A 72,089-nucleotide genomic window follows, 5' to 3' on the forward strand; every position below is an offset into this window, starting at 1 on the left:
CACTGCCATCAGCCATGGTTTGGCTATCATCTAATGCTGACAGATGAAAATAACCGTCAGAAATGTGACCAGATGATGGCCCAATATCTTCTAAACTTTCCAACTCAAAGTACCTGGACAAAAACAAAGAGAGTACACTTTAAAAGAGAAAGAAATTGGACTATCTAGTATAAATAATTGTATCTACTTGGGTCTAGGCCCATTCAGCGATTTGCTCGTTCAGAGGATCGTACCAGTTAAGATGTACTGACAGAGCTTACTAGTGGTTAAGCTAAAAACTGTGTTTTAGGCACAATATAAGCTAAAAACTGTGTGTGAGTGCAATTATACAATATTTGTTTACTCAGCATATTTTTATAACAGCATGTCTGATTTGCTATGAGGTTGGATCTTAGAGTGTATGAATATTTTTCATTTGATACGCAACTTTAAAAAACTATGATCAAACTATGATGTTCTTTAGAATTATATTTAGCTCCGATGACTGACTTCCCCACTCGATCTAGTATCATTTGTACCTTGTTTACTGTCCAAGTCTGGGTGCTCTGTGTTCAATTCCCAGGTGTTAGCATATGAATTAAGACAAAATAAGTCTGGGTGCTCTGTGTTCAATTCCCAGGTATAATTTCCTCAGATGCCTTACTTACCCACTTGATCTAGTATCGTTTGTATCTTGTTTATCCAAGTCTGGGTGCTCTGTGTTCAATTCCCAGGTGTAATTTAGTTCAGATGTATCCGAGTCTGTGTCGTGTACATCAGTGTCTTCGGTAGCAGTTGATCTTGATTCAGAATCAGATTCGTAATCTTTGCTTTCTTGGTTTTCTAAATCCCACAAGGTAGATTTCCTGTATTGTGAAGACCAATAGTCATAGGATCCTTGCTCAAGACTCGTTGGCTTGTCTAGTATAGAAGCTGGTGTGGAATGTGTGATGTGATGTGAAGAATCGTCTATGGGGCGCTAGAATCATCTATGGGGCGCCACGGATCAACCTTACGATGTCATCCTGAAAATTAATATTAAAAAATCATTTTATCGAATGCAGTGTATGTCACAATTGAAACTAGGGTAAAACCGTTGATACTTACCTTAATTTTCAGTTCGAAAACCAGTCACGCCTATCCTAGAACGCCACTGGTTGTCTGTTGCCCAAAGATATTCAAAGCCTTACTCATTCACCTGGTTAAAATATAAATACGCCTCTTCATATTTTTAACCTCAGACCCGCATTATGTGCTTTGCTCTGCCTCTGCTGTCTACCCATATGAAGTGCCTTCCAACAGCTGGCAATTGTGCCTTTTCAACTCTTCACCTCTGGAATGAGTTGCTCATCACCGTCTGTGGTTAAAATATCACCACCTTCATAAGAACCTGCTTAAGACCCACCTCTTAACCTAGTCTATAAGTGTCCATACAGACAAACTTCACCAGCATTGACCAACATGTGGCATGTAGCGCACCATTAGCCTTTTTTGAAGCATGGTGCACACAATAGGAGGGCAGTCTTCAATCTGGGTAAAACCCGGCAAATTCAAAAGCCTTTACCCACTTCATGCAGCGCCATCCTATTGTGTCCGCCATATCTCGAAAAGGTTAATTCTCTATTAAAATAATTCTGCAAAAATCTGATTTTTGATGATTTTGTTAGATTTTCTGACTTATACCGAATCACTGTTACTCCTTTTAATTTTTCATACTACTCACAAGGTTTCCTTCAGTCTGCTCTACAGGCTGTTGTGCCACTACTGTGTGTAGAGTATGTTTGACTGATCTCTCTCTTTGGCAGCTTATTATCTGTAAAAATAAAAGACAACATAAATTACTTAATGCCCTGTGTGTTAGCTTCAACATAAAGCTTTGAGATATGGTCATTTTCACGGTAAAGGGTGTAACTTTTGATTTTTAGGGTCAAAATTTCAAACCACTTAAATATGTTTCTGTTTACTGTAATCATGCATAGAAGCAACTTAAATTCCAGTAAAATAGTGTTTCAAGGCTTAAACCTTTTGATTTCTGATAAAAATTTGACATTTCCATAACATTTTGGTTAAAATCTAAGAAAAAAATGTATTTTACATAAGCTCAGAAAATTATGACATGAAAGCTGGAATACATGTGAAATCCCATTCCAAAGTAAGTCAACAGATATAAGTTAAATTTTATACCATGTTTTGCTATGTTTGTAATTGCAATTTTGAAAAATTTTAACATCAAGGGTCATTTGCAATGGAAATTTCCCAACCTTAAACATATTTTTTAAGTTTTAATTGGGTTCCTAAAATAATTTAAATGTCTAACTTCATGTACAAATACTACTTGATGAAAGGAACCTCCCAGCCAAGTTTCACAGAAATTGGAGTTATTTTTTAGAATTGGCAATTCAAGCGATTTGTGTTTCGGAGGCTTCAGTTAACAACACAGGTGATCATAAAAGTAAAATATTTGGCTAACTACTACAAGTTGACATGAAAAAATAGGTAAAAAATATCACAATTACCAATTTTCATGCTTTGCTTCTAAGTATTGAATTTCAGTTGTGACAAAAATTAAATTATCACAGCAAGTCATTTTTTTTGTTTCGAGGCTTCATGTTTACAATGGTTAAACATGGCAGAAGTAGTTTTTTTGAAAACAACACTGTTGGGATCATCTAAGCTGTTATTTTCTTGTGTGTATTGAATCAATGATTCTATGCGGCAGATATTGCAGATTTATAACATGATAATTTTTTCACCCATTTGTTAAGTATGGTGTTATTTGCATGTGAAGCCTCCAAACGGGCTTTCTTGGATATCAGTATATTTTTCAAGCATTAACCATAATATCAATTTTTTTTTAAATTTATGACATTCTGCACATATCATGCACCAATTACAATGCAGATATCAATATGGAACATACCAATTTAGATATGCATAGATGATAATTAAGTTTACTGTTGTTTCGGAGGCTTCATTTGTTTCGGAGGCTTCAATTGTTAACGGAAAGTTTGTATTGGGTCCCATTTTCAAACGGTGATATATATCTCCATGATTTAAAACAAGTGACTTGAGGATCTACTTTGCTACATTTTGATAAATAGATTGGATGAGCTCTTTTATTTATATTTGCCCAAGCTTGCTGAACAGTTTGTTTGGAGGCTTCAAAAAGTTAACGGAAAATCGGCTCTTTGAAGTCAAGATTTTATAAAAATTTTAAAAGCTTGCAAATCAACTAATTTTTGTTACCCATTTCAAGTTAAGATATCAACTGTTATGAATCAAGAAGAAGTGAAGAAATAACCAAGAATTATGAACCAAAGCTATACCCACAAAGTTTGTTAACAATTGTTAACGGAAAATGAAGCCTCGAAACGACAAATATCAAGTCCGGTTCTCAAAAATACAGGGCTGTTCACAATTAAATCTAATGTGGCAGTGTTTACTGAACATATGACCGTGCTTTCAGGATAAGAAGAATTATCCATGAACTAACTGAAGAAAACACAGGGTTTTACAAAAATGTTACTGTTTTTTACAGTTTTTCAAAATGGCAATATTAGGTACATTTAAGCCTGCTAAAACTGAACGCAGTAACTCCCGAAGCTGATTATGCTACCCAAGGTAGCTGCTAACTAGATGACTTATGTGGCCAAAAATCATGGAATTCTGTGGCTTTATTAGAAAACTACGGATCAAAATGTTAAAAATCCAAAGTTACACCCTTTACCGTGAAAATGACCATATATGATCTCAATATCCAGAGCTATTTTAAGAACTACTGAAAAAATACCAGGCTTGTTTATACTCATTTTAATGCTTTTTTCATGCTAATCCCAAATATGGTCATGAAATTTTACAATTCCGGAATTTTTGAATTTGTTAAAAACATTTGTTAAAACATTGTCGTCTGCAGTTGACACCCACATGGAAAGGATTAACTATGAGGTGAAGATACTTAAATGTATTTGTGATTCAGGCAATCCAATCCCATTTTGTTTCCCTTTTGTGTGGCATGTGTATGTAGCTTCCAACATAGTTTCATCAGTAGCATGATTTAATGGTATGCTTTGTGTCCAGAGAGAACTGTAATTACTTCCAAAAAAGTCAAATTATAATTTGGTTTTGTTTGTGTTTGTTTACCTTTAATTATCTGTTTAATTCTATGTTGTATCAGGTTTAACCCCATACACATGATATAGACTTATTCCCTATACTAACCCATCTTTGGCATTCTTATTGTGAATACAGGCATATAATTGAACAGACAACCTCCAAACTTAGAATTAAGCAGCAAATTATCAACAGGAAATTAATCACACTTTAAATTCAGTATTAGTCAATTCCAGTTGAAATCCATACACCCCCTATGGAAGACTGTAGACATCCACACACAGAGTGTAAATTTCAAATTGGGTTACCTGAATGGGCGATTCCATTTGAGATCTACACCCACTGTATGGGAGATTAAGGTCATGTCTACCACATGGGGTGTATAAATTTCAACTGGAATAGCCTATTAGTCACTCATCATGGCAAGCACTGATCATGGGACATGGGTATGGATGATTGAAATCCAAAGAGATTAAACCCAAGGAGCACTCCGTCATGAAGGGCATTGTGTACCTCCAGATTTATTTTGCCATGCTGAACTTGCATGGATTTTAAAGTGCATGCTTGTTTGCAGTGTGCGAGTAATGTGTTGCGTCGATAATATACTTGAAAACGCAGATTATCGTTCGATATCAGGGTTAATGTGCCCGATGTACACGATTTTGATGTCCAAGTGTGATAAGACCTTCAAACAAACCAATAAATATAGCAATTAATCAGGCCTGATTGTGGTCCTAAAAAAAAACTGTTTTGGTTTAAGTTGGTGAACGGAGGGAGCGGAGCGACCGTAGTATCGTCCCTCACGGCGGGGGGTCCAGGGGCCCGCTTAAGGGCCCCGGGGGTGTCCAGGGGCAACGCCCCTGGTGGGGGTAGAGGGGGCTTTGCCCCCCGAAGCTCCTGGGTTTTAGCCATATCAGAGGGTAAAAATTGGGTTACTGAGGCATATTTGTAATTGTATGGGTTTTTTCTAAAATTGTTTTTCATTTTTAATGCATGCAACCCCTAAAAAGTTTATAATTAACACTTTCTTAATTTCCCCACTAACAAAAATTGTCTTGCTCTTTTTATGATGAAATATCATCATCCACTTCCCGAAATGTAAAAAAAAAAAAAAAAAATTTTTTTTTTAAATTTTTTTTTTTTTTTTTTTTTTTTTTTTAATTTTTTTTTTTTTAGTAGAAACAAATCGGAAAACCGATTTAAATCGGGGAATAATCAGGCCTGGATTATGTCCTCCCCTGCCCGAAGTCACCTGTTGCACATCCTATAAACATCAAATTGCATTGGGCAAATAAAATTAATTTTATTCAGACCTGTTTATAGAGAGTGGACATTTTTGAGCAGTCACATGAATTAAGACTCTGCCTTTCAAAAACCTGCACTCACCACTGGGTGTTCCAATAAAGAGATCAAATTCATTTTTGCTACCTGAAGAAACATTTCAATCATCAAAAAGTTTGACGAACACAAACTCAATCGTTAGCCATGGACAAAATGCGAAAATAGTATATTTCTTGACAGTGTTTGAGACTACATATTCAATTATTATTATTTTTTTTGGTATAAGACAAAAGATATCATCAATTGATGATCTTTGACATCTTAAACAAAGTCACCTTTACCATATTTCACCCTGCTATGGCAGTGACATCAGTACACAATTCATTGAGCTCTTCAATAGCTAGCTCAAAGCGCTGAAGATGCCGCATAATAGATGCATGCATGAAACAGCTGCCTCAACAGCGAACGCATGACATCACTTTTCTTGTGCGTTTTTGGGTACCCGGGTCGATTCCTGCCCAAAAAATCAATTGGGTACCCGCAGGGTTGTAGCTAGGACATTTTTAGTGCTGGGTGGCATTTGATGAAAATCTTGCATATTTGGCCATTTATTGTCAAAATTGATCAAATTCTGAGTGGAGGGCTCCAATACATAATTATATTTTCCTAACCCTGCCTCCTCACTTTAGAATGATCCTAGCATTTAGCTCTTGGTCCAGGGATACTCCAAACCTGAAAAAACAATTTTTTAATTTTTTTTTTGTTACCCAATGCTATCTGTCAATACCCGGGTATTGAAATCTTGGGACCTCACGTACACGAAAACCCAACCAAAAATGCCTGCCTTTTAGGCACACCCAAAGGGGAGAGGGGGGGTGCTTAGACAGTTGTCACTTGAAAATGTCATAAGGGCACTTATTAGAGGATATGAACTAATAGGGTACTTGCCACTCCACCCCTAAATCAATAACACAATAAATGTTAGCCACTGTCTGTCCATTTATTGACATTACTCTTTATGTTTACAGAATGTTTACATAAAGACATAACAAATATGTGCAAATATAATAGTTCACCATGGTTCACTATCTATAAGCAGGCAATATACAGTACCAGCTAAAGTATTGTCTTCTGGGCATTGAGTTGAGTTTCTTGATATGCTCACTCTCAGTATTACAGGTATCCGATTTCTTTCTATTTTGCCCCGATCATCAGATCATGGGAATGTTAAAACAGTCTCCGTAGAGCTACAATCCTGGAAAAAAATAGTTGGCACACTTGCTGTACTTTAAACAATTGAAATGTGTGCTCTATCAAAACTGAAGAGGCAAGTGAACAGTGTTGTTAATTTACCGGTAAATTAAAAATGGTGGTAAATTACCGGTAAATTACGGTAAATTACCGGTAAAAACTGGTAAAATAAGTAAATTATAAAAAAAATTATAAAGGGAACGATAAAAATTCAATTCTTTTCCTACTAAGAGCTACATAGATACTTGAACACAGTCCTGTTTTGTTGAATATACCTTTCCAGATGAAAATAAGCTTCATGATAAAATAAAGCTGAAGTTGTAAGAAGTGAAACAAAAGTCATGTAGTATTTACGTACATTTTAAGTGTTTCAATGTTTTCTCTCATCACAACATACACAAAATGTAGGACACAGAGTCTGTCTAGCCACTCGGCACTACTACTCCCTATTCCAGAAAAATACAGCACTAATTTTTTGGGATTAAAAAAATATTGTCAAGTTCTGCCAAATGAAACATAGCTAAATCCTAATCCTTTCCTAAATCTGCTTAATATTGTAAAATGCTAACTTCATCAGCAACAAAATGTAGCTAACACAAAGTCCAAATGTTGGGAGTCTACCCAATATAAAAGGGTGACATTCTGAAGGGAACAGATCTTTGGGAAACTGCACACATACCATGTAGATTTATATTGCTCTCTACTTTTTCCTGCAACCCATAAAATACTTATTTTATAAGAAAATAGTGTTCAGAACTTCTTTCTTTCTGTTTAATAATTTCTTTCTACATTATGTTGTTATCAATGTCAACTACATTGCATGAACAGACAATGTGTAAAGATATTCTAAAATCTTTCAATGTCATATTGAAACACATTTTGATTTTGTTGTTAATATTATAATGATACACCTTGTAAAATAAAAATAAAAAAACATGACATGTAGATCTATGAAAATGAAAATAAATATAGAAAAAGGTTAGAAAGTGAACTGATAAAATTATACCAATTCAATACAATGGTTCACACTGTTAAATGAATGTGGATTGATAAAGTGACATAAATAGGAACATTAAAAGCTGGGATAAAGCATTCATGTAGGCCTCTACAATACGTTGCAACACAAAAGATATATGAAAATTACAAAAGATCCGATGAACCCTGGTGACATACAATTTAAAGCTCTACTTTTTGTTCATAGAATACACAAAACAAATTCAAAAGAATTCCAGAAAGCAAAATGAAAAGTGGCCAACTTTATTGTCTGAAAAACAATGCTTGCCATCCCATGATCAATACAATTATCTGAAAGCAAGTTTGATTTTTACCGTTGATTAGTTTACAAGTTTGATTAGTATCAAGGATGTGACAGTACATAGATCTCACTTCCCTGGTTACATACTACCTCCCTTCAAATTTAAAGTTTTACTTTCTCTTTTGTTCAGAATCCACAAATCAGGGGATTAAAAAGATGATTATTCAGTGGCGTAGCAAGAGCATCAGGGGCCCATGGACAAGGAGCAGTACGGGCCCTTTTAACCAGGGCGGGATTTACCTTGTGGGGGCCCTGGGCCAGGCCGAAATTTCACGTGCCGAGGAAGTGGCCTAGTTTTGGTTTACGTATAATATTGAGGGGGACTAACATATTTAGTTCCGATGTTACTAGGACATAATTTGCTCGCAAAACACGCGAAAAAAAATCAATTTCAGACTATTTTAGCCCCAGGTCAACATGAATCTTACAATTTTACTATTTTGGCCATCTGGCCCAATGGTAAATCCGGCCCTGCTCTCCATTTATATCGGCCCTTATTTATTTTAATTTTCGCTTTTGTGCTCGGGGCCCCTGAACCCTTGGGGCCCATGGACTTCGTGCAACCAAACAAATTCGTCTTGCTTTGCTTTTAGATTACTGTACATTTCAGTGCAAGGGCCAACTTCTCATTGGCAGTGGGCTGGATCTGGTGCACAGCAAAAATCAAACCAAACTTTGTGACTGAATAAAGTTAATTTAAGTAAATGGATGAAATTCTGATAAATAAAGACTGACTGAACAAACAAACAAACATGGCTCGAAAAAGTGGGGAATTTGGGAAGCTCATTCCCAGGAAATGTTGGTTTTTGGAGGGAAATTCTGGTATTTGGATTTTGGAGGGAAATTGTATATAAAAACATGCTATAAATTGTGGGAAATTTAGCTTGCTTCCCGGGAAATGAACATTTTTTCAAGCCCTGCAAACAAACAAACAAACAAGCAAGCAAGCAAGCAAGCAAGCAAGCAAGCAAGCAAGCAAGCAAGCAAGTAAATAAAGCAAGCAAGCAAGCAAGTAAATAAAATAAATGAAAATAAAAAATGATAATGAATAAATGCACCAATGAAATGAAATTATTGTGAAATTCATAGCATTTTAATTTATAAAACCATAGACCATTTAAGTGGCATCCATTCCAATTTATTTCTCAACCTGAGCCAAAAAAAATAATGGTTTGTCTCAAAGCTCACGAGTGGTTTGAAACAAATTTATGCGAAATGCAATTTTTTTTTTATTCCCGACTTCTTTCATGGTATTTGGAGAAAAAAATAAGATTTTCGCCTAATTTTTCTGGAAAAACTAAAAAAAAAAAAAATTAAAATAAAAAAAATTCTGCATTTCTTTTTTCCAAATCTCATGAGTTTACAAATGCGCGCGCGAGCTTTGAGACAAACTTTTTTTTTTTGGCCTTCATCAGAGTGCATTATGGGATATTTTCTTGTCTAGATATGTTGCCCATAAACTTTTTTCCAAAGTTGCCAAACCTGTCATTTTTTAGCCCAACTGGGTGATTTTTGACAATTTTGGGTATATTTTTGAAGATTTTCACCATAAAATATCCCTGTCCCATACATAGAAACCAACAATTGGGTGACTTTGGCTACAAAGATCCGGTAGGTGGTACCAAACAATGATCAGAATATAATCAGGAAATCTGGAAAACTGATTTGACCTCTTATTCAGGTTCACAAATCTGGCAACCCTGTTTTTTCCACAACAGTGAGAAATCACAATTGGTTGCAGGTGGTACAATACCTCCTACCTGCATGCAACCTTAAAACAACATCATTGCCATCACCACAGTTCACCGAATCCTATTCACAGTGTATTCAGCTTTCCAACCTCCAAGCTTTGGGTATGATTACCATGATTACCACTGGCATGCTTTTCAGATCAAATACATCCACATTTGAATATAAAGCTCATTATAAGGTTACGGTACCATACTTTATAAAGTCATTTTTACAACCCAGTAAATTTGTGGTGAATTTGGAGCTGGATCTATGGGAAAACTGCATATTTATTATAATAATCAACACAATTTTCTCAATTTTCCCCAAAAATATTAAAAAACATAAAATACTATTTTCCTCATTACCATTCTGAAATTTGATGCTCCAAATCAATGTATTTCCGTCCAAATCAATGTATTTCCGTAGAAATTTGTGAAAAAATGCCCGGGAAATCTGGGTAGGGAAGGAATGAAATCAGTGAATTTGACACATTTATACATTGTAGGCCCAATATCAGTTCCCTCAAAGAAATAACACAAATTAGTTAGAAACCACTAGGGCCTATTCTTCTTTCTTTCTTTTTTTATGTCAACCTTGAATGATCCTACACATGTATTTATACATATGTATGTAAAAAGAATAATAATCTCCAGAGAAATTTTGGTCATCCGATGGCAGTTTGGGGCAGATTACCACTTAATTTGAAAACTGCTATGTAGCTACCACATGTCTGTTGAAAATGCATTAGGAAATTATACTGAAGTGAAACAAATCTGAACATGTTCAAAAGCTCATGGCAGTTTTCCCACAAAAATACAATTTTTTAAATATAACAAGCAATTGTTATTTAGTTTTCATATTTGCCAGAAACATGAAAGCAAATGTTCTAAATTCTTCACTAAAACAATCTGTGCAAAGTCTGTAACATTTTCACTTTTACTTTTGCCAAGTCAAGAGTTCTGTCTTATTTTTAAAGTTGATTTCAATTCATATTATTTCAGATTTCTCAATATATATTAATTAATTTATTGCTATAAATGAGCAAATAAACTCTCCATCCCCATCCCAGACAGAGATATTTGTTGATCTCAACAGCTAAGATACATGCAGTATAGTCATTACTTTCCTGCCCCTCATTTTATTTTTAAAATATGTAGTACTATTATTTTTGTTAAAAAATATTGATTGATTTTTATTTGTTGAATCAAATCCCTTTATAATATCCCATATCATATAGGCTTATAATAGATGTAAGCACAGATTAAATACTAACAAACTTATAGGTCATTCGATTCCAATAATTGCCAATGCCAATGGAATGCCATCATGGATGGATAGGTAATTAGGTAATGACTAATATTAACTAAGCACTCACAAACCACTTAACTAAAATTAGCATCATATCATCAAAACAATTACTTGCTAACTGTATGTCAGGGTTGATACGATTATTTAGATCAAATGTACATGTACTGTCGCAGGAAGCACTACCAAAATAGCTGGTGAAATTTGTTACTTTTCGAAATGTACAACTTTACCCAACTTTGTAAAAAAAAAATTGGCATTTTTTTTTAGTAGCAGTATTTCTCTGGTTTCCAACCTTGAATAACAAGTCATTTTGGGCCTATAACTTGCTTTTCTGGCCAAAAATATTCCTTGAAAATTGCAGTATTCAACTCTGTCATTGAAATGTATTTTTAAAATAAACAAACATACCGATGTACAAATGTACAAAGTACATTTGGTATGTTTGTGAGTTTTGTTTAATTTAATAATGCATTCTATCAATGGCAAGTGCTGCTAGCCTGCTACTACACATGCCATGCCTACTTGAATGTATGTACAAGGAGTTTTTGAATATTTTAACCCCTTCCATGCTGGTGCTGACAGTTTAATTTTTTTCCCAATTCAAAAATGTCAGAATTGTACATTTAACCATATTTGGAATCAGCATTGAAACATTAAAATATACTTGTACAAACAACAAGTTGGTCCAATGGTTCAGCTATTTGAAATCTATACCCCCTATGTGGGTGATTAAGTTCATGTTAAGGACTTGTGGTTGTGAACGTGTGGCCCGTCTACAATATCTACAAACTGGACAATAAAATAAAATAAGAAATAATACAACAATTTCACAAACAAACCAAAAAACTCACCTGAGCCCTTTCCTGTATTTCTTGCAGAAATGATTTTGTTGGTGCTTGTGGTACATCTGCTGATAAAGCGCCCTCACTGTGCAGCTGATTTTTCTTCTGTTCTGTTGCAGAAGACGAGCCGTACTTTTGTAAGAGACTGTCTAGTGCTGCCAGATCCTCTTTGTCATGGCTAGCTTCCACACTCATTCCTTACCATCAATGGACTGGGCATGGATAGAGAAATGGATTCATGAGAAATATTGACATACATACAGTACAATGTATACCATTTTTGACCTGATCAGCACCCCCCAATAAGCAGCATCTAGCACTCCTTACAAAATTTTCCAAGTGACTGGGAAGTAGGAGTGTCAATGTTTACACATTTCACTTTAAAGGTTAATTTTTATGCAATGCCTTTTGAAATTATTTTAAAGTGCACACAAAATTTGAAAAGGGCACATCAAATTTTCATGAGACTGTCCTTTTTTATAGACCTGTCTAAAATTGTAATGAATGGCGACACTCATAATCTTAATGTAAATTCAATGCATATTGAACAATGTTGCCATTCACTAACATTTTAAATCTATCAAGTAAGGACAGTCCGGTGAAAATACGGTGTGCACTTTGCAAATTCTTTGTGCACTTTTCTTCAATAATTCAAATGGTTTAAAAGGGTCCAGCATTTGTTATCAACCATACACCTGGAGGGGGGAAGAATAGTGTCAAATTGACACACAATTGAATGCTTCCTATACTTTAACATTGCCCCGCATCCACCTGCTCCGCAACCCCTTGAGGTTCAATTATAAACTATTGTTAAATTTTAACAATATGTTGCTTTGTTTTCAAATTTTGCACACCTAAAGACTGGTTTCTTAGCTTTACAATGACACCTCAAATTAATTTGTATGATAAGGAGTTCAGGAGTTTTTGCATGCCCACCTTGTGACATGCGATCATATACTTATTTGTATCTGTTGTTTGACCATATCTTGTTGGTAGATGAATGTCTGCCTGATTAGTCTCGGGCCAGACTGTATGTGGCTATCACAAACATACAGGAACGACGAGCTGTGTAAAAGACTAGTCAGATCAATTTCATAATTCAACAAGTGGACTTGCATAGGATTACACAGCTAAATATTTTTGGCCAAAATTTGACCATTTCTAGGCAAGTTGGCCCCACTTAGTCTGCGTTATGTGAAAAAGGACAGTCTTAACCCTAGTATTACCCCCCCACACACACACCCCCACACACACAAAAGTGGTATATTTGAGTGGTGTGGAGGTATCATATTATTAACTACTGCATGGCAGTGTTATCGGTTGGGTAAAACCAATAAGTAGCATATGTACCATTGGCAAGCTTGGACTTTATGGTTTTAGAAAAACAAGTTTAATAATCAATTATGTAAATTTTATGCAAATTAGCTCATGAATAATTAATGAGCTCATAGCCAGATATGATGAAAAAAATATGTTGATTGCTTTTTTGAAGTGTATGAGTACATCAATGTGGCATTTTTATGCAGTTTTAAATACACTGACCGTGTTTCTTATTATATAATAAAAAGAAATCCGAGTTAATTTGGACTAAATTAAAAAAAATTATGGACATTTTTGGGCTATTTTTACGACAAAATTTAGCCAAAAAAGGATAAAATATGCAAGTTTCAAACATTTTCAACCATTTTATGATGATTAAAAGTGATAAATTATCAAAACTGTTCAAAAGATAAGACCTTATTTGTGTAAATATTTTTTTACATGCATATTAAGCCATGGCACGAAATTGATGGGGGTAATAGAATAGGGTTAAGGGGTACTACACCCTGCCCAATTTTGTGCCTATTTTGAATTTTTCTCAAAAGTATAGCGCATTGGGGACAAGTAAGATATGTATATTATAGGGGCAAGGACTACAACTACTGCACTGGATATTGTATTTCAGCACAGACAACAGTAGTGGAGTTACAGTCAAAATGAGGAAAACCAATATTTGATCAATAAATCAATAACTACTTGCTTTGAGTTGCTGAATTTTCAGTACAGTAGTTGTAGTCTTTGCCCCTATAATATACATATCTTACCTGTCACCAATGTGCTATAATTTTTGAGAAAAATGCAAAAATAGGCACAAAATTGGCCAGGGGTGTAGTACCCCCTTAAGTAAGTTAAAACCGACAACATTCGCTGGTGATTTATAGCGACGCTTTAGTATACCGGTGTTGTCGAAGAACAGCGGTATAAGTGGTCGCATTTCACAAGTTGGTACCCCAAAAAAGGTGGAGGTGTTACAATTTTTCTAATGTAGGCGAATGAAAAATGTCATAGTGAACCAACCCCTTGTCCTATTGAGCTACTTTGGGTCTAATTTATAGCTAAAGAACAGGGCTAAAACTGTGTAAACTAGTACTGAAAAGTGAGTCAAACTAAATAAATGACATCAGCTGGAACTGAAAATTGACGGGGTGGAGGAGCAGGTGGGTGAGGAGCAGGTGGGTGAAGAGTAATGTATTAGCATAGGAAAATGTAAGATTTCCATATAGTGTTGGTTTGAATAAATTATTTTATCTTCATAACTCCTTGTCATATTGAGCTTTTTAATGTCTCATTTTAGAGCCTTGGAATTACTCAAAGAAACAAGATTGACTTCAAAATTGATCAATTTCATATTCCATATAACCATATTAGTTTCTCATTACATTTTGTACCACGGGTTGCCTCTATTAAATGCACAGAAGTCAATGCAATCACGTGCAAAAACTGCAAAGGTCCATCTCCTAAGTTAATATTCACTGTATCATGATAAATGTAGGCCTATGTATTTTCTGAAAGGAAATTGCACAAGGAAACTAATTTTTGCATTATAAAAATGGTAGGAAGTAGTGTTGGGAAAATATGAATGATTAATTAAATCTTAATTTAAAAATATCAACTTTTTTTTGCGCACCCTGTATATCGTGAATGCGATTACATAATTTTTTTTTTGAAGGGTGAGACTGATGCATCACTAGTTGTGAACATATCCTGGCACATTGGACAAAATCCAACTTCAGACATTTGTTGTGAGGTATTTTATGTGAATAAGGTCCAATTTGAGAAAAACACATACCGTATTCGTCCGAGTATAGTCCCACGTTCGAGTATAATCCCACCCCCAATTTTTGAAAAAATTTTTTTTATTATTTTTTTTTAAGTTTTTTTTTTTTTTCGGTTTTGGAGTGTCCCTGGACCTAGACCTAGATGCTCTATTAATGATTTCAAAATGCATTGAATTTGAATGCATTTTGAAATCATTAATAGAGTATGGCATGAAAACAAAGTATCAATTTTCATATTAAAAATACAAAATATCTTGAATTTTTTTTTTTTTTTTTTTTTAGGTCAACCATGAATGATCCTAGCATCTAGGTTTTGTTTTTTTTTGAAATTCGAGTATAATCCCACCCCCCAATCGTGAAAAATTTTCACATAAAAAACGGGTGGGACTATACTCGGACCAATACGGTAATTGAACATTTTGATTTACATTGCGGCCTATGGGCTAATTAGTTATTAATTAGGCAATTACGCCAAAACGATAATCATTTTTGAGGTAAAAATGGTATGCGATGTTGCAGTTTTACATAATAACAATATCTATAACATATTAAAAAATAATTTTTTGACCATTTTGACCATAAAGTAACACAAAATGGACCACCTCATGACATGCGACCAATTGTATGTCTACTAACCTAATAACTTGATAGACAGGCCCAGAACTACGCTGCTACGCAACACAAGTATAGCCTAAATTTTGCAAAACAATGGTATGTGTATCATGCAGCAATGACAGCTAGACTTGACAGTGCAGTGTACGTGTGATCAATACAAGGCGGTAGAGGAAGCACCTCTGCGCACTTGTTCTCGCTGGGATAAGAGGGATTATAAATTCCCAATCACTCTATATCGATGTTTAGATTGCCTGACCGACAACTAATCAATAGATCGGCAATCGACCAAGACCGTGACGACATTGACTTATAATACAGTGACTTGCCGCGCTGTCTTGATGGCTTTACACATGTGTAGTGTTTAACTTTATTATTTTGATAGTATGTACTTTATTAAAACACTTCATTATTTTTATATAAACTGAGAAGAGAGTACCTATAAACATGATAAATCATAATTGATATTATTTATAGGTCTAAAAAACGTTTGTTTGGCGTATTAAACATGACAAAAAAAAAAAAAAAATAGTGACATAGGCCTGGGTAGTAGGATTTTTTTTTTTTTTTAGTAGGCCTATATCCCAGGGCATTCTTTGTGATAAAAAGTTACCAGTGCAACTTTTAAAGCTGTAAAAAGGAGTCAAAAGTCTAGGGTCGGGTCTAATTTTAGGATATGTCGGGTTAGGTGCCAAACAAACATTTTTTTATGCCTAATTGATATAGCCTTTATATCTATTTTACTCTGAGTTGAGAGTCAGTCTTTTAAATGTCATCAATAGTTTATAATAAAAGTTCTGGTCGCGCGCACTGTAGGCCACAAGAGAAAGACATCATATACACTTTTATACTATAAAGGCTGTATTATAATAATAGTAATAATAATAATAATAATAATAATAATAATAATAATAATAATAATAATAATAATAATAATAATAATATTAATTAATAATAATAATAATAATAATAATAATAATAATTATAATTATAATTATAATAATAATATAAATAAATAAATAAATAAATAAATACAAGTAAGGAAAATCATCCACAGTAAATAGATAAATAAATATAGGCCCACTAATTTTTTTTTCTTAATATTATTTTTATTTCTTGTTATTCATTAATAATTTAAGGAATTAATATCACGGGTAAATATTGGGAAACGTCGATTTATTTTAATTTTCGAAGGACATATAATTATTATTATTATTATATTATTATTTCATATTCTTTTATTTCATTCATAAAACCGCGGGCACATCTATTTTATTCGTGTCCTCTTGTTTTATAGAAAGCAGATATCGCTTTCTGTGCCAGGTATCCTTAGGTGACCTCTGATTTCTAACGTTGATGCTCATATACATTCATACTACTTGTCATCAGGCCGGGGTCATAGCACATCTTCACTGATGTGCTTCAGGGCCTGATAATGTCCCCGCCAGAGTCCTCAAAATTGCTGCGGTGAAATTGCCCCTGCCTTAAGCTTAATTTTTCAAAGATCTTTGGACTCTGGAGAGATTCCTCTGTCATGGCTCCGTGCAAATATTACCCCTCTTTATAAAAAAGGGGAGCGCACATGCGCCGCCAATTATCGGCCTGTGTCGCTTACTTGTATTTGTTCAAAAATTCTTGAGCATATTGTTCATTCCAGTATCATGTCTCACTTTGACAAATTTTCAATATTAACTGATAAACAGCATGGGTTTAGGAGTAAACACTCCTGTGAAAGTCAGTTAATTCTCACCATTAATGACCTTGCCCTTGGCCTCAATAAAAAATCTCAAATTGACCTTGCCATAATGGATTTCTCTAAAGCTTTCGACAGCGTCCCCCACAACCGTCTTTTATCTAAACTTCAATTGTATGGTATTCATAACAAAACTCACACTTGGATTAACAACTTCCTCACGCACTGCGTGTCCAGAGGGTCGTCGTCGGTGGTGAGCACTCGACCTGGGCTGACGTTGTTTGAGGCGCCCTCAAGGCACGGTGCTGGGGCCGTTGTTATTCCTCGTTTACATAAATGATTTGCCTGAAAAATTAAACTCGTCTGTCCGCCTGTTCGCAGACGATTGTGTTTTATACCATGAAATACAAAATGATTTTGATGCTAAGGAGCTTCAAGAAGACCTTAATACATTGGTCGAATGGGAGAAAAAGTGGCAATTATGTTTCAATCCCTCAAAGTGTTTCATAATGAGACTCACACACTCCAGAAACCAAGCACTTTGAATACAAACTGGGTGACTCTGTTTTAAATGAAACGGATGGCCACCCCTATTTAGGTGTCTTCATTACCAGTAAGCTCAATTGGAAAAACCATATTCAACAGATATCTGCAAAGGCAAACCGGACATTGGGTTTCATCAAGAGAAATTTTTATTCATGTCCTAAATCCACCAAGGAAGCTGCTTACAGATCCCTCGTTAGACCACTTCTAGAATATTCATCGGCTGCATGGGATCCCCATACCAAAGATTCTATAAACCAGATTGAAATGATACAGAAAAGAGCTGCTCGCTTTGTCTTCAACGACTACACATCTCGCACCCAGGAACAGTTACAAATATGTTGAAAACCCTTGAATGGGACTCGCTGGAGAACAGAAGAACCTCTCGCAGATTAACCATCCTGCAGCAATCTCGCCTAGGCCACTTATCCCTGCCAACTGTACATGCATATTTTCTCACATTAATGTAGTGTGCACGTAAAAGAACGTCACAGGCTATTCGAAAAGAGCAGGGGATCATCCCGGTACTGTTGACTGTACTTCAAAATACACTCAATCTACTCTAGGTTCCAGAGTAAAAATAAGTACAGCTTGTCTGTACGCAGTGCGATAATACTCATACATATGAGGTAGGCACTTACAAGGAAGAAGAAGAAGAACTGGAACACTACTACAGCCCGTCCAACTTCAATCGCGGCACCTTCACTGCAACGCCTACACAACAATCACCACCAGCAAAGACTGCTTGAAATTTTCATTTTTTCCCCGAACAATTATTAACTGGAACAATTTACCTGAACAAATAACCCAAATAGAAGACATACCACAGTTTAAAGAGGCTGTAGCCAACCATATCAAAGAGAAGCATCAAGACTAACCAAGCACACCGCACGCACATTCCCTGACCGTCTGACTCCAGGAGGAGTGTTGGCCAGTACTAAATCAAGATCAAGAAGAAGATCACTGCATGCACATACAGGGGACTTGTGCCCGGGTTTTATAATATTGATCAACTGCATGACTGAAGTAGGATGAGGAGGTGCGATGATGTCAAGATCGATTAGGAGATTATAATCTCTCTTATCCCAGCGAGAACAAGTGCGCAGAGGTGCTTCCTCTACCGCCTTGTTGATCAATGCATTCATCCATTCATAAGTTTCGTTTTCCGACTGTGATGCATGATGATGACATGATGATCATGATTATGATGAATGAATGATGAGTGATGCAGGTTTACATTTTTAATACATTCACATCCTTTCTCTTTTTATAAATACTCACCTTCATGGATGTGCAGACAGCAATAATGCTACACAATCATCCACAGCAGTCTTTTAAGAATAATGAAATTAGGTCATTTGCAATCAAATTCAGAATAAGGTGAATATGGTTCCCACACACCGAAACAAAACAAACACCTGATTGATCACTGTAATTGATTAGTACATAAAACACACGGCTCTAATGCTCCCAATGATACGAATGGTATCGCAATTTCCTTACAGGGGGCTTATAGTGCGCAGAAAAAGGTTAGTCTATTTTTCAGTTCGTTTTGCTGCAGATCCTGATTTTATTGCATAGTTGGGATTGAGGGGGTACTTCCGTTGGCTGCCCTGGCGAGCAGTGTCAGGAGGCGCAGGCCCGAGTGTCAGCGAAAAAATAAGGGTTTTTTTTATGTCTTTTTGGTCAAAAAAAGTTCCAAAGCACCTCCAAAAAAATCCGTGTTACGGGCCTGTCGGTAATCAAACCGTATCTCTACAAATCAAATCATGTTGGGAGGACTCAAAAGTCAGAGTCAAAGTAGCTCAGTGTGCCATCTGTTGGTTGCCCACAGTCACCATTGTAGAATTGAACATTTATTATAGGCCCCGGTTATAGGCCTAAAATTTATTAAATGACCACACCCGGTGGGGGGGGGGGCACTCCAACTTTGGAGGTGACGCGTACATAATATACTGTCGCCCAACGACTACATTACGAACACATGCTCTGTCACCGAGATCCAGGCTATTTTTCCATTTCTGCCAAAGTTCAATTTTAACAGCAACTTTCATTGCACTGATTATGTTACTTATTTTGAAAAAAAAACCAAAGAAATTTGAAGCCATTTAGAACTAACGGTTGATTTTCGAGGTTTCTGTGGCAACGGTCCGATGACCCCATCTTTTTTATACTTTGCTCTCACCGAATGCCAAAAATCATGCTCTCACCCAATGACCCCATATGTTTTACATTTTGCTCTCACCGAATGCCCCCCCTGAGTGTGCGAAAGAGTCCTATAGGCCTACCCATATCCATTTCATATTGAAGTGCCCCCCCAGACATCAAACAACAGTGGAGTAACTGAAGGAGGTCTTTTGGAGCTGCGAAATAGTAATAAAATGGGGGACGTTTGGAGCTGCAAGGGTCTTTCTTGTTGAAAATTGCCTGAAAAAAAAACCCCAGAAATATAGGAATTTTGGAGTCTATTTTAGAGCTGAAATTATAAAATCAAGGGTCTTTCAGAGCTCTCTTTTGGTCAAATATAGGGGATCCGGATCGAGCTGCAAAATCCACAGTGGGGTCTTTCAGCTTCTTTCCGCCCCCCTCATCCGGGAGGAAAACGATGTTCACCTTGTAGGCATCAGTGTCAATGTCACGTTAAGAGTAACCCCAGGGTGTAAAGCCATCACTGCATGGACCAATCCAAAGTAATGTACAAAGGAATCGTACACGACGTACAGGATGATATATAGCTAAATATTTTGCGTGAGTTTGAGGGTGAGGATTTATTTCAAATTTGTTTAACATTTTCATCAATTCAAGAATGACTAGAAGGAGAGCACAAAATCCCAAATTTGGCAAAACTACGCAAAGTACGTAAGAGCCCCATAAACATACCATTTTACACCAATTTTAGATGATTGATACCCTATTCACGTTACCCATGTACAGTGGCCAACTGTGAAAAAATGCTCTTTTTGGGCGAAAAATGCGAAGCATTTTTCGTCCTTATTGCGATGGGTTTTGGCTTACTTATTTCCTCACAGCGTTGCAGAATAAAAATAAAATAATCGTGCTGTCTATGTAATCAGGAAACTACAGAGGCGATAGTGTACATTTAAATTTGTCATTACTACTTCATGTTGATATTCAAACAGCGCTATATAAGTTGTCTTACCAAGGAATGTGTTTGTATTAAAAGAAATAATTGTTTTACAAGTTGGATGAACTAGAATTACTTTTATGCAAATCCGAAAATTGCAACAGATATTTTTCATTTCTTTAAGATTTAGCGGTATTGCCAGATTGTACGTACAGTTGGGCTACATTAATATAGCCTCATTATAGTTTTATTGATACTGGTAAAATACTTGCCTGTATGTGCTTGTTGTTCTGCTATAGCGTATAGAATCTGTTAATGATACTACAGTCAATTAATTTATGTCAACATGAGGCGAGGCTGTCGGATTGCTCAGACCAAGAATGTTTGCTTATTGACCAATTTACCAGGAGAAAAGTCAATAACTGGTTGCCCTTTATCTGCTAACTTGGTTGAACATGGTGTGGTGGTATACAGCTGTACACGTTTTTGTTTGTTTGTTTGTTTGTTTGTTTGTTTGTTTTATTTCTTCTTTAACCTGGGACACTCAATCAGTTGAAAACACAATTAATCATCTGTTCTTCCTTGAGGCCCAATGTCAATGTTCAATAAATGCCAAATGTTGCTAGCAGTAGAATAGTAATAGGCCTACAGCATGCAATGACAATAAAAAAAAGTTTATGATGTCGTCATGGGCCATTATAACCACAACCGTAAAAATCAATCTTCTTTTGATCTTCTTCTGTTATGACTTTCTGAACATCATGTAATGTTTTGAACTTTTGAATTCATAGTATGGCCGTCACATCTCTAATAAGATTGTTTGTTTTGGTGTTTTTGTTCATCGATAAAGAAGAAATGTTTTTATCTAGGCCTAGGTGCAATTATTTTCGTTTTAACGAATAACCGCGGAACGACATTGACATGTAAAACAGACGTAGGCCTATCATGTAAACATTAATCATGATGATGGGGGCATAATTATGCGCATTATTATAGCATATAACATTCAGTGGAAACTAATGAAATGTTCTCAATAAGTGCAAATACTACCCTGTCAGCTTTTAAATAGAAAAATTAATTATGCAAAGTAGAGCAGCTAACTAATTAATTATCTGGAAGTCATTAGGAACACTTTGACCAAGTTTGAAACCAGTATTCTATTAAATAAAAATGTTATTGAATATTAATGAGCACTTTCGAGTCAGTCATATTGGTTCATTGATTATTGATAAAAATAATACAATGCAAAGAAATAATTGTGTGTATTATAAAAACCGTCCATACACTGTACAGTCTCATTGCAAGATCATTATGATCGATGCGAATTATAGAAACAGTTCAAACAATAAAATTAGGCCCCCTACTACACCTTTATCTTGACACTTCCTCATTTGCTCGCCCTGTTCCTTTTTAAAGGAATTTTTATTACGTGAATCTTTGGACGCGCCTGGGGGGTACTATAATGGCAAGGGGGTATCAAACCATTATCTTATAAACACATTCATGCAGTTTCCACCTCGATACACCTGAGCACACTATTTCGTCTATTAGCTTCTAAGCAAGCAGTGTCTTGTCTCTACACTGGTCTGCAATTAGTTTTGGGTTGAGGAATGGTGATGTTTCAAATTTCTCCTCTATTGAACCAATACCTTTTTCCTGTGAGTGGGCTTTATTTAAATTATGTCCGATTTGAGCACAAATGCCACTAGCTCATGCACTCACTCTCTAAATGTAAAAGAGTGAAAATCTCACTCCCGAAAAGAGTGATTCACTTATCAGACCACTCAAAAAGGAGCGAAATGCGTTTTTTAGCTTTAAAACCACTAACTCCTTGAACGAGTTGAAATTCACTCTTTTAGAGTGGTTTTCATTCTTTTTTGAGTGGTTTTAAAGTTTAAAAAACACATTTCACTAATTTTTGAGTGGTTTTATAAGTGAATCACTCTTTTGGGGAGTGAGTTTTTCACTCTTTTACATACTGCTCCAACACAATTTAACATTGGAAAAAAAGTAGTCCCATGAGTTAAGTTTGCTTTTTGTACTTGCATGGGAGTGCAAAGGACAACCCCACTGTCGATGGAAGAACAGTGGGTTGCAGGCCCGTAACCAGGATTTATTGGGGGGGGGGGGCTAATTTTGAAAAAGTGGACTTTTTCTCAACATTTGGACCTTTCTGGACTAGGGGGGTTGAAAAAGTGGACTTTTTTCCAAAATTTTGACCTTTTTTGACCAAAAAGGCATAAAAAACCCCAATTTTTTCAACCCCCCTGGTTACGGTCCTGGTGGGGTGCATCAGAATCCCTTGACTAGCTACGGGCTTGCTCATGATCTTCATTTCCAACAATGACTCACCGCGACTCACAACTTGAACACACACAAACACTAGACTTGGCATAAATGGATTCTTATTTTTATTATAGTTTTGACCATCATTACCAGTTAAGTAATACTATAGTTCAGATACTTCATAATTATAAAATATGGAGATTACAAAATACTAATAAATACCTAAATAATGATGCATCATTTCTAGGAAGCTGAGAAAAGATCTTCTTCCCTATAGTTATTTCAGAGAAACAAAACAACAATCAAAACAAGACTAACACACTAAGATTTAACATAAAGTCATGATTTCTCAGTGATACGGAAAAACAAAAAAATTCACAGAATTCGGAGTTTGCTCACTGAAATTTGAAAATGCCAAAAAATTGTGAAAAACCGTGCAAAATGTCTACCTTTTATTTTGATTTGAAACATAAAACAAAAAAAGTAAATATTTAGCAGTAATCAACCATTAAACAATCCATTCTAGCATTAATTCTAGGCCTTTGATGCAAGATTCTGGCCATACTACAGTAAAAGATAAGACAAAATACACTTTTACAAACATATTTAAAAACAAACAAACTATAAACTAATACTTTTGCTAGCCAAATCCAAGGAAATACTACTCACGAATTTGTTTTAACTTTTTAGTGCTTTATTTTGGAAAACGGAAAATCATAGAAATCATCCAATTTGTAACACGGATTTTAAATTTTGTAACACAAAGAAATCATGGTTTTAGTTAAACATAAACTTAATTGTCATATCTACTGGTACACTAATTATTTTAACACTTTGAGTTGGTTAATAGTGACTTCTTTCATACTTTCTTACCTTTTTTTTAAATTAATTGCTCTGCACATGTTATGAAGCACATTATGTGACACGATCATGGGAAATGACTCGGATGTCGCTAATATTGATTTTGAGATATTGGCAAAAGAAAGTTAAAATTCTTTTGTTTTATATTGTTTTCAGCAATTGATAAATTGATGTAACTTTGCAAAGAAAAGTTGCATCAACATGGGGTTTTTAGTTTCTGAAAGCTCTTGATGTCCTCTTTAGAAACACATGTAAAACCCATTTTTGACTAAGGTTGACATGTGACTCTTTCCCCTTGATCATGTCACATAATATACATATTGGGCTTTTCCATTGAAATCCACACACCCTCATGGAACATAAAGACATGACCTTAATCTTCCACACAGGGATTGTGGATTATGTAGTTACTTGAATGGGTGACTCTAGTTGAAATCTATACCCCCTGTGTGGAAAATCAATGTCATGCCTTCCATAGGGGGTGTATAGATTTCAAATGGAATATCATCCCTTTTAAAATTCTAGTATCTACCATGTACGACTGAAAAACTCAGATACTGTACATAATTTACTTACCAAATACATTAAAATTCAACTTTCACTCAGTGGCAGTGCCATGGGGGCAAATAACCCTGTTCTCCCTGGTAAAAACACCAAATTACAAAGATTTCCACTTTTTGCAGCAATTTTGCAGATTGAAATTTGTTGATTTTGTCCCTACTGAAATTCACTTTGCTTTCCATGCCCCCAGCGGCGTATATTTCTTTTTAACATGGGGATGGGGTTGGAAACAAAGTATAGTGAATCCAGCACCTTTTAGCGACTGAATAAGTTTATGGTAGAAATGCGCATGAAGCGCCCGAAAAACTTTGCCATATTGATGCTGATCAAATATGGTGCAATATAAACTGATAAAATATGGTGCAAAAGTGAAATAAATATGCGTGCAAAAATGTGCACTTTGGGGGCTAAAATGGCCAAATACAGAGGTTAATTTGGTAAAAAACCACATACAACCACAACAATGGGGGATGATTGTATGGACCATCCCCCCTAGCAAAATATTGGCCCCGATCACGCCTGTGCATCCCCCCAAAAAAAAAAAAAAAAAAATTCTTGGCACACTGCCACTGCATTCAATGAAAGACTGTTGCATCTGAAAATAAAGAGTTCCTAAAATGTGTTCCTATTTTTGTTTACATCTGAGATATATGCCTTAAATATTAAATAACACAGAGTCACCATTCAGTGGACGTGCCTGAATCTACAAAACCCCTAAGAAGATCATCATTCACTTACCACTATGCAAAGACTTCATCAGTGTTTTCTGAGATTCTAGGCAAGTCTTATTGGCTGTTCATTGCCAAATGAAAGTACAATCATTGGCATATTATATCATAGAAATTTAATACCAAAATGGAGGCAAGCTATCAAGTAAAGAAGGTTGGTGGTTGGAGTGGGACTGTTCTCGGATAGGCCATTACCCTATTCTCAGTTTGTCAAGCTGCCAATCACAACAGTGGCATCAGATTACTCATGCCATCTTGTGGTCCAGGCATGGCCCTCAGTTAAAGAAACCAATTTCATAATTTTGAATCCTTCATAATATCAGTTTTGCTGGGGATTAATACCAGTGAGCATTTACTGAAGAGTGGCTCATGAAATGCTCAGAAGCCTTCCATTTTGTTGACAAGGCAAGGTTTCAAGAAAAAGTGAGAAAGTTGCATTAAGGTCCGTTCATTCTATGCCGCAATTGCTTTGCAATGCATTGCGTTGCTGCACTGCATCGTGCTGCAAAATACTGCGGGTATCCGGTATCACAGTTAAAATATTTTTAATTAAAAATACTATTTGAAATGCGACAAGTTGCGGCAAAAAGTAATCAATATATCAGCAATGCACCGCAAAGCAATTAAGGCGTAGTATGAACGGACCTTTAAGGTATGCAGTAACCATTTTTCAAGAAGTGAGTAATTTGCCTGGTGCTCTGTCAAGTGTCTTGTTCTACAAACTTACTGACTGACCCTCGTAAGCGATGGGAGCAAGTTTACTACTAAATGGCATAACTCACGTTTAATGGTGTATGTTTAAATAACATTATCCACAACATGCTGTGTCATAGCTAACAACATTAGCAATGAGTGATGCAATGGGCTAGTCCAGTTAAAGTCCATACACCCCTATGGAAGACATGACCTTAATCTCCCAGGGGGGGGTGTATATTTCAAATGGGGTCACCCATTCAGGTAACCCCATTTGAAATTCATTCTCTGTGTGGAAGATTAAGGTAATGTCTTCCATAGGGGGTGTATGGATTTCAACTGGAATAGCTCAATACATTTTCTTTTAATTTAGGAATGATGTTGACTGTGGATGTTTAAATCCGGTAGTTACATTCTAAACAGACATCCCAAGTGTTGATATAGCCAAAAATAGTCACATAATTGGCAAAAAATGTTGATATTAAGGCTGTATGGCAAAAGTCCAACCCTATTTTTATTAATGTGAATGTGTAGCACATTGATATTCCAATGACTTCCCAGTCCCATCCTCTGGTAGTAATTCTCTTCTCCTTATTCTCCAGGGAAGAAATGGGCTATTTCAGTTAATATCCAAACACCCCCTATGGAGACCATTACCTTAATCTTCCACACAGTGAGTTATCTGAATTTGTGACTCCATTTGAAATCTACCCTCCCTGCTTGGGAGAGTAAGGTCATGTTTTCCATAGGGGGTGTATGGATTCCAATTGGAATAGCCCTGTGCTGCATGTCACGGTGATATTTGATGCAGTGTCCTTCAGAATCCAGCCGGGTAACCGCCTTTCCTTTCATCACTATAAGCTTCTATAGCGCCCTCACTGTTGCGACTGATTCCTTGTACAATACTGATATAGCTGCGCTCTGTCATGTTATGACCTTTGACCCGAAGACCCGCTAGAACATCCTGTTAAGGGAACAAAATGAATTAAACTTTAAATGGGGATGCTGATATAGGCCTTGCCATTTGAGGCAAGCGATTACTCTTCGTTCGCCACCGCTTGCCCAAACTCGATTTCTAGTGAGTGATTTCCCACTCGGGCTATTATTTTCTTTGGAAGATGCTTTTGACTTTTCCTTAGGTGCCCTCAATTTTCAAAATTAGATACTGGTTATAAGTGACTGGTTTATATATACACACAGCATGAGTTTTTTTACATAGATTAATGCAATTCTTTCATTGCCTATTGCCAAATAAACTATTCATGGGCATAAATATTTCCTGAATCCTTGTCTCCACTACTACAGATTATATTTATCAACATTCAAAGTCCATGTGCTTTGTATGCTGCGAATTCTCTCATATTCATGAGGGCCAATCGTTTGTGTCTAACAATCATGCCAGCGTGTGCCTTGATATGATAGAGTATTATGTGTCTTCGAATTTATGTGAAAGACCGTAAAAATATGTGGCTTTTCTTTTAAGTCTGTCACACTTCATGGAACAATCGACCCTTATTATCGGGTGATTCTGAGACTTTGATATTTGTGATTAGTCTGTAGAAGTCTGCCTGTCTCACAGTGTATTACTGTCTGTTCAATTGGTTTAGATTTTTGTATTTTTAGATATTTGAAAAGATAAAAAATTGTGGTCAAAGTCATCAAAGAAAAGTGTTGGCACAGCCTTAGACCCCACGTGATTTATACTTTTCAAATTCCAAAGTTCAATTTAAAATCCCATTTCTTTTCAAATTTGCCTCATTTTAGGCAGTTACTTGGGTCCACCAAAAGGGTTTGAGACCTTTTCACAATTCGTTCTTATTTCAACTGGTTTCATCGATATAATGAGTATTATATGAGTTTAATACCATCATTCCTTTCCAAGAATATCCCTTGACATTTTCAGATACAGTGATTTTACAAGAATTGTTTTCTGTAACCTAAGTCATTGTTTTAAATAACATTTTTTTGTACAAAAGTTCTTTTGTTTCCAAATGTCCTCCTCATAGTTTGTATGAGAAAAAAAAATTGAAAATAAATGTGTAGTTTTATAATAGGTCTAGGCCCCACAGCTTCTCAGACCCAACCACACAATAAATAAATAAATAAAGCAATAAATAAATAAATAAAATAAATAAATAGACAAGGAATATATTTAGGCCTATATAAGCTGGGCCTATTCTAAAAACCTTAGTTCATCTTCATATTTTTAAAATAATGTAATGTTTAAACAGTGGAGTTTCATCACGACATAAATATAGCTATTTTGCTGGATAATACTTCCTGATGCGGATGGTCGATTAAATACTATCTCAGCACATCTAATTATCATGACATTCGTCCCCATTGCACTAAATGGATTGATTCAATGGCACCCGACGTTCTACGTTTTTTTTATAAAAATGTTGCGGGGAAAGACCAAAATTGAAAAGAAATGGGGTTTCATATTGAATTTTGGAATTTGAAAAAGTATAGATCATGTTGGGTCTAAGGCTGTGCTAACACTTTTCTTTGATGACTTTGACCACATTTTTCTATTTTTTCAAAATAAAAATACAAGAATCTAAGCTAATTGAACAGACAGTAGGAGAGCTTGCAGTAGACTCTCTGAGGATTACCTGGTTAAAACCTGTCTCATATTGTATTAGGTTTGGTATCCATTGATGATGAACTCTTTTTTGACGTATTGACTCGGTGATTGAAATCCCACCCCATAGATGCTTGGCAATGACCTGAAGCAAACAAAATGAAAAAACAAAGAAATGACACACAGAGAGCACCTTAATAAACTATATTGAGTTATCATCAACACAAATTGCTCCTGTAACACAGCAACTCATCACAGTGCTTCTGGAGCACAAGGGCTATTGTGAGCACACAGTGCCTCTGCCCTGCCCTTTCTGGTGCATAAGGGTAAGGACTAGGGTGATTTTATTTAAACCAGGATGATTTAATTTAACTATTTTCTAAAAGATAAATTCTATGGAGTCAAATATTAGTCTGTGCTCCAGGAGCACTATAACTTTTGGGCTCTAGTAGCACTGTGTGTTGATGATAACTTACTTTTGCATATTATCAAAGAACAACTTGTTAATCCTACTCAAGGTGCTGACACATGGACAATAACATCCAAAATGAGAAGAGCTATGGGTGGCTGCTACACTCATCTCTTGTGGAAAGCATTTGATGTCTCATGGCAAACACACACCACCAATATAGAACATTAGAACTGTATAGGAAACTGTGGCCAATCTCTGAGAGGCTCATGCAGGTAAAGTTTGCAGGTCACTGGGGGCGAAGAGGAAGCTGCTTCGATTTTCCCAAACACAGAAAGCGAGCAAGAGGCACACCTAAGAAGGATTACATCAAAATGTTGTACACTGGATAGAGCGGTTTGGAGAGCCATATGAGAGTCCGATTACAAGAGTCAACATAAGCAAGTAAGGTTAAAGACTATAATCTAATTGACACAAGTTGTCTGTCATTAGCTAACAAAATGACAGGTTATTTTTCACCTTTTTCAGTCTCTCTCTCCAAGGTAGTAAATTTTATGCCAAGGTAGTAAAATCTTACAATAGCTCATGCATCGTCAAACTGAATTGTTGTCCCTACCCCCCAACACCTTTTAGAATCTCGAGCACCCTGGCTCAATAATAATCGTAACAATCAATCAAAATCCTTTGTTTAAATCTATAACATGTCACATGCAACAGACAGATTAAAAACTATTTATTTGTGGGAACAAAACAAGATGGAACTAGGAACATCCACATAACCAGCTATAGCTGTAAACAAATCCGTTTTAATTTACAGGAACTTTGATTGGTTAAAATGAGGCTTCTATCATGTATTGAGCCAATCAGAGACATGGTAAGAATAGTCAGTAGGGCTGAAAGGGGCTCAGCTTAAAAATTGCTAAAAGATCTGAAAGCTTTATTTTGATTGGTTGTCTCAGATGAGTATATCATCGGGCCATCCTAGCATTGAGGCGGAGGGCACCAGGCTGGAGTTTTTTTCCTATGAGATGCTCTGAATTTTTAAATCAATTGAGGGACATGTGTCCACCCCCCCCCCGTGCTCCTATGACGCCACGCCACTGGGCAGGAGTGTTCCTAATTCCATCTGATTTTGCCCAAATTGTATTCTATTTTACCAATGCAATAGAAGAAGGAATGCGGCTTCCTCCTGAAGCTCCGACAACAAGTTGAACATCACCCTCCTTATTGACGATTATCGTTGGCGACATCGATGACATTGGACGTTTACCTGGTACGATGAAGTTACTTTCTGAGGGTGGGAAACCAAAAAAATTGGCTGCACCAGGTTTTGAAAAATCATCCATTTCATCATTGAATATAATACCCGTACGATTTCCAATGACTTTTGAACCAAAACTGAAATACAAAATGCAAAAAGGGAACAATATGCATTTATTGATTGAGCTGTTTCATAAAAACCACATAGTTATGATAATTAGATAAGAAAGACAAAAAAAGAAAAGAAAAGAAAAGAAAGGAAAGAAAGGAAAAGAATAGAAAGAAAAGAAGAAAAGAAAAAAAAAAAAAAAGAAAAGAAAAAGGAAGGGAGGAAGGATAGGATTGCAAAAATATAATTTCAAGAACTTAACAAGATTTTTGATAAGCCAAAAAAACCCAAGGGGCTATACATTTTTTTCTGGGGTTCATTAGAAAAAGGCTATATGTGGCTAGATGCTAACTATTGGGTTTGGTTAAGCATCCAAAATGCTCCTCAACAGTTTAATTTACTATAACAAACCTGTATTTAAGAATTTCAAAATAAAACAAAAAGTTTTATACAATCACCAAAATCTGTAATATTGGTTCTGACAAAATTTCGCAGCACAAAATGCAACTTGTGCCTTAGATTTATCATAAACAACAAAAATAAATTTAGCAAAATGTAAAACATTTCAACATTTCCCAATCGGGCAAATATTCTTAAAATGCAAAAAAATTATGTCAGGAGTGCATGGGGGAATAGTGTAGATTGACAGATCTCTGACTGGCCCATTGAGTATGTAGAGAAACTGGACAAGAAACCAGTCTTATTACAAATGTATGTACTTACTATAAATTGACAGTCCCTGTAACAGACACAGCATTTCCATATTGATCTAATATACATGTTTGGCTAGTGCCATGGTCTTCTGTAGTGCTGTGTAAGATACCATAGTACTGTGCATTGTAGGTAATATTATTACTGATCTTTGACCTTAATACATTTGCAAAGTCTTGTGATGTCATATTGGATACCAACTGGAAGACAAAAAGATACAAAATATTAGTTGCACTTGGAAAAAAGTAAACAAAGAAAGCAAATTGTTATATGAGAACATCAAATGAACTATTCAGTTGAAATGCATACACCTCCTATGGAAGACATGATCTTAATCTCCCACACATGGATGTAGTTTTTAAATGGAGTCAGCCATTCAGGTTACCCCATTTGAAATTCATACTCCCTGTATGAAAGATCAAGGTATTGCCTTTCATTGGAGGCATATAGATTTCAACTGGAATAACCGTAAATATAATGCATATACAGGCTCGGTCACCCACCTTTGCACAGCATCTTTTGTGGAGCCCGAGAGCACATCAGACTCACTAAATTGCATTCTAAATACGAGCAATGTCCTTCTGATATCAAATAATTTTGATTTTTTGAAATAATACAAATTGTATGGCAAATAAAAATAGGTATAGGTAAAAAATTGAGGTCTTAATTTTGGGGAAAAAATGTGTTTCTCCAATACGAAAGGTCACAATTTCCAAATTATTGTCGGCTTTTCCTCCCAGTTAGCTACATGCACTTTAAGTACATATCAGTAGATTTATAAATTTTACTTCAAGGACTGTTAAATATGAAAAAAAAGAAGAAATTAAATATCAATTTTTAATAATTTGCCATAAAATGTGTTATATCACCAATTTCAAACAAAATCAAAATAACTTGATAACAGAAGGACATTCCTCGTATTCAAAATGCAATTTGATATGTCTGATGTCCGAGCCCTTAAGGGTATACGATGTATTGTTGGTCGAAGCAGCCCCAAAAAAAGTAGTTCACAGCATCTTGCGAATGGTAGTGAGCTTTAGCAAAAATTACATTGCTCAATTCATAGCGAGCATGTAGAAGAATTCAAATATCACAGATATACTTTTGTAGGTCCTGTGGTTTTTGAGTTATGTTGTAAAGAGGGCTGAAACAACAACACTTTTGTAAAACGTACATTAACAACAATAAATTAAGCAAGTTTTTAAAGTATATGATTTGTAGAAGGAACTTTTGCAAAACACCAAAGTGTTATTTTTCAATAATATATTGATTGATTCAGATAATGAAATTTGATTTTTTTTGGCTGCTTCAACCAACAATACCTCGTATACCCTTAAACAATACAGTTCATTTCTGTGCAGAGTAATACATTGGTCTTATAGGAAATGAGTCAAGGAAGGCCATTGGTCACATTTACATTACCATATCAGGGTATTGCAGTTTTTGAGTTAGGACAGATAATACTTAATAGGCGAAAACAAGGATTTTTGCTATTTCCCCCCTCCCATGAGAAAATCATGCATATGGGGGGGGAATAAAACCCATTTACAATGAGCCTTGGGATCTGACTTATTGAACCCATACCCTTTCCCTGTGAGTGTAGGTTTTATTTTTCTCAATAATTGAGCACAAACACCACTAGCTCAAGTAGCGCTGCATGCACTTCAAATTAAATGGCTATTATATTTTACCTGTAAAACATCTACATAGTCTTCATCCCCTAGGTATGCCCGTTTTGCATATGCAAATTTGAAAGCCTCTACTATCTTGTGGAGTGATTGCGTCTTTGCATTAGTGCTGCTGAAACTACTATTGTTGAAATAAAAACCTGTAAAAAGATGATACAATAATTAGAATAACTAGAATAATAACCTTTGACCCCAAATCTGTGAACACCCCATAGACTTTTGAAATAAAACACTAGATGAAACAATAACAATCATGATGAAAGATGGTCATATCCTGATATGCATATTTGAGATATCATCAACCAATGGTGCTCCTGGAGCACAACTAATTTTCACTTATAAAGAGTCGTTTTACGAAGCTAATATTCATGCTATTTATTCCATTAATGTTCTGCATGTGGGTCATAGGTTTCAACATAAATAGTTAGGTTTTGAGATATTTTCACTAAACATCAAGAGCTATCTCAAGCTCCATTGAAAGTACTGGGCTTGTTTGTACCCATTTTTAATGTTGATTCCAAATATGGTCATGAAAATGTACAATTTCTAACTGTTTTGAATTTTTCAAACAATTTTGGAACTTTTGTTATGCAGACACCCGTGTGGAGGGGGTTAATCTGTACCATTTGCCATTTTCTCAGTTGGATACCACAATGCATTATTTTGTTTACACTATATATCGGGTGGATCAAGGATTTTCAAATTACTATGTATGGTCAAATTCCAGGGGGTGGATATAATTAAATTGGATGAAATCAGGATAATTTTGCAAGTTTTTTTATACATATTGGCTAATTATGTGCTGTAAGAATTAATGAAATAATAATCAGGGTCACAAAAATATTTCAGCTTGAATCATGGGTCAAATATCTAAAAGTATTTTTCTTAACCATTGGTTTCTATGGGACATAAATTGTCAAAGGTTGCAGGGAAAAGTGGCCCAATTGGGCTACCAAATCGCAGGTGTGGCAACCCTGATAACGCGGCCATCTACTTACCATCTATTATATTAAGAATGAGTAACAGGACTGCTCCACTTGATGGTGGGGGTGCTGTATGTACCTGTAAACCATCATTGAGTTGTACTGAAATAGGGTCTCTCGTTTTGACTTCATATTGCTTTAAATCTTGTAGAGTGATGATGCCGCCTACAAAAACAATAATTATGCTGTGATCTGTGGCTGTGATTATTGTTATGCCTTCCTCTCAATCCTGTAATGAAGGCTCAAGATTTGTAAGTATGTCTTCAAGTGTTTAGTGTCCTCAATATTTATGTTCTTCATTGTCTGGAGACAGACCTTCAACTGATCCAGATCATCCACTATTAAAAGATATCACCTTACTCACTGTTCAAGTTGGTAAAAACCATATGGTGACAAATCATGTTGCAGTTTTATTCCAGGTGAAATCCAAACGCCACCTACTATTATAGTTGGTACGTTTAACTATTTTTCAAGTTAATTTGGGTGGTGTCACAATATCTATAATAAATTACTGAGTTTGGCGAATTGGTAAGGCTAAAAACTTCTACGTTTTACATTATTTCGAAAACGGATTTTTTGCGTTATGTAGAGTAAAGTTGTCCGCACCCCAATAAAACGTCCAATTTTGTTTTTGTTTACGTTAAGGGTGTCAAATTATGTTAATTAGTTTCAAAGGCAGGGCAAAGGCGGTGGCAGCGCACCTGCATGCTACAACTTTTCACGCCATACACTAATGTTGACATAGCCTGAATTAGGCCTTCTATCCTGTCATCGGTGTGAGGATATTATGCCTGTAGTCTCAACTACACAGTAGAAGCAACTATTACATGACACAGTAGAAACCTAATTAACATCTATTGTTTATTCAACTAATTGATCAACATTAGCATGTATTCTGTGTTTTTATGGAGAAACCTATGAAGGACAAATTAATCAGGGTTGCCAAACCACACCATGAATAGGCCTACTCTGCTTTGTGGTAGTGCTATGTTTAATGTTATCAGCATAATGTATGATCAGGTATGATCATAACTTTATATGAAATAGAGTGTAAGGAAATGTGAATAAAATTGTTTCAGCTGCACAGTGGTGTAGCCAGGACTTTTCAGAGAGAGAGAGAGAGAGAGAGAGGCAAATGTCATGGGGGGGATTGTCACAAATGGGCTAAAGAGTACGACAAATTTATCCAAAATGGGCTAACAAATAAAAAGTACAACAAATGCATAGAAATCTAAAATATCAGATCAGCCAGCAGGCCACAGGGGCCAAGAGGGATGTGAATAAAATTGTGTTCATCTGCTCAGTGATGTAGCCAGGACTTTTGCAGGAGGCGGGGCAGCAAGGTACATTTCAAGGTGGGGACAAACTTGGATGAAAATGATAAAAAATGAGCTAAAAGGTACAACAAATTTGTCCAAAATGGGCTAAAAAGTACTGTAGAAACAAATGCATAAAAATCTTAAATATCAGAGCGACCAGCATCCCACAGGGCAAGACATGATCTAATTGCAATTTCAAGCCATTGATTTATATGGAAAAGATACTAAATATTATACTTCTAAAGTTCTAAATGATCATCTCCTCTCATGTACACAAAATGTACAAAATTTACCAACCATGAAAGACCCTGACCATGAAAGGCGGGTGACCGCTAGTAATTTTAAAAGTAGAAATAAAGAAATTAACATATGTGGAGTCATATCTAAATTAACTAAATGTCACTTTGGAATTCTTAAAGTAGGGTGCACACCGTCAACATCCCTATATCTTCGTGTTAAAAATTGTCGTGATAGTACGATGAATCCTCACGTTTTTCAACAACTACGCATGGTGATTTTATTCGAGATAGGCCGTGGAACTCAGGCTAAACATACAATTTGAGATTTTGGCGCCTGCCACACTGTTTCTATTCTATGTTTTACGATTTTCGCATGATCAATATATGGCTGGCCGTAACCGCCACAACGTGGAGCTGCTACGCGTAGCTTACTTTTCGCTTCGCGGAGCTAAATTGACCAATCATGTTAGATCTTTTCATTACGCGGAGCCAGTGGATGCATCCTCGTTCCAGAGAGAAAACTCTTGCCAAATTAATGTTTACTATGGGGATTTTAAATGAATCGATTGTAAATAAACCACGACCAGTTGTACAGGATCAATACCATTGTTTGATTAGTGTATAGTCAATGTTACCTTGCATGCATGTGTCATGTGTGTGGCGTGTTTGTTTGTTTGTTTGTTTGTCTACTGTGTCAGGCCAGGATCACTGACACCCACGGTACTGATACTCTCATACTATCACGGTGATCATATTGTTGAATGTTGTTGACTTTAAAATAATCATGATGCAGTCATGTCTACAGTAGAACTCACCACGACCTTTGAAGGACTTAAACCCTATTAAAAGCTATTAAACCAAGATAACACTCAATGAAAACGGCTCAACTATGTTACATCAGATCTTCTCTGGTTAAATACACACTGCACTTGTGTCTGTTTTACCTGTGCAATGAGCAATGAGCTGGTATTATAGTTTCAGTTGGGTGAACGATTATAAAGCTTAACGCATAAAGGTAACAATACTGTGGGCTTTTGTTTACGAAATGAGACAATAGTCTGCTTATTGTTAACCAGCGTTCTTGAAAATGAGAAGCTTAATGACTTAACACGGTTTAGAAATAATTTCTTCATATTTTTTGGTACAAAAGTACCAATATTTCCAAACACCTAAATTAGCTAAAAATTTAGGACATGTTACAAAACTATAATTTCCAAGAATTTCAGAGAATACTTTAAATATTGGCCGGTTATTTTTTACACAGTAGTGACGTCAACTAGGCAATGGCCTATACTTCTAACATACACTATTTGTAGAGGTCACGCGTCAATGGTGAGCGCACTTAGTATTGTGTATAGGAAAACGGACAGTAACTACAGTATGTATGGCCTACTACTAGTATATAAAGTAAATCCGAACTGGTTTGCAGTTTGCTGAAGGTCGAATTCGCAGGGACACACCGCATAAGTTATACAAATTAGCTCCCGGCGATACACTGCAGATCGCAGAACTATGTGCATAGTTTACCACCACTCTGCCTAGCTATATAGTTATATGTACAATACTGTATGAGTTTCTTATGAGTGCATGTCCATCTTAATAATAAGTCAGTTCGTACTTTTCATAAACTACTTTTTGAATCATAACTTTCGTGACCGAGGATATCTTGCAACTTTTGACGCTCGTCTGGCAAATTCTTAATTAATAAATTCGCTTCACGTAATGAGTAAGTCGTACTTAATTAGTCAGTTTTACCTCCGAGTAATGAAAAACTCTAACATGATCATGATTGGTCAATTTGGCTCCACGGAGCAAAAAGTCAGCTACGCGTAGCAGCTCCACGTTGTGGCGGTTGCGGCCTACCATATCAGTATCCCATATGATATTTCTATTGCAAGAAAATTTTATTTGTTGTCAGGTTTTATCTTAAATACACTAACTGGAAATTAAATACACTAATTAGTGAGGACCGGTATTTTGCTGTGGATATGTTTAACTGCAATTTGCGGGTAAAAATTTGAAATCCTGAGTAAAAATTTTGATCATATTCAACTCTTTGAGAAAAATTTATATAAAAGAATGCATGTAAAACCCATCATCAATACAATGTACATTATTGACACGCTATCACTCTCTTTATCTACGGCAATAATAGAATATCGATTTCAATCGAATTGAATACGATGCTCAGTTTTGAGTTTGTAGTTGACTACTAAGCGACCTAAGCGATCGATTGCTAGCCAATCAGATAGAACTCCTTTTCTTGCGTTCGGTGAAATAAGAGTCGCCCGTCGCTCACCAACGGAGTATTAAATTTATATTTATCGAATAGGAAGTCGACACTGTGGGGTGTCAATATAAAACTAGCATTATGGGACAGATGTTGTTGGTCTTAACTCAAAGTTTCAAAATGGTGTCTTATAAGGCGATGAAAACCCCTCTGATCGGCCGACCCTACTTGAAAATTCTCTTCGGCCGTAAAACAGGCTTTTTTGGTTGCCTATAAGCTTTTGCATCTGAGCTCTACAATCTCTAACCTACCATTTTCTTGTATATCGTTTACAATATCTTCTGCCAGTTCTTCTTTATAAAATGCATCAGCTCCTCCAATGGCAATTTTCTCTAGTGTATCCCCAAACTTCTTCATATAAATTATATCACCCTCTTGTATTGGAGACCCATCTTCTCTAAGGAAAAGTTGGCTGCATGTTTTAGGAATGAGAAAAAAAAGAATGGTTGAGTTAAAAGGCACTGTCACTAATGAGCTACATCAGAAAAATCATCAAAAGAAAAAAAATCTGATTAATCATTTTTGTAATAAGTGCTATCATACACTGCAGGTGTAAAAGACTGAATTTATTCATGCTGGAAGCCTTTGTCTACACTGACACTTTGTCTACACATCAACATATAATTGGCTATTACAGTTGAAATCCATACGTACACCCCCAATGGAAGACCATAATCATCCACACAGTGTGAATTTCAAATGGGGTTACCTGAATCTTGTGTGGGAGATTTAAAGTCTTGTCTTCCTTAGGGGTGTATGGATTGCAACTGGGATAGCCTAGTTGAATGAAGATGTACAAGGTTTCAACACTACAGTTTACTTCGTTTATGCCATTTTTTGATATGAAATAAATATCTATTGAGAATTTTACACACTTTCATTTTTAAGCAATTCCTACCAATTTCATTATTTTCAAGCTATCAAGCTAAGGGATCACTGATAGGCTGCTGCTACTCAACATACATTCAAGTCATTTGTACTACTAAAAATAATAAATAAGTGTAGATATTTATATAGCGCTTTATGCCGTAAACAGCCTCAAAGCGCTTTACATTTATTCCGCCGTTATTAGAATATGTCGGAACCACGTTTGCAGCCTACAATTGGTGCAGGGTTCATCAGTACAACGACTGTGACTCACGGCCCTGCATGGTGCTAACAATTCAAAGTGTTCATAGTTCTGGTCGCTAGGGTTCAAATCCCCGCACAGGCATGGAATCCTACGTAATATGTATCATGTTCGCTTCCATCTAGCGATCAATAACCTGAATAACCATTGTGCAATTCAATTCAATGCACAAGCTCATACACATGTGGTTCTTAACTTCTTTGATGTCAATCGCATACAATATAACCCGTGATCAATAATGAACGTTGGTCAAAAGACGAGCTTACTGAAGTGAAAAATTATGTACATGCAGATTCATCATTTATGCATATTGCCTTGAAAATCATAAAAAGCAACTGCTTGATCAACCCAAATGATTTTATAAGCGTTATTTCTAAACCAAATTTCAAAACCACAAAGTGTTTTACCTGACTTTTGATCCAGAAATGTATGAATTTGATGAGAAATTGTGATGAAAAATAATATTTTACAAGTCAGATTCAGAAAGAGAAAATCTCATTACACACGTTAATTACATCACAATCCAAACATAGATGGTTAAGTTCATGGAGAATGTTACAAACTGTTGTATGTTTTGCCATATTGTTTTTCTATAGGGAATAATGTTTTATCGTTAAAATCGGACATGAAAACCTATCAAAAACACAACAAAAAAAACGTGCATCGCTATTTGTATGCATGAAACAAATTATAAGAATTGTACAGAAGTGACCTAACACTTTCTTGAGAAAGCGCATGGTCCGATGCTAGAATCTTGGCAAGGACACTCTGGTGAAATAAAGAAAAATATATGTGATTGATTGTGTGTGACTTTTGAGCGTTAAATGTTTCAAAATTTAAAAATGAACAAAATGCGAGTAACTATGATGTCATCAACATGACAATAATATTCATGATAAATAATTATTGCTCCCTAAAAAGGAAATGGTTAACAAATGGTTTGAATACATCGCACGACCTTATAGTAACTGTATCTAGAAATTTGTGCAAGTTACTTGTCAATTTTCGCCAGAAACGAGCTTTTTCTACGCTTACTGCCCAGCTCATTAGCGCGATATGGGATATTCTTTACCTCCAGTTTACTGCCCTCTGTTGACGACAGGGCTTCGAACTCTTATCAAGGCGATCTAAGAAGTGCAGGGCCGTGGACTACCCCTAACAGCTTCCCATTACACCTGGGTGGGGTGAGGCAAGCGAGGCAAAGCGCCATGCCCAAGGGTGCAACACGGTGGTGGGGCGGGGACTCAGTTTATGAGTCCAAGGCCGTAACCACTGAGCCACCGTGTCCTCTATTCAACTGAGCGTTAATTCTGCATGTACATGAGTCATACCATAATTACATATGTGACACGATCTGGTCCATGGGGGCCAAAGGCGGCAAATTTGAAACTGAGATAAAGGTAAAAATGTAGAGTAAAAAAACAATAAAATACAAAAGAAAATAGACATCAAAAAACTTCAGAACTTCAGAACCAAGTATGCTAGGCCTTTGGTGTTTTCAGTAAATGATAGCCTATTGTAAGTATATAATGTAATAATTATAGTAACACAATTTTCAAAAATGCCTCCTTTGGCCCCCATGGACCAGATCGGGTCATATATATACATATAGTAAACTGATTTTGGATTACTTTTGTATATATATTTAATCAGGTTGCATTAAGTGTTTGTTTTTTTGGCTATCAAAAGTTTCAGAAGAAACAAAGGAGAGAAGATAAACAAAAAAGTCCCTTGTTACCCCAGGGATTCAAACCTTAGACCCCTCGAGTGCCAAGCACAAAATCACCCACCGGTAGCCACCGGTGTTTCACTGGCCCAGTCAGCAATTCTGTGCGTATGGGACTTAAGGTGATTGCATAATGGCATCACGTGGGATGCAGGTATGCACAGTGGTACTTACTGGTGATTAACCGAGGACACAATAGACGATAGAGCCAAGCCTTAATTCTACAAATGGACCCATTCATGCATTCCCCAATATTTGGTGACAACTGACAATACTAAAAAGTAGTAGTTTCGTTTGTACGATTGGCCCTCCTTAACACATGATGCTGGGATTAGTCTTCATGTTTTACCTTAGTAATGGATTTTCTCTGATATCATCAATTCTAGCAGCTACTGCCACAGGTAATGATGGGGGAACATGGAATCCAGTTCTAGCAAGTCTTATGGTTGGCTCAAATAGTGTGCTCCATTTCAACTTTCCATACAGCTGATGTGCTTTCCAGTAACCAGCTACTTCTCCTGGTACAGCAATGGCTAAACCACCTGTTTATATATAAAAGGAAATACAGAGTCATATGATGGTCATGTGAATATCACATGATGATCATGTGAGTATCACATGGTGGCTTGAATAATGTGCTCCATTCCAACTTTCCATAAAGGTGATGTGCTTCCCAGAAACCATCTACTCTCCTGGAGCAGCAATGGCTAAACCAGCTGTATATAAAAGGAAGTAGAAAGTAACTGTCACATGATGATCATGTGATCCCAGCTATAATCCCCATCCAGTGCCCTACATTTCCCAGGATGGAGTATGGAAGTACTTGAAAATGAATTGCATAATGAGAACATTATTTTGCAAATAGTGCCTGATGGTGTTATGGAATCATTTCAAAAGGAATATAAACTCACAATAAATATAGCAGGATGGAATTCCTCATTGCATTAAACATTGCATTGACTCACCTTTTATTGATGAAACCGACTCATTGTTATACATGTCTCTGTTAGCACTCAATGGGGCACTTTCTCTGGCATCAATCATATCTACCATCTGGGTATCTCTGTCATAATACATCAAGAAATGGCCTCCTCCAATACCTGAACTTTGGGGGTTGTAGAGCCCTATGCACACCAAGGATGCTATGGCTGCATCGATGGCTGATCCACCTTTCTTTAACATGTCTCTGTAAAACACAAATATATAAATTGACTGCTCCGTGCCAGAAGTGGGTAAGGGCAATAGCTGCCCTGTGAACATTTGGCAGTTTACACACATTACATTGTACTCATCTATATACATGGCAGCTATACATGACAGCTATTGCCTTAGATTATTAATACACAGATTGGAATTTTCCATGCCTGTGCCCTCCAAGCGTACTCGAATTCAGCTGACGCCGGTACAGCGTACAGGCCTGGCGACATCGCTTATCTTACTCGTGAAGTTTCTGTTGTGTACGCTTGCGCTATTTGCGTTATATTTGAGTTTGCTCACGCGGTACCTGACTTAGCGTCGATCCCCTGAGGCAACATGCCATGTTTCCACGGTATAGCTATTGCACTTACCAACTTCTGGCACTGAGCAGTCGAAATTAAACTTTTAGTAACTGTCCATCACTAAATGATGATCATATTTTTTTCAGGGGTTAAAATCATGGTCATTCAGAGCACTCTCATACTGACACTACATACCTTCCTATTTCTGAACATGGTCCAGCATCTGTTGCAACAGCAGCATGCTGATATAAGTGTACATTGTCTGCGCCATTTGAGCCTGTTCCTGAGTGTGATGCTAGTTCTGCTGCTTGTAGGCCTAGGACTACTCCAACTGCTATGGATGTCACTATGAATAATGTCAACACTGCTATGGTTACCAAACGACATCTTGATACAGGCTTGATTCTGAGAATGAAATGAAAAGGAACATAATGTAAAACTAATATACAATACACCATCAGTGGCGTAGCGATCGGGGGCGTGCCCTTTCAGCATCGATTCTGCGCCCACACCAAGTGATGAAATTCAAAATTTTCACGCCCATCTCAGCACAAAATCATTTGAAAGATCAACTGAAGGCTACATGTAATATTTAACTTTATTATAACCAAAATTAATTAGTGGTAGGGTCTATTTGTCCAAATTTTTTTGTACTCCGCGCCCGCAAATGTTTCAAGAATGTGGGGGCCGGGGGGCATTATGTATCCTTAGCCCTGGGCGCCACAACCCTAGCTAGAGTTCACCATAGATATGCAACAGGATTAATTACCATAGCGATGTGTCTACACAAACCTCATGGCTCATCACCTGCTTTTGTGTGAAATGACATATTATCTATAGAATTACGATCCAGATCTTTATCCTGTGTTCTTTGATAATCTATGGAGCAATGCATTAAAATATGCTTGTGAAAATTGCAGACAAATTGCTATGGCAATTATTCCTACTATAACACTACATAAATATATATAACAACAACAATAACAACAATATATATTTATTTGAAAATACAAGCAATAAATACAATACAAATGTTAATTCAAACACATAGTGCTTTCATATCCATTTACATAACATAATTTATACATAAAAGTGAACACAAAACACAAATTATACAAAATTAATTTAGTTAGAGAACTGGCCTGCATGAATGGTTGAAAGTCTGTGTACAAGGGATACTCAACAAAGCCAATCCAATGTGCATGAGTATCAATATCTCATGGTACATGCTATACAAGGCCCAAGGTAACAGGGATGAAGAGGGAGTATTTGGCCCAAGTTTCAAAAACTCTCAAAAGCCTTATACCTCTCTCCACACAGGCGACAAGTTCCAAATATTCTTGAAAATGCTAAATTGTACACTTTCATACCCATATTTATATTAAAATAAATTAAATGTATTAAAATTAGTACAAACAGTGGTTATTGAGATAGCTGTAGATATTTTGTGAAAATATCTCAATAATTGGACTTTTTATGGCCAGGTGGTGGTGGATGCGATATCGCCATTTTTGACGTCGCCATTGGATTAACACATAATCATGAAATCTTTACAAACAATTCTGAATTTGTTATGTGGTGTCAGAGCAAAATTATCTTACTCTAAAACCGTTGGGCTTCGACAAAGTACTCCACTGTAAGTATGTTGTTTTTCAATTTAAAACTGCTCACCGTCTATTTTGAATGGGGCTGTACAGCATTGTATTTTCGCCAACCTCGAACGTCACGTGTTGCGTGTCCTATGACGACTGCCTATGGCCAGTGCAGAGCAAGTCTATAAAACCCATGCTTCATCAACAGAACTCACCCTTTGCCCCTTCCTTAAAATCTAGATCCGAATGGTCTGTCTCTTGCCCAATTACCCCATATTTTGTACATTTTGCTCTCACCGAATGCCAAAAATCATGCTATCACCCAATTACCCCATATTTTTTATATTTTGCTCTCACTGAATGCCCCTTACTGTGAAAGTTCCAACCCTACACCTATATCCATTTCACACTGAAGTGCCCCCCCCCCCTGATGTTTTCCATAGGGGATTATGGAATCACCAAATTTAACCTTAATTGTGACTAGTCACATTAAAAGGGTAGACTATTTATTTTAAGACATCAATTGTCATATTATTGATCAAGGCATTCAGGTGAAAACAAGTTGTGATTTCTTTTTATGTTCTTTATTTTTTCATGCATGATTTTATCCATATCTTAAAAGCAGTTTACCCCAAAGTCTAACCATTTTGATGTGACTGGTCATGATCCATGTACTAAAAGAAATCTTACTTGGCCTGGAGATATCTAACATGATGGGTGAGTGGATAGCTAGCTAAAGACACACACATGCACAGCACACAAAACAACATTCACCTTCCTCTAAATGGCTCAAAATCTAATTCATCTGCAACAAGAGGACCCCATTCATTGGAGGAGAGCGACCCCCCGGAATCTTCTTCCCACTCATCCCTTCTCCTTGCAATACTTGATGAATCCAGTCCATTCTGCTTTAAACTGGCTTCCACAAGATCATTATGGTTAAAACTAGTTCCAATGAGAGCAGCATCATCCCCAAATTCTTCAAGTTCAACAAGATTAACTTGTTGTTTGAATGTCCATGATTGGTCTGCGTCTTCATTTAATGGAATCTCTTCATCCAGTAAACTCATTATACGCATACAGTAATCATTACTAATCAAAGGTGATTAAAGTGTTTGTAGTTGGTGTTAGAGATGGAATCTCTTTATCCTGTCAATACAGTTAACCCTCTGCAGATGACAAGTTCCAATTTTTTTTCAAAAATTAAAAAAAATATTAGAATTGTACATTGTCACATTTGGAACCATATTTGGAATCAGCATGAAAAATGCACTAAAATTAGTACAAATTTGGTTCAGAGGTTCTTGAGATATTGATCAAACTCTTGATATTTGAGAAAACATCTCAAACATCTCACGCACAGAGCATTAATGGTGACTGACGTGTTAGTGTTTCTAGATCTCTTCAACCAGTATTTCACAGTGATGGAATTACAGTGGTGACTGAGAGTTCAAGTAGTTAGTGCACATTTAGTGTTAGAGAAGTGTTTCTTTCCTGCTTGACCATCATAGAAAATACCCTGAAAAATATAAGTATCATATTGTGTTTTTAGCTTTAAAGGTGACTGGTCTAACTTTTTATGACGTTCTATACCTATACAGGTTGAGTCAAAAAGAAGTAAACTCATGTTTGAGGGGCTGTAACTATAGATCTGTAAGGAATCTGCAATAAGTACAAAAAAGAACAAAAATTGGTAAGGTAGTGCTGGGCTCACATGTTCTAGCAAATATGACACCGGAAGGGTGTCACCATCAGTTTGCAACGACAAGTCAACATTTGCCAATCGGGAGATCGATTGATTTGCCTAGCGTTGGATTTTCCCAAATATTTAATGAGCAGCGCTTTTTTTTGTGGTCAGTCGTCCAGAGTCATCAAAACAACTCTGATCAAGCAAGATCGCAGAATTAAAAGGACTCATAATATGGTCAGAATTTGTACCTCAGCGCCTGTGTTTCCGGTACCCTTCAGCCAAGATACATGAATGTTAGCCGAGCTAAATTGTAGCCAAATTGGACAATCTAAAAAATTGTTTTTGTGTTTGAAAACTGACAACGCTCATGCGCTATGATGACTGAAAGTGAAATACTAGCACCCTCTATCTTCTATCTACACAGTAACTATCGCATAATCATGTCATCGTGGATTAGTACATAGATTTCCCGATCAAACCGGCGACCTCAGTCGAGGTCTTGTCCAATGATTAACACATGACATGCATGAGATGAGTATACTATAAACTCAGCTTAAAGGGGCATTTCGTGATCCACAGCCTCATCCCTCATCAGTGAGATTTTTATATCACTGGAAACCTCTGGTTACATAATGTTGATGCACAAAATATTTCTTGCAGATTAATTCGTTTAGCAAAGATATCGTGAAATTTGAATTTCGTTCTGGTGCACCAGAACGAAATTACAACGTATTGTCTATGGAGCAGTGTAATACACATAATCATGCATAACTCGCAAAGCATAATATCGGAATCAACTGAAATTTTGGGAATATGCTTTTTCGTGGATATGTACTGAAAAATGTCATAAAAAGAGGATGCTAGGTTCACGCAATACTCCTTTAAGCTTTACACTAATTTACAGGCACAAAAGGCCGTGTTCATGTACCATTACTAAGCCAAACATAGCAGAGTTGGGCCCGGATGTCATATCTTGACAACGTTAATTTTCTCAACAAGCACAGAGCCAGAGCTGAGCATGTGAGATACCATCATACCATGTCTGATACGTCATGTAAAAACAGCGAACAAGTCAGAATTGAGCTGTGTTACAAATCATGAAATAAAGTAAAGAAATACTTAAGTGGCTCACCATAAAGTAACCCTTTTGCAGAACAGATACATGTACACACACGTGCCTCATACACACACGTGCCTCATAAGTCATGAAAAAGGCGACATATTATGGCGGTACAGTTAAAATAAGGATGAAATCAAATGCCAAACACCAACGTTCTTCGTAAAAATATTTTCTAGCAATACCATTGTATTGCGCATGCGTTTAGAGAGCCGAAAGCCTTGCTTAAAACGCCCGTCACCACGGTACGAGGGGGGGGTCACCCTTCGGGAAGAGCTTAGGGAGTGTTCATAAATAGGCCTATAGTTCAGTTGCTCTATGAAAAAGGATATAAATCCAGGCCCAATAATTAATTACCCCCTTGGCTAATTTTTCTAGCAGCTGGCCAAGCCCACCACAATGAAATTACTGATGTTTTGGTTCCGTCTCCAGCGGGTTCCGGGGTTTTTCATGACTTGTTGAGGTGGGATCGCCCCTCTTTATATGTTACGCGGGCCTATTCAGCATCGAAGTGGTTACGTAATCCTCTTGGTTACCGGATCACACTATTTTGGTATGCCTTCGAGTGCCATATGGTATGGTATGGTATGGTATTTGGGAAATCCCGCCTATTTTCAGGCGCACCACTGAGTAAGCAGTGTACTTTTTAACATCTATCTATATCACCATTTCACAACATTACTATTTAACACAACTAATCTACTACATTATCACTGTATTCACAACTACTACTGCCCTGGGACCTAGGGAGGGTGCAGGTAACAAGCCCGGGGATGATCCCCCTACTCTTTTCGATAAGGCCTGCAACTTTTTACGTGCTCAGGTTTGACTCGTCTGACACACGGAACCGCCATTTTACGTGACCATTCGAACCACGAGACGCTGGGCACCCACCGTGTACACCTGCACATTCTACACGGTGGATGGGAACGAGGAGAAATATCACAATTATATTCTACTAACTAGACTGAAAGAGCTTATGATTATGATATTTCCGACCTATTGGAACTATTTAGAGTGAGCAACAAGGATCGGGCAGGATGGGGTTTCGAACCACGGACCCCTCGCTCAACTCTCCCTAATGGTCCAGCGCCTTAGACCACTAGGCCACCTCGCCCTCGCCCATATACTTTGTGTGGTGATTGTTTCGATCGTGGTTCATTACTCAAGAGCGTGATCCCGTTGACATAGTAACATTACGTAACTTTGATACTGAATTAAACCACGGCACTATACATCCTGAAAAATCAGGGTCGGCATTTGTTTTGTTTTTTGAATGATGATTTTTCGGCGATTTTTACAGATTTGTTCAAAAAATCAATGTTTTTATTTAATATTTTATTGAAAGACTAGTCTTTATTTGATGTCTAAGTATCCAGAAGTCAAAATTGCCAATGTCCCCTATTGAAGAAGCATTATTTAAGATTTGAGGGGATTTTTAAAAACTTGAGGGCAACACAACAATATTTTTTTTTGCCTTATTGAAATAATGTTAATATGGTCCTGCTGGCACACTTTTCACCCATGGAATTGACGGGGATGTGCGGACACGACTCCAAAAGTAGGGGTCTTTCGGTGACAGACTAATTAAAGAAAAAAGGGGGTCTTTCAGCTTCTTTCAGTGAGAGAACAAATAAAATATAAATTAAATCAACGTAAAATAAAATAAACCATACAAATATTAAGAGTGGGCAATACTTTAATTATAAGCACGTTCTAAGAAAACATTGGCGTTGCGGGATCATTTACCGTATAGGGTAACTTCAGCGGGGTAACTTTGGTCGGTCAAATATATTTTTTTAAATGGTTATATTTTCGTACAGCAATATTCATTGTTTTTAGTCATATTGGTGTCAATTTGTTAAGAAATATATTTGGAAGAAATAATAGTCGCTCATGTCCAATTTCCTCGATTTTTGACCAAAAATGAGCATTTTTTTACATTTTTTTGCAGAAAAAATAAAAATCGATATTTGTGAGCAAGGATGTGTGCTTGATTAATTTTGCAAGGGGTCAAATGTCAAATTCAGCGAAGATCAATTTTTTTGATTTTTTTTCTTCATGGAATGTAATACTCTGACCAAAGTTGCCCCAAATGCGGGTAACTTTGGTCAGGCTATTTTTAACCCCTAAGGCACCCTTACAAAATTATTAAAAAATATTTTTCAACTTCAATTAAGGTGTAGAAGGCGGACAAATGCTCTGTCAAATGCTAAGAAGGGAACCCTAATGTCATAAAAGGGAACCCTAGAAGGGAACCCTAATGTCATAAAAAAGAGTTAATTAGAAATATAATTGGTTTTGTTTGGAAGCAGTGGTTTAAAAACTCTGAAAAGTGCCCAAAGTTACCCCATTTTACGGTATACAGGGTGTCCCAGAAAAAGTTACCGAGCTAATTCAATTGAACGTAAGTCGAAAAATAGACATCAGAATCAAAAAAATTAAAATGTAGCGCAAAGCATATTTTGTTGTGCATCACATACGAAAATGTTATTTGATTCGTTTGACTGGTTGCGAAAAAATGAACGATTACATATTGTGTGCCTCAATACAGTTCATTCCAAGTTTGATCAACAGGCGCTTTTTTCATACTCGCTCACGGCTTCCCCGGGGGGGCACTCAACTTTGGAGGTGACGCGTATGTAGGGCTGTTAAGACCCCTTTTTCAGCATCGTTGTCACCCAAAGACCCCATATTTTTTTACGAACAAATGCTCTGTCACCCGAAGACCCCATATTTTTCCATTTGACCTGTCACCCAAAGACCCTTACATTAAACAAGTTCAATTTGAACAGCAACTTTCATTTTTCACTGATTTTGTTACTTGATTTTGCAAAAACAATGAAATTTGAAGCCATTTAGAACTAGAAATTCGATTTTCAAGGTTTTTTGTGGCTCTGTTTCGGCTCTCACCCAAAGATTCCATTGAAAAAAAAGGACATGTTCTCACCCAATGACCCCATATTTTTTACATTTTGCTCTCACCGAATGCCCCTTAGTGCGAAAGTGCCAGCCCTACACCTAGGCCTATATCCATTTCATATTGAAGTGCCCCCCCGGGACGGCTTCCTAAAGTGATCTCATTAAATTTAGTCCACATTATCTATTTTATAATCCGACGGTGTTATATCTGTAATGCTTTCACTGAAGATAAATAACAGTTTGTCCGAGAAAGCTTTGATTTCTGCAATTGGAAGCTTTCCAACTTTAATTCATGTTGTGCAAATATGTTATATTTTAACTTTACAAAGAACATTTGAGCCAAGAATGACAATGATCAAGTGCCTACAGCTTTACGTGTGATTTTTGATACCATGCAACATTAATGTTGAAGTTTTAAAATATTTAAACTTTGCATTACAATTTCTTGGAAACATTGAGAAATTTTTAAGCCATCTTGAATTCTTTATGCAATAATACATTTATATCAACATTAACGAAAAAACATATTTACAAGTACCGAGCATCATCTTACATGCAAGCTTTCGTTTTGAATATCGTGCAAGTTTTCAAATTTGAACAAAACCTAATTAAATGTTTTGCAAGAAACAGATTCTTTAAAAAGAATGAAAAGGATTTTACAGAACAAAGTATGAAGTCCATTGACAGTGTTAAACACTAGTGCACATTGTATCGAATGATCTTCCTTTCAAACTTGGAATGAAGTGAATTGATGTGTGCGTTATGTAATCGTTCATATCATCGCGATCAGTCAACTGGTTCCAATAAAATTGGCGTATAAGATGCAGAATAAGATGAGCTACGCGCTGATGTTTAGATTTTTGGATTCTGATGTCTATTTCTCGACTTACGTCCAAATTCATTCCCCCGGTATTTTTTTCTGGGACCCCCTATGGGACTTTTTTCGGGAAGACTTTCATTTTCATATCGTTCAATGTTGCAATTTAATAAACGTAAAAATATCTGGCCAGAGGTTTTCTTGGTTACGCCCTGATTGACAAAGCATCAATACAAACAACTTGATGCAGGAAACCGCTTTATTACCAATCCAGATATAGAACTTCAAATTGACTGGAACACAATAACAATATCTAATGTATTTATTGACAGAAGGTTCTAATGAGATCATACTTTTGACTGGTCTTTCATTGACATTTAAATGTAAAAAGATCTATATCATATAAAGATCAGGGGGGCTTTTTTGGCGCTTTTCTCAAAAACTGCTGACTTTTGCAGAAATCTGCCGTGCTAGTTGGATTCCATGCATCAATTTCTTTCTGAAAATGTATACTTTTATATGCTTATCATCATTACTTTTAAATATACAATACAAAACAAGGTCTAAAATTTCACCATGCCTGCCCCCTTAAAACTGGCACCACTTTGTTATTTAGCGGCGGTGCAATAATTATGTGTACCCCGGGGTGGTGAATTCTCAAAGTGGTCTGCCAAAAATCGCTGCTCTCATCCTTTAGCCGTGCCGACAAATCTTTGCCCTCCCCTTTGACGTGCCAAAAACCCGTTGCCCCCCTTTGACGTGCCGACAAATATTTACCCACCCCCCCCCCCATCCCCTTTACACACTAAGATTTTGGGCAACACAAATTTAAAATCTTAAAGCCCCATTCAGTAATCCAAGTGTAAAAAATGTGTATAAATTGTTTAAATGTGAAGGATAAAGTCATGCAAAATGTCCTTTGGTATTTTTGAAATGACAAAATTGGCAAAAAACGAAGAAAACAGCAGTATATTGACGAAATTGAACCCCACATGATTCAAATACATGTAGGCCTACGGTAGCAAATTTATACTGTCAGTATATACAGATTCATGATTTAGTCATGAGGCTTCCGGCTGAACCATTAGCAGGCTATGTTAGCACATCTATAACAATGACAAGGGTGCCAAAATCTGAATTTTGATGATTTTTACGATCGTCTGGATTAGCAAATCACTGAATGGGCCTTTAAATTGTCTTATCATAAAAATGAGCGCAGCGAGCAGGCAATTTTGCATATATATATATTTGAACGTGTTCCTAATGTTTTCCTACACTTTTTTAGAGCGTAATATTTGTGTCAAAAACCGCTTGCCACCCCTTTCGACCTGCCAAAAGTCGCTTGCCCCCTCCCTTTCGGCCGGGCCAAAATGCTTGCCCCCTCCGGCTCCCCCGCATAATTTACCACCCCGGGGTACACATAATTATTGCACCACCCCTTACATTCTTTCTCAGTCAATTTTTCACCAAATGCTTTTAGAAAGATGTTCTTTTCAATAAGGATTTGCAACTGATTTTTCAATTGTGAGAAATCAACCTTTAATAATAAGTTAATAATAAAGACTAAGAGCTGTGTGAGCTTCTAGCTCGTGTCTAGTGGAATATCGCATATCGATTCTGCGATTGTAGTTTGTCAAAACCCCGAATGTTCCCTTCATCCGATCAGATTTTTTTAAATATCGAACGAAAGCTAACACGTCCCCCTGAAAACCCTTGAACAGATAACGCAATCCAATGTTATACATGTTATAAGGCGAATGTGGTAAATCTGTTGACAATTTTGACCAAAATGTATAGGTTTTAAAAGTCAAAACCTCAAGTGAGCCTTTCAACATTTTTCAGATTTTAGGTCATTAAAGAGCACACTTATATTGTCCATATCATGATAACAAAGTGATATACTAGCTTCATTTCAATTAGCAATGACCAATTGCAAATCTTGTGCGAAAAGTTACTAGTTTCGCCAGTACGGTTGTAAATTCAATGAACAAATGACTTTGCTTGAAGAGCGCATACAAATTGACATGTTATGATTTATTTATTAGTCGTTTGATTTCGAGTAAGCACAATATTATTAGGCTATAGTCAGGCGCCCGTAGCCAGGATTTATTTGAGGGGGGGGGGTGCTGATTTTGGAAAAGTGGACCTTTTTTTTCAAAACTTGGACCTTTTTGGACTGGGGGGAGGCGGATTGGGACATTTTTGGACCAAAAAGGCAACCTCTATTTTTTCGTTCGCTACGCTCGAAAATGGGACTTTTGGGGTAAAAAAAGGGGACTTTTGGGCCTTTGGCATTTTTGGCTACGGGCCTGGGCTATAGTGTATAGGCATATTAAACAGTGCACCAAAAATGGCTTCAATTGGTATACTTAAAATAATTCTAATTTCTGGGGGCACATACGCACCCCTACACGCCCTACATGACATAAGTATTATATCTACTTCTGTTCTACTATAGATTTTTAAGCCGTCAAATAAAGAAAGTCCGCAGTTATGTAACCCGTCCTACACCAAAACCTGATCTTCTTATGATAATTTGTTTGTTTTAGGTCGTGTGCAGAATCTTGTTAGCTCCAATTTGATACCAAAATTGCTTCCACACACTCTAAGTTGACATACCAGTAGGCCTATATGAAAGTTAGTGCATTTTCGGATTTAACACCTTGAAATACATTGTTGTTATTTTTGTTAACAAATACTATTCCCAATTCTTACCGTTTTGTTGCAGCATGTAGCATAGGATCTGCACCATTCTCAGACTCCCCCATCATGATTACAACCGTATATGCCCGGATTATAGTTTAAGACCTGGGGTTGAAAGCTGCAGTCAAGTCACAGGCTAAATGAAACCAACACATTTGCTACATCCATTTATAGATATTAAAGGACCACTTATGTACTTTCGTGCTTAATTCATCTATCCAGGAAAAGCTAGGAAAAGGTGTTTTTTATTATTTTTTTTGTTGCGTCGTTGAGCCTATGACAATTTTAGTAAAATCAGTCAATTGATATTAAACTTGTTCGCGAAATTGATAACCTGGACTTATAAATTTATATGTCAGTGGATAATCCCATTTGTTTGCCGTAGAAAAGTAAAGTAACATTAATTAAAAAAAGCTGTTATCTCCAATCTCAATCAAAGCAATTGTCATGAGTTTTCAAAATTATGCTTGTTTGTTTCAACTCCACTCCTCTACCAATATAGACTGCTATATCCGATCATTGTTGTTTCTTTCAATTATAATTGAATATTCAGTAAATAACCAATAATTGTATGGTTTACCTGCAACTATAAATACAGAAATATTACAAACTACAGAGGGCGCTTCTCGACGGGAAAAAATCTGGACAAAAAAAACCTCGGCGTTGAAAATCTCACTGTCGGCGTTTTGAACTCAACGTCGTATTTTTAAACTCGACATAATCATTTCATTCTCGACGTTATTTTTTCATTCTCGGCGTCATTTTTTAAAACTGGACGTTATTTTTTTCATTATCGGCGTCACTTTTTTAATCTGGACGTTATTTTTTGAAACTCGGCGTTTAATGTCCGGTGTGGCATGCCATACTTGGCGCTTTTAAGTACTCAGGCTAATTGCTCCATAATATAAATCTATCTATATACCTTCAGACCTATGCTTCAATCATATTCAAAAATGTTGTCATGACATGTTATTGTAAAATATGTTTTGGCAAAATGTTTGGAAAATGATTTTGTCAGGACTTAATAACATAATGTAAGAATGTTTTGCAGCAAGTTAAAAAAAACCCGAATGTTATTAAAACGTTTTATACCACTAGGCCTATAAACTTTTTTGCTGTAAAACGTTTTGTGTTTGTTAGGGAAGACTACAGAGAAGCCTATAACATTTATGTGGCCCTCTTTACCCTATTGCATCATTGCCATTTTGCACTTCGGAGGAGTCTAGCATGTATGTGGCCCTCAATATCCAACCGATGCAATTTTGTAAGTTCTGTAGTGCGTCTTTAACTTAATACTCCACGGTCAATTGCAATAACAGTGCTACATGTAGTTTTGTTGATTTGTTTGAACTTGACTCTCACACAGAAGTCAGATTCACAAAAGTGCAATAATGGTTTTATCACTCAATCTCTGTATGCCTCCAGGCCCAACGTTTATAATTTGAAATTGCCTATTGAAATTAACCTATTGGCATGCATGGCATTTTGTTACTCGGGGTTTCACCTCGGATATACCTAGATATCCAAATAAAAAAAAATAATTCGTTTCGTGTCCACCTCCCGCTGAATTTTCTCGGATCAGTCCATATTTCTTTGTTTTGTTGTTGTCAATTTTCATATTAAATTTTAAGTCTTTGGTAAAATGTTAATGCAATTAATGATGATAAACAACTTTATTAATCAGCATGAATCACTTGCAAATGGAACTCAAAGGGGTTTAACCCCTTATAATCTTATATAAATTTTTAAATAGACCAAAATGATGACTATTATTCCTTATTCAAGAACAGTTAAAGCCATATTATAACATTTGGTATAAAATGTTCGTTTTCACTGTCAGATATGTCCTCTTTTAATTTGGGCTCAGACAGACGAGGCAATACAATGAAAATCGCTATTTAACAACTCACTGCAGGGTTTATTGATCTATTGTGTCCGATTTGAGCGCTGACATAGGCCTTAAGGTTAGCCGAGAGTTTTTCATGCGCTTGATTTCAGAGGGCGTAAGTTCATAACAGAAACAGCCATGCAGAAAATGAACAAGCGTACCGGGACGTAGGCCTACTTACAATAGAATATCGATCCACGGTCAAGACATGAAAAGGCTATGAAACTTGGCTTAGTTCGTGCCCGGAGCTCGGATGCCGGGGGGGGGGGGGGGGGTGGCACAAGCCATTTTCGGCAATTTTCACAAGGATTTTATAAATTTTAAAATTGATTGGAAAATGTGTTGATTTTGAATTTATAGCCTTGATATCTTGATGAAATCAATGCTGCTATTCCCCTGATTACAATGTAAGGGTAGGCAACAACAACAATATCAAAAAGCAGTTATTTGTAAATCGAATTTGGGATGAAAATCAACAAGACAGACTTAGCAGGCCTACAAACTGAAAAACCGTTATCACGATTCACTGCACTCAGCGAATCAATCAAATAAAACTAAAAAGAAAGGAGCAAGAAAGAATAAAGAAATAGTGAAAAGAGAAAGAAAGAGAGAGAAAGAAAATGAACGAAAAGAAAGAAAGAAAGAAATGAAAGAAATGAAAAAAAAGAAATGATAAAAGAAAGGAAGAAAGAAAAGAGGAAAGAAAGGAAGTAAAAATGAGAAAAGAGAAAAAAAGAAAAGAAAATTCAGCCACACGGAGACTCGAACCCACAAAAATAGTTCATATTAGATTCCCAGTCCAACGCTCTATCCACTCGGCCACAGATCAACTTACACAAATTGACTGTTCTCAAAGCGGATGATATAACTATAATTGGATGCAATTACATATGATTACAATCGCGTCCGCATTATGGCTCTTAGAATAAACACGCATGTCGGCGCTGAAATTTTGAACGAACTGATGGAGGAAAACCTCGTTTTTTGCAAAACTAGCTTCAATTTGGAGTGAAAATCAAATGGAATAGCAATTGGCAGAATGTTGAGAAATAATGTAGGTATTCAGATGTCTAAATTAACGTCTCGTAATCAAGATATCGATAATTTCACAAACCAGCTTTTTCTCAAGCAAATTCTCCAAAATTTTCCCCCAAAACGGGCTTTTAAAATTTAATCGGTACTGTATTTGGTTCTTCCCCATGGCAACATTATTTCTTTGATCGATTTGTAATACAATACGAAAAAGAAGAAAACAATCGCTCGGTGTGGATTTATACGGAGCGCACATTTGAAAAAAACCTCATGGAACGTGTTTTTGATCTTGTGAACATGGTGGGTAAAAATGCTTTAAACGAAGGATTTTAAAATTTATTCTAATAATTTGTATATAACACACACACAAATGTTAAGCTACATCCAATGCACCAACATTTCACTCGCTGCGATATTTGATTACTGAGAAAACTCTGTTTTAGAGAACAACTTTATACGTCTTTTATACGTTTTTTATACGTCTCTTTGTGTAACCTTAATTGGAAGACGTTGCCAATCAATGTTCATGAGAGTGTACATTCACTCTGACTGGGTGTTTTAATTACGTAACGCATAAAGGTTTTGCCATCATTGAATCGCTGCCTAGTGCTATTATATGCTTAGTTTCTATAATAATAATTATTATTTTCTTTATTAATTTCTTTCTTTTCCTTTCTCTGCACTTATTCCTCCTTATCCTCCTGTCACTCCCCCGCTCTCCTTCTCCCTTCTCCCCCTCTTCCTTTCTTTTTCTTTTTGTCTTCCTCCCGAGTCCCCTCCAATCTGGAACATCCGCTTTTCCTCTTTTCACCCCGACCCCTCCTTCATTCCCTCGATTGCCCCTGGCTTTTAAAATGGATATTCGTGATGTTAAGAAACCCATTTGATTTTATTGAATAGGCTTATAACCATGATAACAACATATACTGTGAAGTAGTTAATTATAGAAAGTGCAGCCACAGATAGACCTATCCCTGCCAGCCATGGCACGTTGTTACAGGTAATCGATCAGCAACTCTATTGAATCTATTTAAATGAGGCGCCTAAATTAAGGTGGGAATTGTACATCGCCTGTAAAGTGTGCTTTTGTGTGCTGGCGAAGACCCAGTCACACCCGTGGGTTTTATGAGAACAAAAGGTACCTCTCACTCAAGTGGGCGCTTTCACATGACATTCTTTTGATTACTTATTGACAGTAGCCTGCCTAGTAAAGCGTTAATACGCTGTCAGGTTAGTTACCAATTTAATGGCGGATTCCTTTTGTCCAGAACAAAAGGTACCTCTCGATGAATAGCTTGTCGGAAAATCAAATCGGAACAATCCATGCTATTTAATACCAGCGCATTATAGACGAATCCAACGAGACAAGTCATGGTCAGGATTTAGATTCTTTTGTGTTGTAAACTGTCACCATTCTTTTGTCTACGTTTAACACGGGGAATGAATGAATGAATCAATCAAAATTGACCGGGCCGACTTTACGATTGATTCGTAGTATCCAGATTATTTAATTATATATGTGACTGTACACGACGAATAAGCCGTAAATGTCCTAAATTGTATTCTGAGTTATAGTGTAAAATGTGCATGAAGGTCGTATTCATAGGTACCTCAAGTTGGTGCGACAAGTATCTGATTTTAATAGCGCTAGTCAAACATCTTTTAAACCAATCAATAATCATATTACTGAAGAGGATAGTAAGCTTCTACTTATTTCTATAGAACTTTCAAATAGCTCTGGTCTTTGTTTGCTTTGCCTAAATCCTGTTCAAGTGGTGGATTATAAAGCATTGTATTTTGTCTAGGTATGTATAACCAACAATTAACAAGAGAGGACCTCGTTGACTTGGGGATGATTTGAAATGACCACCAATTATGACTGTTTGATTTTTATTACCAGCAATGTTGAAAAAGAGACACACGTAGAACCGAAAAAGCCTTTTGTTGAGCAAAGTTCAACAAACCATAATCCCGCTTCTGGATATCGTTTTGAGTCAAATGTAATACCATTTTAAAGCATATGATATATATTTTCTACATGAAGTAAAACTAAATTGACCGGGGAGGAATTTACGGCTCATTCGTCGTGTACAGGGATTATATAAAACGAACAGGAATTTTGAAAACGAATTTTGAAAAATATTAAGGGCGTCCTCCTCATCAAATGTTACATGGCTTTAATCGAATGCCAAATGTGGGATATGCAAAAGGGCTTACGCTTCTCGCCCAAAAACGGGCACATTTCTTAAAAAGGGCATATATTCAAAATTTGTGAGCCGATTGAAATAATTGAAATAATTGTTAATATTATGCATCGTAAATATATTTTACAGTATATATTTGAAGAATATGCAGATTATTGATTTAGTAGTGAGGCCATGTTTTTATTTCTGCATACAGGTCGTCCCCAGGACAGGCAGTAGAACCCATGTCTCGATGTCCACGTAGGGTGTAATCAGACTCAATCTTGCCTAGGTGAAGTCCACATGCTATCATGTTTTGAGCCAAATCAAGAGCATTTTGCTTGGGCTGGAGAAAAAAGAAAATAATTAGCAAGTAACTTCATTTAGTAGGCCTCCGCCTAGTACACTATATACAGGTCAATTTGACGTTTGAGCTAGACAAACTGATTGGAACATTGCTTTCTAAACTCTAAATACCCTCCTGAACATCAACATATTCAAAAAGAACAACAAGCGCGATATTGCACCGCAAACTGGTGGACCGACTAATAATAGTATATCAATAATAGTGATGATGATGATAATAATAATAATAATAATAATAATAATAATAATAATAATAATAATAATAATAATAATAATAATAATAATAATGGCGTGATTGGGGCTCGAGCAAACTGGCATATGAAAATATTGAGAGAGAAAAAATCAGGACTCAGCGGGGATTGAACCCCGGACGCTGGATTACCGGTCCAGAGCTTTACCACTGTGCTACCTGAGTTCACAGTCGGTACTCGGGCAATCTCAACTTAAGTCCCCATGATAACTCTCTCATTGTGTCTCAGCGGCCAATTATATATTAAATAATGAAGAAGGAGGCGGCCTATATGCTTCACCCTAGCAGGGCGTAATACAATGCGAAACACAAATTAATATATGCGAGGATCGGAAATAAACGATGCAAGCTCGAGAAATTATAATTTAAATGGCGTGATTGGGGCTCGAGCAAACTGGCATATGAAAATATTGAGAGAGAAAAAATCAGGACTCAGCGGGGATTGAACCCCGGTCGCTGGATTACCGGTCCAGAGCTTTACCACTGTGCTACCTGAGTTCGGCAGTCGGTACTCGGGCAATCTCAACTTAAGTCCCCATGATAACTCTCTCATTGTGTCTCAGCGGCCAATTATATATTAAATAATGAAGAAGGAGGCGGCCTATATGCTTCACCCTAGCAGGGCGTAATACAATGCGAAACACAAATTAAATATGCGAGGATCGGAAATAAACGATGCAAGCTCGAGAAATTATAATTTAAATGGCGTGATTGGGGCTGAACAATGGTCCTGATTTTTTCTCTCTCAATATTTTCATATGCCAGTTTGCTCGAGCCCCAATCACGCCATTTAAATTATAATTTCTCGAGCTTGCATCGTTTATTTCCGATCCTCGCATATATTAATTTGTGTTTCGCATTGTATTACGCCCTGATAGGGTGAAGCATATAGGCCGCCTCATTCTTCATTAATAATAATAATAATAATAATAGCTAATAATAATAATAATAATAATAATAATAATAATAATAATAATAATAATAATAATAATAATAATAATAATAATAATATCGTAATTATGGTATTAAATAATAGTAATAAATATAATACAAAAGTAACAATCCTGATAACAGAGATATGGTGGGACCGCTGCCCATTATATCAATGTACCAGATTAAGAATTGCACTACTAATAATGTAGAAAACGAAATATAATAACAAAAACTTTCTACAGCTCATTAACTCAGGTTGAATAGAATGGGAATGATGAGCATCAATCAACAAACAAAACTAAATATAAAGTAAAGGTTAGGTTATAAAAATATTTCAGCGACATAAAAACATACCAATATTTTGGTGAAATCCCCCATAATAGAGAATGCCAGGCCAACGTCATTATAACCTTTGGCTAAATAATTCCTACGCTGGACAAACTCTTGGACAGGTTAAGTGTTAAATAGTAAGTGGTCAGTGGGGCAAGATTAGATAAAGGCATACAAACTAGGGTATGAGATATTAGGAATTATTTCCTAGCCTCTTATTACCACAGGGTGGTGTGCTATGTAGCTATTCAAGACACAGGATATGTAAGGGATAAACTGTAAGCGACATAAAAACATACCAATATTTTGGTGAAATCCCCCATAATAGAGAATGCCAGGCCAACGTCATTATAACCTTTGGTATGAGCACCAACTCGATCCCAGCCGCGTCCTTCGTAGACATTGCCATCTTCACCAATTAGAAAACTATAACCGATATCGCTCCAACCTAGGAGTATTAGGACGAAACAGAAAATACAACCTTAGACATACATGTCATTCCTACTCTCTTTACCCCGCTCTTTACTTTGTGGTTAGACCCCGGGTAGGCACTCCCTATCTGAAATGGCAGGGATGTGCCTCGGGCATGTTAAAAGTAGGGGGCATCTAGTTCAAATATACAATATTACAAAAATATGGGACCATTCAGTACACAACCTGAATAAAGATAGGGTCATTCGGTATGAAACTTTGAAAAAAAATTCTGATTGATTTTGGGTGTTTTTGAGCGTTAAAATGTTTCAAAACTTTAAGATTAACAGAAAGCGAGAAACTATGATGCCATTAACATGACAGTAATATTCATGATTAATTAACTATTGCTTCCTAAAAGAAACTGTATCTAGAAATTTGTGCAAGTTATAACCTGTCATATTTTTTTGGCGGAAACGAGCTTTTTCTATGGTTCAATACTGTCAGACCAACTCATTAGCGCGGTTGATCAGACGTTGGGACTTCTTTACCGCGGGTTTATTGCCCTTTGTTGATGACAGGGCTTCGAACTTTTATTAAGGCGATCTAAGATGTGCAGGGCCGTGGGACCTTCTGATGTGGAAAATAAGCTCAACGCATCTGCTATATCATGTTACAGAATAATGTCAAACATCACTGACCATAGAAATTAACTATGTCAGGCCCTGGGTTGTTAGGCGACGCCAATTACGAATCCTGGGATATGTTTGAAGATGAGAACATGAGCGACAAAGAACATTTTCTTTGTCTATATGAAGAGCTAAGTTGCAAAAGCCCTTACATCCACCTCTGGCTGAAATTGAGTTATTGGCATGACAGTATAGTGTGGGTAAAAATACACATTTTGGTGGTTGTTTGGCCTTCATACCACCTTCCCTTCCGGAGATATACAGGGTGTCCCAGAAAAAATTACCGAGCGAATAAAATTGAACGTAAGTCGAGAAATAGACATCAGAATCACAAAATTTAAAATGTGGCGCATATCTTATTTTGTTATGCATCACATATGAAATTTTTTTTTGATTCGCTTGACTGGTTGCGAAGAAATTAACGATTACATAATGCGTGCATCAATGCAGTTCATTCCAAGTTTGAGAAACAGGCGCTTTTTTCATACTCGCTCACCGCTTTCTAAAGTTTGTGAATCTTATTAAATTTAGTCCACATTATCTATTTTATAATCCGACGGTGTTATCCCAGCAAACACAAAACGTTTTCGACATCATTCGCAAAAGGTTATAAAAGGTTGTCAGAAAACGTTTAAATGTCGGGTTATATAAAGGGTATATTAAGACCTTAAAAAACATTTTTTGATAATCTACTGCTCAGCAAACAAAAATGTTTTACAGAAAACGTTTAAATGTCGGGTTATATAAAGGGTATAAAAACGTTTTAATATCATTCCAAAAACGTTCTTGAAAACTTGATACAAAACATTCTAAACAGAATGTTATTTTGGGGTTGAAAAAATATTTTGCGAAAAATTTTTGCCCAAAATATTTTCAATAACGTTTTAAAAACGTTTTCATGACCTTTATATAACCCGTTATTTAAATGTTGTTAAAAGATTTTGAAAAAAAAACATTTTAAGAACATTTCTGTGTTTGCTGGGTTCAAACAGTTTTACATAATGTTATTTAAATATTGACACAATATTTGGCAAAATGTTTGCAAAAATAGTTTACAATAACATTTTTGAAAACATTTAAAAATATTGTTGTAGTGTGTTTTCATACAAAACGTTTTAAAACGTTATCATGACCTTTATATAACCCGACATTTTAATGTTATTAAAACTTTTTACCTACACCAAAAGCCAAAATATAACTTATTTAAAACGTTTTTAAAACGTTTTTGTGTTTGCTGGGATGTTATTCATGCTTTCACTGAAGATGATAACAGTTTGTCCGAGAAAACTTTGATTTCTGCAATTGGAAGCTTTCCCACTTCAATTCTTTATTTTGTACAAATATGTTATATTTTAACTTTCCAAACAACATTTGAGCCAAGAATAACAATGATCAAATGCTTACAGCTTTACGCGTGATATTTGATACTAAGCAACATTAATGTTGAAGTTTTAAAGATTTAAGCTTTGCATTACAATTTCTTGGAAATATTCAAAACATTAATGTGTGTGAGAATTTTTTAAGCCAGCTGGAATTCTTTATAATTCTTTATGCAACATTTATATCAACATTAACGAAAAAATATATTTACAAGTACCAAGCATCATCTTACATGCAAGCTTTCATTTTCAATATCGTGCAGGTTTTCAAATTTGAAAAACCTAATTAAATGTTTTGCAAAAAACAGATTGTTTAAAAAGAACGAAAATGATTTCACAGAAAAAAATATGAAGCCCATTGACAGTTAACCACTCTAGTGTGCATTGTGTTGAATGATCTTCCTTTCAAAACTTGGAATGAAGTGAATTGACGCATGCGTTATGTAATCGCTCATTTCTTCGCGATCAGTCAACCGATTTTAGTAAAATTGGCGTATAAGAGGCAGAATAAGATGGGCTACACGATGATGTTAAGATTTTTGGATTCTTATGTCTATTTCTCGAGTTACGTACACATTCATTCGCCCGGTAATTTTTTCTGGGACACCCTGTATTAGGGAATTCCAGAAATCTGAACTTGAAATGAATATAAAATAGGTATGTTTTAATATTTTTATGTATAATAGTAGCCTTGAATGTTCTTTAACTATTAAAACCAAAGGAACTGTTTCTGGGTCACTATGTTTGAAAAAATCATTTTAATTAACAAAAGTTGTAGCTTCGGAAATACTAAAAAATTACCATTTTGCCGAATTTAATTAAAAATTCATAATTAAAAAAGGAACTGAGATATTTTAATTTTTCTTTTTGATTTTGAAAGCATTAGTCAAGTTACATACAGTAGTACAAAAATGGCTTCAAATTTGATTGCAGAGGTGGTTTCTAGAAAAGGGGTAATTTATTAAGTTGCAAAAGGCCTTACATCCACAAAAGGCTTGATATAAAATTAATAAAGAATAACATTTGCTTATTATTATGTTAGACCGATGGTATTTGCTTATTATTATATTAGCCCGATGGTAATTGCATTGTTGTTATTGTTTTTCTCTTGCTCGTTCACCTCTTCCTTTGCAATTCCCATCACGGTTTTTGTCTATATATTTTTTGGTAAATTTTGCTTCAAATATTTTCCTTTTTGCTTTTTGCACAGTTAATTTTTGTGGCCTTTGCTCTCGTGTTTCCGTTTCCTGTGCAGATTGCATTTTAGGTGTTAGTTTCAGTTTCTTTTTGCGCAGTTATATATTTTTTTATTCATTCATATTGTTTGTTGCTCTTGGTGTACGCCCGCTCAGTTTTGATTGTTTTTTTCTCTCGTGAATTTGTTGTGGCGGGCCTACATCATTTGCTTTTTGCTGTTAGCCAGTTGGTTAGTGCAATGTGTTTCTGCTTCTGCTGCTCATTATTCATTCCTTCATTGCATTACCCATCTTGGTGTTGTTGTATTTTCCTTTTATCTTATATTATCTCGTGATTATCTTGTTTTTCATATTAATTTGTTTTTATGATAATGTTATCTGTACTTTTTATTATGTTTTTATATATTATCTGTACTATTATATTTTGTTTTAATATTGTTCAGCGCTTTGTGATCTTGTTTGATGTAAATGCGCTATCTACCAAAAAAACGTTGACAACGTAAAGAAATCAGCAAGTTTAAAAAAACCCACCTCGGCTCACTTTTTGAAACTTGGTCCCATTTGTAAAAGGTATACTGATTTAAACTTTATCATATTTATATAAATTTAAAACATTTCCAGAAGTGTTATGTATCTTTAATGTGCAGATGCGATATTAATTTGTAAGCTTTCTGGAACGACCTGAAAGGTTATTATCTTGTTCTTGCATAATAATCATAATTAATGATTGAATTAAGCAAATAACAAGTAGGCTTGTAATCTTGTTGGAAACGCTGTGTTCTGTTGAAATAAAATAAAAAAATTAAAAATTAAAATGGGACCAAGTTTCAAAAAGTGAGCCGAGGTGGGTTTTTTTTTTTTTGTTGATTTCTTTACGTTGTCAACGTTTTTTTGGTAGATTTCTTTTCTTTTTATGAATGTAGTCAAGCAGCTCCAAGCTTGGAAAGTCATCAGGTTAGGAAGTGCTCCATAAAACGAATAAAACGAAAAATAGATGTTTGAAGTTGCAATTCTTGATTCATGACATTAAATAATTAAACGAAACTTTATAGTCGTTTATTTTAAAACTTGCTTGTCATGCGTGACTGTAATGTTAAGAGGCGTACACAATGATCAATATACATTTTAATATATTTTTATTCAAGGCAACGTAAATATGTAAAGAAAATGTAAATATGAACAACACACACCCAATGTTGACAATGCCACAGAGACACAGAGAGTAAGTCCGATTTAGGCCTACTTCAAGTCGGAACTGGTAAATGCGCATTATATTTAAGCCTATACTACGGAAGCGTCTAAATGCCCCGAGTAGGCAATATAATCGTGTTTTAATGTTTGTGGTTCTTTGTAGCCCTGCGGGGCAACCTAGTTGGATATTCCTATTAAGTGGCGGTTGTCGGCGATCTTTCGTGGTTTGTGGTTTTCATCAAGCCCTGCCCTCTATCGGGAGCTAATTTATAGTTTAAGCTTGTTGGATATCCATATTTTGTGGTTTCTGGTTCTTTGTAGCTATGTGGGGCAATCTATAGTTGCATATCCAAATTTCGCGGTTTCTGGTTCTTTATAGCCCTGCGGGGTATTCTAGTTGGATATCAATATTGAGCTGCAGTTGTTGTTGATCTTTCGCGGTTTGTGGTCTTAATTTGTTGGATATCCATATTTCGCGGTTTGTGGTTGTTTATAATCGATAGGCCTGCGGGCAATCTAATTGGATATCCAAATTTCGTGGTTTGTGGTTCTTTGTAGCCCTGCGAGGCAATCTAGTTGGCGGTTATCGGCGATCTTTCGTGGTTTGTGGTTTTAATTTTCCTCATCAAGCCCTGCCCTCTATCGGGAGCTAATTTATAGTTTAAGCTTGTTGGATATCCATATTTCGTGGCTTGTGGTTCTTTGAAGCCCTGTGGGGTAATAGTTGCATATCGAAATTCCGCGGTTTGTGGTTCTTTATAGCCCTGCGGGCAATCTAGTTGGATATCAATATTGAGCGGCAGTTGTTGGCGATCTTTCGCGGTTTGTGGTTTTAATTTTTTGGATATCCATATTTTGCGGTTTGTAGTTCTTTATAATCGATAGGCCTGCAGGAAATCTGGTTGGATATCCAAATTTCGCGGTCTGTGGTTCTTTGCAGCCCTTGTTGGATATCCCTATTAAGCGGCGGTTGTCGGCGATCTTTCGCGGTTCGTGATTTTAATTTTCCGTATCAAGCCCTGCCCTCTATCTGGAGCTAATTTATAGTTTAAGCTTGTTGGATATCCATATTTCGTGGTGTGTGATTTTGATTTGCGGGGCAATCTAGTATATAATATCCAAATTTCGCGGTTTGTGGTTCTTTATATCCCTGTGGGAAATCTAGTTGGATAACAATATTCGGCGGCAGTTGTTGGCGATCTTTCGCGGTTTGTGATTTTAATTTGTGACAATTTATAATATTTATTCCAAATATAATTTCAATGTGAGTTGTGAACAGAGCCACTGATAAATGTGTTTTAAATGACTAAAATATCATGATCGTCAGGCATGGTGAAAGCATCTGGATGGTGAACGTATGCCCTAGGCCTACATGTGAATAAAAAATCAAACATGTTTGTTTGATGAAAAAAAATATAATATCACAATAGCAATGAATGTTCGAAATGGTGTTATTCTTGATTTATGACAATAAATTGGTTAATAAAACATTTAAAAAAAAAGGTGGTGGGAAGTTTCGAACTTGAGCAAAACTTCTTAAGTGGATTAGAAGTCCATGGCCTTAACCACTTCGCCACATGGACGTCCCGATATAACGACGTGTGAAAGTGGAGTATTTATTAATATGAATGTATGCTGTGGTCCGGAAAGAATAAAAGAATTGTGAAAACTTGATTTTTTTGGCGAATGGGATCCAGAATTTGTATGTAGGGTATCCAGGAAAATGCTAGGGTATATTTTGAAAGTGAATCTCAAAAGGAATTACGACAGTAACAGCCGTGTATGGCTGTAGCAGTGACGAAAGATTCTGGATATCAGTATGATTTGCCACTAATTTTGGCTATGAAATACCGCGTGAAATAAACAAGAATGTTTGTTTATTATCAAACAATCGGATTAACTGTAAGATTGGTGTAACTTTTTGAATTAATGAGTTATTAAAATATTACACTTTGGACAGTAAATAAGATTTAGCATGGTTTTAGATATATTTTGTACCCAGCGAAAAATATCATAGAACAATAGCGTTTTGTTTCGTGTAAATATAGTCTTGCGGTGCATCTGTTTATTCTTCTTTATCAGTCGTTTTTTTTAAAACTTGTTGGTCATGCTACCGCATGACTCTAATCGTGTAAATATAGTCTTGCGGTGCATCTGTTTATTCTTCTTTATCAGTCGTTTTTTTTTAAAACTTGCTGGTCATGCTACCGCATGACTCTAATATAAAAAATAAAGTATTATTATTATTATTATTAAAATAAATAGGAAAGCTTGAAAACGGCACCAAACCTATTCTTTTAGCAGTTTTTCTCAAAAACTCAAAAAGTAGATGTAAAGGCTTCCCATAGCAAAAAGAAAAGTTTCCCGGTGACCACCCGATGACCATTCGGTGGTCATCAGAAACCTTTCGGGTACCTTTTCCAGAGTTATCCGAAAGTGCCCGCTAGCGGATACCTTGCGGATACCTAATTAAGTTATCCAAAAGTTTTCGGGTAGACATCCGGAAGTCTCCCAAAAACTCAAATATTTCAAATGAGTTACCCAGAAGGTTCCCAGAAACTTAGATTCTTTGCAGGAGTTACCCGGTGGTTATCCGCTTTTAATTTGACCTTGAAAATAGCATTAAGCATCTTAAGAATGTATTGTGGGTGGGTATATGGTCAAAGGTCACTGAATGAATTCAAAATGGAGAAGCTAGCTGTTGGCAGTTGGAATATATTTGTGCAGAATATTCAGTTATTTGTGGTCCAAAATGTATGGATTTACATTTAGGACATTACAAGATGTTTACTAATTAATCTGGAACATGCTGTAGAAATTATAAAGCATTGAATGCTTGATTTCAAATGACAATGCAGGTAGGAAAATTTGCATGAAATGATTTGTATTGATGCAGTCTTTTATACACTATGTACATGTACCTAACACATTTGAGTGTTTTAGTTTATATCTTTTCTAGTAAATCATACATGTACATTATGTTGACAGTAAATTAATGCCAATTAAATTACTAATCATCAGCTATAATGTGTCAATTAACTTTTAAGCTTTATGTTTAAGCTATTGTTGTAAATAAATTATAATATTTGATATACAAATTATATAGGCTGTGTTAGTAATGTGATCACATTTAGGTACTCTAATACATGTATATACAATTTGGTTGTACATTAATTGAAATGTATACACCTTATAAAGGTGTGAACCAAATTAAATCAGAAGAATATTTCTGTACAATAACTACAATTACATTGTACACTTTCAAGTTTCTTAATAGCAAGATAGCACACTGCCATGACTGCAGGTCCAGTTGTATTTCTCCAAAAACTACAATTCAAATAATAAGCTAAATTGTCTAATACATTTGTGCATACTCATGTATTTGTATTTCTGCATTCCCCAAAAGGTCAACAGGAAGTCTCAAAAGAGGTCACCAGGTATATCGTCACCAACAAAGTTATCCGCTAGGTCCCCGAAAAGTTATCGGGTAGTTATCCGCCAGTTCCCCAAAAAAGTCACCGGGTGGTTACCCGCTAGTTTCCCAAAACAGTCATCGGGTAGTCATCCGGTACCTATTGCCTGAAAGGTATCCACTATGGTTTCCCAAAAATTATCGGGTAGTCACCCGCTACCTATCTAATTTGCATGTGAAATTTGCCGGTGTCTACCCGGTGACTATCGGGAAGTTATCCGAAAAGGTCTGATTCTTTGCTATGGGTTTTGCAACCAAGCTCTTCATAATTATACAGATGTGTCAAGGATATTGCTCCTCCCAATCTTTCTGATGACACTGTTTAACACATGCAAAATCGTCATCATGAGACTCTCAGATCACACCAGGCCCCATGTTTCAAAAACTATGCTCATGTTGGGGGACTTTGTCGCACCCCTAACGGTTGAAGAACAGTTCAGAAACATTCGTACTTTGACAGGACTCTTGTCATCACGCGTATTTCGAAGTCATTGGTTACCTTGATTGTAGCAATTCGCTATGGGGTATCACAGCCCAATTATGTATTAATGCGTCTATGATATAATTGCTCCTCACTATCATGTCTGATGACACTGTTTGACACAGTATATCATAAGACTCTGGGATCCTATGTTTATCACACCAAGTTCCATTTTCCAAAAACTCCGGTCACCGACATATCCATGAATATCCCGAACAAAATGGCAGTCCTCTTACTCCAAGGAAGGTAAAGCCTATTCTCTTCTCAGTTTAATTTTCTACTCAGTAAGTTGCAGCACTTCGTTACTGATCCACTTGCCTTGGGATGACGTTTTGCCTTTCCAAGTATTTCCTCAGCAGTTTCGGCTATTAAAGACTTGTAAGATGTTCACAATGTCTCCGGTGTGTCTTCTGCTGTCTCATCTTGCATTGGTTTCATTTGCTTTTGGACTGTTCCACTGACACGCACCTACTTTGATTGAACGTCAGGTTCCTTCAGCATCTTTACAGATCTATCTATGATCTGCTCCCTACTCCAAGCTAACCTAAGCTAAGCGTCAGGTATGGTGGTAAGTCTGTCTCGCATGGTGGAAAGGTGTGCAGCGTATTCGAAGGGCTTGACCATCTAAACGATGTTGACTTCGTACCACAACAACGTGCCGAAAGTACATAAGGAAGTCTAAAGATCTGGCACTAGGCAGTTATGTCAAATGGTAGCAGCTCACTGAAAAGAGGTGTTCTCTCTATAGCGTAATTCATAGAAGGCAACAACAGACCTGCAAGGTAGTGGTGGCTTGCCGACACAGATTGCCATTGCCATTACAAATCCTTCGACCAGATATTGTCATTTGGTCAGAGTCGGAACGGCAAGTGTCATTAGAAGAGAGGATAACATCCACAGGAGCACGTGCTGAAATACGCATAACTAAGATCAGAGTGAGAAGGCAGAGCATGGAAAGTAGCATGCTATCCTTGTGCAGTTGAATGCCGAGGGTTCATTGCAACATCAATCCATCAGTGGTTGCGACTTAGGATTCAGCAAAATTAGTGTGAAACGTCCGTGTAAGAAAGTGGCAGAAGTAGCTAAATAATGGTTCGCCATAGATATGCGCTACTTTCAGCAGATCGACAACTCAATGTCATAGAATATAAAGGCTGAGTAGACTGAAATAGTTGCGTAGACTGAAGCGTTCGGCAGAGGTACTAATTTGAAGTAGATGTTTTAAGGTATATTGACTGAAATATGTTGGCGATATCCTGTGATCAGTCTTTACCTTGAATGCCACGTTCCAGTGCCATTCCCGTCGCAAGTATAATATTATTATGGATGATCAACCTAAGACCAGCAGTTCCTGGCCCACAAAAAGTATGGATTGAAACATTGTGTGATATTAGCCCACCAGCATGCGGTGGCATAGTTACGCTGATGGCCCACCACACATAGAGAGTGTGGGTTTCAAAGGCATAATACCAATAAGATCGTAAGGAGCTTACGGTCCTGTTGGTGTAATCACTTGTGAAGAATGCCATCAGTAACTTCTACTTCTTGACATGTTACATATCATTCTCACAGGTTTACCTACCATTTGAATCCATGTGGTAGTTCTGAATACTTCGTACCATTTCACTGCAGTCTGATTGGGTGAAACATTGTTCCATCGCAGTATGATGTATAAAACTGTACATGACTGGTCCCGGTAAGATCTCGATATCCTTAGGCTCCCTTGCTTCCCACTCGGCACGACTGATTATGTTAACTTGTTCGCATGGGTTAGCTTGACCATCTGTTTGAATAATATAAATAAAACCAGAAAAACACGTATAAAAGTCACCGAATACTCTTAGAACGATGGACGTTAAGAATTGTCAACAATAGTTCGAAACAGATTTGTTAAATTTTGAGATAACTTTGAAATTGGGCAAAGTTGTTTTTGTACCACCATGTATTGCACTGCACACAAAGAAAGGAGCCAAGTACAATATGGGATTTCAATTATGGTGACAAAGTTTCATGAAACTAGGAGTCCGCGTGAAGTCCATCGTCTCTTTCGTCTTCAGTTTCCCACAGGTGATTGGATATCAAGTACATGTAAGTAAGCGATATAAGAATGTAGGCAAGCTTCGAATCATGTGACTCTAATGATCCGACAGGCTAAAGCTTCATGGTCCGCAAGACTGCAAGATCACAAGTAATTTAATTGCCAGAGTTAGGTATGCGTTGCAAATGGACCCATCGATCAGCAGCTCAAGACGTAAACCCTTTCGCAACATTTCCCAGGCAAGTTTTAGTCGGACCACCCGGAAGACTATGAATTACACGAGTTTTCATACAAACTGCAGCACTGTCGTGGATTTTGCATTTGAATATAGCGCCATATCAATCAATTCACTACACACAATGTTCAGTGAAACCGTGTGCAGCTACAAAAATGGTTGGTTTCATTCAAATCTCGGGCTTGGTGTGAGCAAATACAACAAATCTTTTTTTATATTTTATTTTAGACGTTCGGAACCTCCTCTTTTCAATGATATTTACATTTACAGCGGATTTCGTACAAAAGCGCCACAAACATACGTTTATTCATTTTGAATCAACCTGTACAGCTCTGTATGTTGAGTCCATAATTATGTTTCACTCGCACCTGTAGGATTAGTGTCTCTGAAAAGAACCGTATTATTGTACACATACACATATGACGAGTGTATCCTACTTATAGTGCAGAGCAATACATTCAAAAATTGTGTAATCTCGCTATGGCAATTAATCCTGTTTCATCATTATTTCTATGGCGAATTGACACTCTAAAACTTACAAATTATATTAATTGTTAATAATTGGTGTTAGCGAGTTGTATAATAGATAATTACAAAGTGCCACGGTGCATACGTCAGCGTTATCTCCTAGTTTTCAGATGTTAATACCTAGATAATATACATAACATAAAAGTATCATACTTGACCGTGAGTTTGTGAATGAGGCCTACGGTCAAAGAACGCAGACCTATGGTCAAGTGTGATTGTTTGCACGTATTATATGCACTGGACTCGGTTATCCTTACATCATAATATTACCTGCATGGCAGACGAAGAAAACAGCGAAACAAACCAACAGTGCTATCCTAGCTCCCAACATTTTGATACACGCTATGTTAAATGCTGTTGTGATAAATTGTTCCAGCTTAGCCAAAAACCGCAAAATGTAATCATTCCCATCATGCAACATTGCAGAATTGTCCGCTCCATAGGGAAACTATAATGGACATGGGAAAGAAACTGCATAATATGTGGACCTCAGTTTTATCTGTGGGCCCGGTAGCTCTCGGGGGCACTCTACAGACTGCAGCAATACTTTGTGAGCATAGTGCAGTTTTGTCCACGGCAAATTCACCATGACCTTTTCAGCCGAAATATGAAGTACTAAACCATTATAGTAATCGATTGTCCAAATTTCTTACCACGTGATAATATTAATCCAATGAGCGATCGAATTGTCCGCTACGGACGACTAATCCAATCGATAATGAC

At 36.4% G+C, this 72,089-nt stretch overlaps 3 protein-coding genes across 3 annotated transcripts; all 3 read right to left on the reverse strand.

The window, feature by feature from the left end:
- Window positions 1–647: 647 nt before the first annotated feature.
- Window positions 648–19,186, reverse strand: LOC140164220 (uncharacterized). Its single transcript, XM_072187468.1, has 4 exons — window positions 19,045–19,186; window positions 11,827–12,029; window positions 1,703–1,792; window positions 648–1,004 (listed from the first exon to the last, which is right to left on the reverse strand). The coding sequence occupies exons 2-4, from the start codon at window positions 12,010–12,012 to the stop codon at window positions 969–971; spliced, it is 312 nt and encodes a 103-aa protein (XP_072043569.1). The 5' UTR covers window positions 12,013–12,029; window positions 19,045–19,186; the 3' UTR covers window positions 648–968.
- A 5,934-nt stretch (window positions 19,187–25,120) lies between these two features.
- On the reverse strand, window positions 25,121–44,596 carry LOC140164221 (glutathione hydrolase 1 proenzyme-like). The gene is made up of 11 exons (XM_072187469.1): window positions 44,290–44,596; window positions 42,119–42,328; window positions 41,390–41,610; window positions 40,774–40,966; window positions 37,821–37,981; window positions 33,737–33,886; window positions 32,742–32,878; window positions 31,063–31,250; window positions 30,128–30,368; window positions 28,593–28,706; window positions 25,121–26,941 (listed from the first exon to the last, which is right to left on the reverse strand). Exons 1-11 carry the CDS (start codon window positions 44,592–44,594, stop codon window positions 26,795–26,797), a joined length of 2,067 nt encoding a protein of 688 aa, XP_072043570.1. The 5' UTR covers window positions 44,595–44,596; the 3' UTR covers window positions 25,121–26,794.
- A 13,448-nt stretch (window positions 44,597–58,044) lies between these two features.
- Window positions 58,045–71,697, reverse strand: LOC140164345 (peptidoglycan-recognition protein SC2-like). Its single transcript, XM_072187618.1, has 4 exons — window positions 71,637–71,697; window positions 70,148–70,348; window positions 60,046–60,194; window positions 58,045–58,213 (listed from the first exon to the last, which is right to left on the reverse strand). Exons 1-4 carry the CDS (start codon window positions 71,695–71,697, stop codon window positions 58,049–58,051), a joined length of 576 nt encoding a protein of 191 aa, XP_072043719.1. The 3' UTR covers window positions 58,045–58,048.
- Between the last annotated feature and the right edge of the window lie 392 nt (window positions 71,698–72,089).

Source organism: Amphiura filiformis, chromosome 11 (assembly GCF_039555335.1).
Source record: "Amphiura filiformis chromosome 11, Afil_fr2py, whole genome shotgun sequence".
NCBI lineage: Eukaryota > Metazoa > Echinodermata > Ophiuroidea > Amphilepidida > Amphiuridae > Amphiura > Amphiura filiformis.

Excerpts from the sequence above, each read along its gene's own strand:
- LOC140164220 (XM_072187468.1), bottom strand. The coding sequence starts at position 12,012 with ATGAGTGTGGAAGCTAGCCATGACAAAGAGGATCTGGCAGCACTAGAC. Across the intron at positions 1,793-11,826 it reads AAATACAGGAAAGGGCTCAG|ATAATAAGCTGCCAAAGAGA; the intron begins GTGAGTTTTTTG and ends TTATTTTTACAG. Across the intron at positions 1,005-1,702 it reads AGCAGACTGAAGGAAACCTT|GATGACATCGTAAGGTTGAT; the intron begins GTGAGTAGTATG and ends ATTAATTTTCAG.
- LOC140164221 (XM_072187469.1), bottom strand. The coding sequence starts at position 44,594 with ATGCGTATAATGAGTTTACTGGATGAAGAGATTCCATTAAATGAAGAC. Across the intron at positions 41,611-42,118 it reads CCATGTTCAGAAATAGGAAG|AGACATGTTAAAGAAAGGTG; the intron begins GTATGTAGTGTC and ends TGTGTTTTACAG. Across the intron at positions 33,887-37,820 it reads AAACGATATACAAGAAAATG|GCGGCATCATCACTCTACAA; the intron begins GTAGGTTAGAGA and ends TTGTTTTTGTAG.
- LOC140164345 (XM_072187618.1), bottom strand. The coding sequence starts at position 71,697 with ATGTTGGGAGCTAGGATAGCACTGTTGGTTTGTTTCGCTGTTTTCTTC. Across the intron at positions 70,349-71,636 it reads TTTCTTCGTCTGCCATGCAG|ATGGTCAAGCTAACCCATGC; the intron begins GTAATATTATGA and ends TTATTCAAACAG. Across the intron at positions 60,195-70,147 it reads CTACCACATGGATTCAAATG|GTTGGAGCGATATCGGTTAT; the intron begins GTAGGTAAACCT and ends TAATACTCCTAG.